Consider the following 72,089-nt stretch of genomic DNA (forward strand, 5'->3'; position numbering starts at 1 on the left):
CACGAATTTGGTAAGGTTGTTCTGTTTATCAATTAAGAGTGTTATTCATGAGTTTCAGCATTTTGTTATCTAGGAAACTTCTCCATATACACAATTTTTTGCGTTTTTTGCCTTGTTGTTCTTTTGAACTATAATAAACTCATTATACACTTTTCTAGCAATGTCCCTTTGTTTCCCAATATAGAGTGCTTTGTATCAATTTTAGCGTTTTTTTTTTGTAGGTAACAAGCTCAAAAACACTCAAAATATACCTTTTTGGTAATGTTTTTCCTATTTCTTGATATTGAATGGTTTGCATCCATTTTAGCGTTTTTCTACGTAAAACACTGGGAACACACGTTTTCAGTAATTTTGTTTTAGATTCCCATATAAAGTGTGTTCCTTACTATTTATCATTTTGGTGCTTAACATGCTGAAAAACACTCAAAAGACAGATTTCTGGTAAGATCGTTTAATTTCCTTATATAGGAGGCTTTGCATGCAGTTTAGGGTTTGGTACATAACAGTCCGAAAAAAAGCTAAAATCATCTTTTTTTATTATATTCTCTTATCATATAATTACCTTGAATTTTCCCAGAATGTTGGCATTTCGGTACCTATGAAGATGAATAACAAAAAAAAAATCCTATTTTTTTTTATTTTTTATTTATTTATTTTTCTAAATAAAGAGTGGATTTTAGGTTTTTGGTACTTAAACTTAAAAACACTCATAATATACGTTTCTCGTAATGTCCTTTTGTTTCCCAAACATAAGGTTCTTTGCATGTATTTAAGCGTTTTTATAGATAACATGATCAAAAATACTCAAAATACATGTTTTGGGTAATTTTATTCTGTTTCACCATAAAGTGTATTTTGCAAGTTCTTATTAAAAATTGGTTTTATTCAAATGTAATGTGATTGCCCTGATTTTTAGTGCTTTATTGCCTATCAGGCTCAAAAACACTCAAAAGACTTTTTTTCTGGTAATGTCATTTTTTTCTCACATAAAGCTGGTTTCGCATGCAATTTTGGGTTTTGGTAACTAAGAATGTGAAAAGCTCTCAAAATACACGCATTTAGTAAGGTTGTTCTGTTTCTCAATTAGGAATGTTATTCATGAGTTTCAGCATTTTGGTATCTAGGAAACTTTTCCATATCCACATGTTTTTGCGTTTTTTGCCTTGTGGTTCTTTTGAACTATAAAACACTCATTAAACTTTTTTCTTGCAATGTCCTTTTATTTCCTAATATAGAGTGCTTTGCATCAATTTTCGCGTTTTTTGTAGGTAACAAGCTCAAAAACACTCAAAATATACCTTTTTGGTAATGTTTTTCTATTTTTTTTAAATTTGTTGGTTTGCATCCGTTTTAGCGTTTTTCTACGTAAAACACTGAGAAGACACGTTTTCAGTAGTTTTGTTTGGATTCCCATATAGAGTGAGTTCCTTATTTATTTATCGTTTTGGTGCCTAACATTCTGAAAAACACTCAAAAGACAGATTTCTTTTAAGGTCGTTTAATTTCCTCATATAGGAGGCTTTGCATGCAGTTTAGGGTTTGGTATATAACAGTCCGAAAATAAAGCTAAAATTAACTTTTTTGATAATTTTCTTTTATCATATAATAGCCCGGAATTTTCCCAGAATTTTGGCATCTCGGTACCTATGAAGATGAATAACAAAAAATAAAAAATCCTATTTTTTTATTTTTATTTATTTATTTTTTCCTAAATAATGAGTGTTATTTGTGGGTTTTAGCTTTTTGGTACTTAAGGAAGTAAAAAACACTCATAATACATATTTCTCGTAATGTCCTTTCGTTTCCCAAACATAAGGTTCTTTGCATGTATTTAAGCGTTTTTATAGAGAACATGATCAAAAACACTCAAAATACATATTTTTGGTAATGTTATTCTGTTTCTCCATAAAAGGTGTTTTGCATGCGTTTTAGCGTTTTGGTATGTAATGAGCTCAAAAACACCTAAAGGCAAGTTCTTGGTAAAAGTTGGTTTTATTCCCATGTAATGTGATTGCCCTGCTTTTTAGTGGTTTATTGCCTAACACGCTCAAAAACACTCGAAAGACATTTTCTGGTAATATTATTTTTTTCCCACATAAAGCTAGTTTCGCATGGTATTTGGGGTTTTGGTAACGAAGAATGTGAAAAACACTCAAAATACAGGCATTTAGTAAGGTTGTTTTGTTTTTTAATTAAAAGTGTTATTCATAAGATTCAGCATTTTGGTATGTAAGAAACTTCTTTATGTACACGAGTTTTTGAGTTTTTTGCCTTGTGGTTCTTGTGAAACTATAAAACACTCATTATACACGTTTCTCGTAATGTCCTTTTCTTTCCTCCATTTTCATCCATTTTCGCATTTTTTTGTAGGTGACAAGCTCAAAAACACATCAAAATATATCTTTTTGGTAATGTTATTCTATTTCTTCATATTGGTTTGTTTGCATCCGTTTTAGCATTTTTCTACGTAAATCCCTGAAAAGACACGTTTTCAGTAATATTGTTGAAATTGCAGAAAAAAACACTCAAAAGACAGGTTTCTGGTAAAGTCGAGTAATTTCTCCATATAGGTGGCTTTGTATGCACTTCAGGGTTTGGTACATAACTCCGGAAAAAAGCTAAAATTATTTTTTATAATGATTTTTTTTTACAAAATTTCCCCGAATTTTTCCAGAATTTTGGTACCTATGAAGATGAATAACAATTTTTTTTCTCTCTCTATAAAGTGTTATTTGTGTGTTTTAGCTTTTTGGTACTTAAGTAACTTAAAAAAAAATCATAATACACGATTTTCTTAATGTCCTATTCTTATACAAACATAGGGTTCTTTACATGTATTTAAGCGTTTTTATAAGTAACATGATTAAAAACACTCAAAATACATATTTTTGGTAGTTATTCTGTTTCTTCATAAAGGGTGTTTTACATGCGTTTTAGCGTTTTGGTATGTAAGGAGTTAAAAAAACACTTAAAGGCAAGTTCTTCGTAAAAGTTAGTTTTATTCCCAAGTTATGTGATTTTTCTGCTTTTTAGTGCTTTGTTGCATATCACGCTCAAAAACACTTAAATGACATTTTTCTGTTATTTCATTTAAGTGTTTTTATTGGTAACATGATCAAAAACACTATAAATACATGTTTTTGGTAATGTTTTTCTGTTTCACCATAAAGTGTATTTTGCATGTGTTTTAGTGTTTTGGTATATAAGGAGCTCAAAAAGACTTAAAGGCAAGTTCTTATTAAAAATTGGTTTTATTCCAATGTAATGTGATTGCCCTCCTTTTTAGTGCTTTTTTGCCTAACACGCTCAAAAACACTCAAAAGACATTTTTCTGGTAATGTCTTTTTTTTCCCACATAAAGCTGGTTTCGCAGGCAATTTGGGGTTTTGGTAACTAAGAATGTGAAAAGCACTCAAAATACACACATTTAGTAAGATTGTTCTGTTTCTCAATTAAGAGTGTTGTTCATGAGTTTCAGCATTTTGGTATCTACGAAACTTCATATACACTAGTTTTTGCATTTTTTGCCTTGTGGTTCTTTTGAACTATAAAACACTCATTATACACTTTTCTTGCAATGTCCTTTTCTTTCCCATTATAGAGTGCTTTGCATCAATTTTCGTGTTTTTTATAGGTAACAAGCTCAAAAACACTCAAAACACTTTTTGGCAATGTTTTTCTTTTTCTTTATATTGGTTTGTTTGCATCCGTTTTAGTGTTTTTTTTCTACGTAAAACACTGAGAAGACACGTTTTCAGTAATTTTGTTTAGAATTCCCATATAGAGTGAGTTCTTTATTATTTATTGTTTTGGTGCCTAACATGCTGAACAACACTCAAAAGAGAGATTTCTGATAAGGTCGTTTAATTTCCTCATATAGTAGGCTTTGCATGCACTTTAGGGTTTGGTACATAACAGTCCGAAAAAAAAGCTAAAATTAATTTTTTTGGTAATATTCTTTTATCATATAATTGCCCTGAATTTTCCCAGAATTTTGGCATCTCGGTACCTATGAAGATAAATAAAGAAAAATAAAAAAATCCTATTTTTTTATTTTTTATTGATTTATTTATTTTTTCTCAATAAAGAGTGTTATTTGTGGGATTTACCTTTTTGGTACTTAAGGAACTTAAAAACACTCATAATACACGTTTCTCGTAATGTCCTTTCGTTTCCCAAACATAAGGTTCTTTGCATGTATTTAAGCGTTTTTATAGATAACATGATCAAAAATACTCAAAATACAAGGTTTTGGTAATGTTATTCTGTTTCTCCATAAAGTGTGTTTTGCATGCGTTTTAGCAGTTTTGTATATAAGGAGCTCAAAAACATTTAAAGGCAAGTTCTTGGTAAAAAATGGTTTTATTCCAATGTAATGTGATTGTCCTGCTTTTGAGTGCTTTATTACCTATCACGTTGAAAAACACTCAAAAGACACATTTCTGGTAAAGTAATTTTTTTTCCCCACAAAGCTATTTTCGCATGTAATTTGGGGTTTTTGGTAACTAAGAATGTGAAAAGCACTCAAAATACACGCATTTAGTAAGGTTGTTCTGTTTCTCAATTAAGAGTGTTATTCATGAGTTTCAGCATTTTGGTATCTAAGAAATCTCTTCATATACACGAGTTTTTGCGTTGTTTGCTTTGTGGTTCTTTTGAACTATAAAACACTCATTATACACTTTTCTTGCAATGTCCTTTTGTTTCCCAATATAGAGTGCTTTGCATCAATTTTCGCGTTTTTGTAGGTAAAAAGCTCAAAAACACTCAAAATATACCTTTTTGGTAACGTTTTTCTATTTCTTGATATTGGTTGATTAGCATCCGTTTTAACGTTTTTCTACGTAAAACACTGAGAAGACACGTTTTCAGTAACTTTGTTTTGGATTCCCATATAGAGTGAGTTCCTTATTATTTATCGTTTTGGTGCTTAACATGCTTAAAAACACATATAACACAGATTTCTGGTAAGGTCGTTTAATTTCCTCATATTGGAGGCTTTGCATGCACTTTAGGGTTTAGTACATAACAGTCCGAAAAAAAAAAAAGCTGAAATTAACTTTTTTGATAATATTCTTTTATCACATAATTGCCCTGAATTTTCCCAGAATTTTGGCATCTCGGTACCTATGAAGATGAATAACAAAAAAAAAAAATCCTATTTATTTTATTTTTTTATTTTTTATTTTCTAAATAAAGAGTGTTATTTGTGGGTTTTAGCTTTTTGGTACTTAAGGAACTTATAAAAACACTCATAATACACGTTTCTCGTAATGTCTTTTTGTTTTCCAAACATAATGTTCTTTGCATGTACTTAAGCGTTTTTATAGATCACATGATCAAAAACACTCAAAATACATGTTTTTAGTAATGTTATTCTGTTTCTCCATAAAGTTTGTTTTGCATGCGTTTTAGCGGTTTGGTATATAAGGGATTAAAAAATACTTAAAGGCAAATTCTTCGTAAAAGTGATGAAATTATTCCTTTGAAAGTATTGATGGCTGATCTCTTTCTATAGGTGAGGGTTAGTGTTCTCTACTGTACCAAATACTGAACTGTCTTTTGTACTATTTCTCCATCTGTATCCTACCCAGTAATGGTAATAGACTGAGGAACTCCCCACCTTTGTTAATTTTTACTAAGTATTGTCCTAGTGGTATTCAGATGCAGCATTGATTTGCTTAGGAGTTGGGTATCTGAGAATGAGTGGTTATTGGCACCAAGTGCAGCTCAGTTGTGGGTAACTCCAGTTGTTGGGAGCATTCCATGGTACACAGATGGTGGGATAGTCTTGCCTTGGACTCTTGCAAATGTGTACTATCTCCCAGTGAGTTTTGTTTTTATTTGACATGAATCCCAAGTTTATTTAGGCATTTCAGGGACTTATTGTGGGTGATGGAGATCTCCACAGCACTCTTCTCTTGGTGGGTGGGTAGCTGTAGAAAAATTCATATAAATAGAGATGTCAGATGTAGGTAAAATAGAGAAATGTTGATTTGATTGTGAACTAAATCCCACAACTTATATTATCTTTGATAAGAAAGGTTTCGTTTAGACCATGAAAATTAAATAAATGAAGTTGAGCATTATTTTACTGCAACAAGAAGGCACACAAAGTGAAGGAGATCGCATACTTGACTTTAGTTTGTTGTTCCTTTGATGGGGAACTTGTATCATTGTTAAAAGCTTAAATACTGTAAAATAGCATGGATCCATCTGAATATTTATTCAGTCAAAAGTTTATATGATGTGTAGACTATTCAAGCTTGCCAGCCTGGAGCCTGGAGCCTGCTTGTTGTAGAGTTGTCCTATGTTCTGTAGATTTGCTTGATATTATAAACAATTATGATAAAATTTTTGTAAACAATTTTGTTCTTTATTTCTGTCAGTATCAGATTCAGTATTTTCTCCATCTTATGGCAGCATATATTTTCAACACAGAGTGAGGGCAGTGTCATTCCTCCTCTCCACTACCCCAACTTCTACTCCCAACACTACCGCAGCAATGAGCGGTCTGGTGTGGTGGCTGAGGATTCTTTTGAAGAGGACAACACTTCTGCTTCATCTGAGCAGGTCAGAAGGTGGATGGCAGCAGCACTAGTAGCAGACTGGTGTTACCTTGATGCTACTGCTACATTGCATTATTTGCATAGTTTTTTTTTCAGTTGTCATGGACTTTGTGTAATATATATAAAAGTATATGAAGCTCAAGAAACTTGTTGATAAGGTTTATGTTCAGCATACAAATTGTAGGATGCAAAGACAAGGATTGAAATATCATTGCCACAATTCCTGACAAAGCATTTGGTGCCACAGAATATTCAGCAATGTAATGTTTGTTTGGCAAACAAACCAGTTTCCCTGAATGATAGCTTTATTTCTGCAGGTTAATACAATCTCTCTATGGGGGAGAGTTTGGAGACAAAGCCAAGCATATATATATATGTGGTTTGTGAGCCAAGCATACTGATCATTACACTATCATGTGTAGTTTTAATATGTAATTTAGATTAAGAACAGTGCAGTGATAGAGGAAGAATTATTCACTAGATTTTTTCAGAGAAGTTTTATGACATAAAGGATTAATTGAACGATCAGTATATATATTGGCTCACTAGCTGCATCTCTTTAACACAGAAAGCTTTCACTAATTATCTTGGCCCAATTCATTAAGTGCATCGCTGTTGTGGGAGGGAAGATATGCAGTGTTTCCCTGCCATCTGTGGGAGTTACATTCCAGAGCCTCCTGCAAATAGTTAAAATCTGTGAATATGGGAAACCATCCTTATAAGGATCAGAACTACCTATATTTATAGTTTAAACCTTAAACTATGCATCTCACATTTACTAAGCAATTCACTTTAAGACAATAAAAAACAGTTATTATATGTATAGTACATGATATTTTAATTAAAAAATACAGTGCACTATAAAATAAAAGGGGAATAAGTTGATATGTACAATAAACCCTTGATATAATGAACTTCTATTTGCCAAATTTCAGGTATAACAACCTATTTAAGGCTGCTGTCTGCTGTCTCTCTCTCTCTCTCTCTCTCTCTCTCTCTCTCTCTCTCTCTCTCTCTCTCTCTCTCTCTCTCTCTCTCTCTCTCTCTCTCTCTCTCTCTCTCTCTCTCTCTCTCTCTCTATACACATATATAGCAAATTTTCATCTCAAGTGACCCACTCTCCCCCCCTATGTGTTCGTTATATCTTGGGTTACTGTAATTTATAACTGAAAGAATAATTTGGGCTCTTTGGGCTGAAAGACTGAGCTGGTGGTGACACCTGGCAACTCTGAAAACTCCCCATTAGTTAGGTTAGGTTAGGGAAAACTCCGCAAATATGCAAAACCATGAATATGTGAGGGAACGCTGATATATGCTATCTCTTATTTGTTGTAGATGTATTCCATTCTATTGGCATAGAACAATAGAAAAATGGCATCAAGGAAGTAGGGATGCCACCAAACTTTATGAGACTAAACATAACCTTGCACATAGAATTGCTGAACATAAAGGTATTTCTCCTTGAACTAATAATCAACCAGCTGTTCCATCATTTTCAGCAATAAGTTCCCATTCACATGAACATGATTATCCCTTTTTATGACAAAGATTTCAGAATACTACACAAGACAGAGTCCAATATGGATACAAAATTATTAGAGGCAATATATATTAAACACGTAAATCCAGTACTGAATAATAACTTAACATCAAATCAATCACATATTGTAAGATAATGTTTCGGAGGCCCGTTCCAATACCATTATCATAGTGTTAGGAACCCAACTATTTCAGTCCCTCTCTCATTGCCATACAGGCAAGATGTGTGTGGATACTTATTGTTTTCTGTCAATCCAGTTTATAATGTTGGTGCTTGTAGTGTTTTGTTTTTTGTGTGTAGTGCCATATGATGTGAATTTTATACAATTTTTACATAGTATTTTATTGTTTTTTTTAGCTTGAAGGTGCCTGCAGAAATAGGCAAAACAGCAACTGACGAAAGAATAAAGTTGAAGGAAACTGGAGTTTCCCTGCAAAACAAGCTATCAAGAAGACCTATACAATGTGTGTGTATATATATATATATATATATATATATATATATATATATATATATATATATATATATATATATATATATATATATATATATATATATATATATATATATATATATATCCTTGTCATCATAATGCTCTTCATTGGCACTTGAAGCATGCATCACACTTTTGTATGATTGATCGTATAATTTTTCCTGAGTGGCCCAATCACCCACACTATTACATTCACTATCCAAGTCCTTCCTTCAGCCTTGACACACGCACTGTAATGATGGAACAGTATTTTTCTGTATGTCACAACTAGATAAGTATAATCAACTAGGTTAACACACACACACATACAAGTATTTTTGAGGGCTTCAAGGAAGAGGATCTCAATGTAGCTCATACAAATACATGAATGTGGATAACTAAAGAAGAAAATGTGAAAATACAAGAAGCTTAACAGCGATGATAAAGGCATGGAAGGAAGAAACAGAAGTGGGTGGTGACAATGTAAAAAAGATATCCAGTGATATAATAGAGATGGAAAGGGAAAAATAAAACAAAGAACTGAGAAGAGGTGACAAAAATAGTGGACTTAAATAAGAAATACTGTGAAGAGATTAAGAAACTCAAGAAAGAGAATGAAGAATTAAAGAAAACTTTGCAAGAGAGGTTAGGGTTGGAGGAGTGAGAGTTAGTTACAGAGGAAGTCAAAGGTTGGAAAGAGAGAGAACAGCAAAAGGTGGACATGGAGGACATAACAAGGCAACAGCAACAGAAACAACAAGGATATGGAAAAGCAAGTGATTAGAATAATAAAGGAAAAAAGTAATCTTGTGAGAGACACAGTACAGAGAAAGATGTGTATGGTGGTATTTGGGGTCAAGGAAAAGAACCTACCCATGAAAACAGCTAGAGAGAAAGAAGTGAAAAGAACTAAGGAAATTATAGCAGAAGTGGCAGATGAAGGAGAGGGGAGAGTCGAACAAATTGAAGAGGTTTACAGGATCGGAAAGTATGACAAAAATAGAACAAAGCCAATGTAAAACAAGAATCATGTCACAAACAGCAGCAGAACATGTCTTGCAAAGAACAGGAAAATTGGCAAAAGCAAAAGGATTGAAGGAAATATGGATAAAAAGAGACATGAACGAAGAATGGAGAAGTAAACTAAAAGTCAAAAAATGAATAGAGAACACAGAAAAGTTGTGGACATGAAAGTGAGGAAATGGTGGCACAAAGATGCCACACAAGACCACCAAACAGAAGTTTAAAGATTATGTATACTAATGTAGATGGTTTGGTGTCCAGCCTACTGGAACTTGAAGACTATTTAAAGAACAATAAACCAGATGTGGTATGTTTAACAGGAACCAAACTAGAAGAGGAAATAAAGTTGGGATTTGCAAAGGAAGGATACAGTACATGGAAGAGGGACAGAAAAGGAAAGGGAAGAGAAGTGATGATATTGGTAAAAAAAGGATATTGTTGTTGAGGAAGTGGAATATGGTGATGGAATGGTAGAAACAATGAGTGTTGTGATTAAGATCAAAAGATGTGAAAAAAGGAAAATCATTGTGAAATACATACCACCAAAAACTAATGCATGGTAGACTAATAAATTCAAAAGTATGCAACTAGAAACAAAAAAATAGTATGGAGGAAATGATAAGGAAAGGTAACAAAGTACTCTTAGTAGGTGACTTCAACACTAAAAGAATTAACTGGGAGGAGATGGAAGTAACAGAAAATGTTGGGTCATGGAGTGAAGAACTTATGCAAACCATGATGGTGAATACAACGAGACAGTGGGTGAATGAGCCTATAAGATGTAGAAGAGAAGAAGAACCATCACAGCTGGATTTAGTGTTTATGAAAACCCCAGAAAGTAGACCAAGTATACATTGTCTGAGTTCAATGGGAAGAAGTGATCATGTGACAATAGAGATAGTACTACAGGAGAAAACAGTGTTGCACAGGAAAGAACAATACAGAATTGGAGACAGAACTATGCTAAGGCAAACTTTGCAGAGCTTAGTAAGTTTTATTGAAAAATTAAATGGAAAGAGCAATTTGAAGGTAAAGTAGTGCAAGAAAAATATGAGATATTTTTGAGCAAGTATAGAGAGGGGATGCAACAGTTTGTACGGTTATAAAATGAAAATTGGGAAACATGAACGGTATAATGGCAGTTGTGTAGAAGCAAATAAGGAAAAGGACAGGACATGGAAGAAAATGGCTATGGCCTGTTTTAAGACTATACAAGTGGAAATACCCTTGTCTGAGGCAATTTTCTCTCTCTCTCTCTCTCTCTCTCTCTCTCTCTCTCTCTCTCTCTCTCTCTCTCTCTCTCTCTCTCTCTCTCTCTCTCTCTCTCTCTCTCTCTCTCTCTCTCTCTCTCTCTCTCTCTCTCTCTCTCTCTCTCTCTCTCTCTCTCTCAAACAAAAAATAAAAAGGTGGAGAAACAAGGGGAAAGGGAGATGAATGAACAGAAGGTAGCCAAAATCAAATTTGTACATTTGTGTGTGTTTGCATTTGTTTCTTATTTGTATTTTCACAGATTGACCCAAATCTAAATTACCATTTTTAATGAGAGAGAGAGAGAGAGAGAGAGAGAGAGAGAGAGAGAGAGAGAGAGAGAGAGAGAGAGAGAGAGAGAGAGAGAGAGAGAGAGAGAGACAGAGAGAGAGAGAAAAAAAAAATCACAAATACCTACTAACCTGGAAAGTGGAGTCCTTGATGATAAATTGGCTGGGATCAGCAGGGTGAACTGTGGCAGAAGTTTGGTGCATGGCAAATATGGCTTCAGGATGAGTAAATGGAGAGGCAGGAGGGAGTGATGGTTGTGGGAGAGATGATGAGTGAGCAGAAGGTGAGAAGGATGAGGAGAAAAAAGGTGATGGTGCAGAGAATGATGAGGAATGGACTAATGAGGAAGGGGAAATGTGAGATAATTTTGAGGACTCGAAGGCAGTAATAACAGGTGGTGTAGTGCTGAGGTGAGTATGGTCTGAGGCATGGCCAGGAGCTGCTGTATGACCAGATTTCTGAGTTTCCAGTGAAAGTGTCTGGCCAAGAGTTGGAGATCTGGCAGAGAAGCTGTGGTCAGAGGAAGGAGGCTTGGCTGCTGCACCAGACCCATACACCACATCTTTGAAGTGGCTATGGCCTTGAGGTGCAGCCAGGTAGCTGTAGCTCACCACCTGCCAGAGAAAAGCTTTTTTAACCTCACTGCCTGCCAGGGAAGAGCTTTTTTAATTTCCATTTTAATCTTACATGATTAAGGTCATATGATTAATAGTTATACCATCATCTGTATATCTAGCCTGGAGGTTGAGATGTGATGGAATGATTCCAAATGTGAATGTATACCATATTAAATCCTTGTCTCTACTTTCCTCCAAATGAGATCCATGGGCCTTGTAAAAAAAAGTTGGGAGTCCAATCTTTTAAAACTAGTAACTCTAATATTAGAGATTTGAGAGACAGAATGAAGCATAATTAAAGCTTTGATAAGCATTTATAAATCTGTACATTCTTTCAATTTTTTTTCACCATTTTTGAATGGCATATTGGAGTGATTTGAGTCAGAAATAACAATTTTGAACACTTTTGTTTCTATTTGTTGGTAATGTGTAATACCACTGATGAGAGACAAACTTTGTGCTTGGAAGGAAAGAACTGACACCCTTGCTCTATAAATTCTGCTTTACTGCATGCCACAAGTTTTATAATTTATATCAGAACTATTTCTAGACTAACCACTTCATAAGCATAATCATTTTGTCATCACAGTTTTCACTATGCTGCCTTATCACCATTGTGCTACAGTGATCTCAGATGCTTCTGATTTCATAATGAAAGTTAGGGTTCACTTTAAAACCAGTTGACAACTGATAGTCTAAATTCCAATCCAAGAAATGAATTTTGTATCATAAATGAATGAAAGTGCTTGATTGTTCTACAAGTTTGGTGAGGATTGAGGTTGCTGGTTAGTTCTGGGGAGCAGATTAGTAAAATTCTGAAGAAGTATTTTTTAACTGTCTTCACCCAGGAAAACATGCAGGAAATGCTGGATAGTGAGATTTTTAGAGCAGAAGAGAATGAGAAGCTGAAAGATATTACCATAATTAAGGAGATAGTGGAACAGGTGATAGATAGGCTAAGAAAGTTCAAGACACCAAGACCAGATGAAATATATCCCAGAGTAGTTGGGTTTAGGAAGGGGGATAAAAACCCAGGGAGGAGTTAGGATTCTTTTAATCTCTATCGTTTCGGCTGAATAGCCATCCTCAGAGAGACTGATTTACATGAGTGAAAACACACTATTTATAACAACATACAAAATTTTCTCATTTGACATTCGTACAGAGTATTGCCATCCTGGCGTGTACCTCACCTAATTTTATTTTCCTAGTCAGTGGCATTATCCGCCTACATGACGAGCCTTTACTGGGGATTTTCCTTGTACCTGACCTGAGGGTCAATCTGGCGGAATTACCCACCCACCTGATAAAACCTTCTCTGTGGTTAATGACTTCCCTAGTTGTTATGAGGGCTGCCTCTATAGCTTATCTCATTCTTTTCTTCAATCCAACTTTAATTTCTTTAGCCTCTTCCCATTTTGGTAGGTGTTTACATTTTTCTATGTGCAATACAAGGGAGTTTGATGTGTTGTGTTTTAAAACATCTTTCCTATGCTCTGCTATTCTTGTTTTAAGTCCCCTGCCTGTTTCTCCTATGTACTGCTTTGTACAACCTTTGCATGGTATGCTGTACACTACGCTGTTATTATTAACAAGTCCGGTCTCTTTAGTCCTCGTTAGCTCACCAATTTTCTCTCCCGCTAATGTTGCTATTTTTAATCCTGTTCTAGACAAATATTTATTAATTATGGAAGCCTTGTCCGAATTTGATACACATATATACCTCTCTCTTTCGCTGGTTGTACAGGGATCTTTATTCTCTTTGTTTTCAGTTGTTATTTTCTTTGCCTTATTCTTAAGCCTAACAAGAAGCCCTTCAGGATAACCCAGCTTTTTGAAAGTTGATATGATATATCGTATTTCTTGCTCTAGGAAGTTGTTGTTGCAAATTCTGAATGCTCTTAAGTAAAAAACAATAATCACACCAGATTTGACTCTCATGCTGTGGGCTGAAAGGTAGTGAATGAAATCGTCCTTATTGGACGTTCATTCACTACCTTTCAGCCCACAGCATGAGAGTCAAATCTGGTGTGATTATTTATTTTTACTTAAGGGCGTTCAGAATTTGCAGCAACAACTTTCTAGAGCAAGAAATACGATATATCATATCAACTTTCAAAAAGCTGGGTTATCCTGAAGGGCTTCTTGTTAGGCTTAAGAATAAGGCAAAGAAAATAACAACTGAAAACAAAGAGAATAAAGATCCCTGTACAACCAGCGAAAGAGAGAGGTATATATGTGTACCAAATTCGGACAAGGCTTCCATAATTAATAAATATTTGTCTAGAACAGGATTAAAAATAGCAACATTAGCGGGAGAGAAAATTGGTGAGCTAACGAGGACTAAAGAGACCGGACTTGTTAATAATAACAGCGTAGTGTACAGCATACCATGCAAAGGTTGTACAAAGCAGTACATAGGAGAAACAGGCAGGGGACTTAAAACAAGAATAGCAGAGCATAGGAAAGATGTTTTAAAACACAACACATCAAACTCCCTTGTATTGCACATAGAAAAATGTAAACACCTACCAAAATGGGAAGAGGCTAAAGAAATTAAAGTTGGATTGAAGAAAAGAATGAGAAAAGCTATAGAGGCAGCCCTCATAACAACTAGGGAAGTCATTAACCACAGAGAAGGTTTTATCAGGTGGGCAGGTAATTCCGCCAGATTGGCCCTCAGGTCAGGTACAAGGAAAATCCCCAGTAAAGGCTCGTCACGTAGGCGGATAATGCCACCTGACTAGGAAAATAAAATTAGGTGAGGTACACGCCAGGATGGCAATACTCTGTACGAATGTCAAATGAGAAAATTTTGTATGTTGTTATAAATAGTGTGTTTTCACTCATGTAAATCAGTCTCTCTGAGGATGGCTATTCAGCCGAAACGTTAGAGATTAAAAGAATCCTAACTCCTCCCTGGGTTTTTATCCCTCTTCCTAAACCCAACTACTTGTCAACATGAACAGTTCATATCCCAGAGTACTTAAGGAATGCAAAGAAGTTATTAGTGAACTGTTAGTTTCTGCCTTTAGGAAATCACTTGAGATACTGGTAATGTGGAGGCAAGTGAATATAGTACCCAGCTTTAAGAAAGCAGATTTAAGCTTAACTTCTGTTGTAGATAAAATAATGAAGTCAGTAATAGTAAAGAACATTAGGGAACATTTAGACAAACATAACTTGATAAATTGGTCACAGCATAGCTTCACAAAGGGGAAGTCTTACCTGACAAACTTGTCAAGATTTTACTGTAAAGTTTACAGGGCAGGAGATAATGGTGATAGTTATGACATCCTATATCTGGACTTCTGTGAAGTGTTTGACAAGGTACCCCATCAGAGGCTCCTGAGAAACGTTAGGGCACACGGAATAGATGGGAAGGTGTTAGGGTGGATAAGGTTGTGGCTAAGTGACAGGCGACAGAGTCGTAATAAACAGCTCTAAATCCGAGTGGGATTAAGTAATTAGTGGGGTGCCACAGGGATCAGTATAAGGGCCATTGATGTTTTTAATATACATCAGTGACTTGGATAGTGGAATTGGTTGTGACGTTAGTAAATTTGAGGATGACACGAAGATAGGTAGATTAATTAGATTAGAATTGGATGCCATCCCCTTGCAGGCAGATTTGGATAGGATGAACGAATGGACAGACAGATGGCAAATGCAGTTTAATATCAAAAAATGCAAAGTACTTAGCATAAGTAGAGGAAATCCACACAGAAGGTACACAATAAACAATGAACTTCTGGTAAGTTTAGGGTACAAAAAAGATTTAGAATTTATGGTTAGCTCTAAATTCCATATAAGAAAGCAATGCATGGAGGCCAGAAACAGGGCAAATAGGATATTACGATTTATTTTTAAGAGTGTTAAAAGTAGAAGTCCCGAAGTAATATTAAAGTTATATTTGGTGCTGGTCAGACCTCATCTATATTATGCTGTGCAGTTCTGGTCCCCCATATTACAGGAAGTATATAGGTCTTTTAGAATCAATACAAAGGAGAATGGCTAAAAGGATACAAGGAGTGAGGAGTATTCCTTACAAAGAGAGATTGAAGCTGTTAAATTTACATTAAGAGAGATGTAGGTTAAGAGGGGACCTGATAGAAGTCTTTAAATGCTATAAGGGTTACAACACAGGGGATGTAAGCAAAATTCTTAGGATTAGTAACCAGGATAGAACAACAAATAACAGTTTTAAGCTTGAAAAGTTTAGTTTAAAAAAGAGATAGGAAGGAATCAGTTCTCAAATAGAGTGGTAGATGAATGGAACGGACTCAGTAATCAGGTTGTTGGTGCTGGGTCATTAGGAAGCTTTAAGAGAAAATTAGAGATTTATGGATGGGGATTGATAGGGGGAAATAGGTAAGTATATTTCATACAGGAACTGCCACATGTATGCCTGATGGTTTCTTGCAGCTTCCATTTTTTATGTTCTTATATTCTTATGAGTGTGTATCTTGAACCTGAGATATTGTGCTTGTCTTATTATCACAGGGATATTGATCATAGAAAAGAAACACTCATCTTTTGTACTTACATTTTTTTTTTTTTTTTCGTGAATGTGAAAGAAAATGCCCTGACAGAATTAATTTTTCTTTTTAAGGAACATAATGAAAAAAGTTATATTTGCAATTGTCATGTTTGGAATGATTGGGTTAACTATAATTAGCCTTAGTTTGTGTTGGCTACACACACTGGATCATGTGTGTTGCTGCTGTCATTATTAATGAGTGTAATTTCCAGAAATGTGATTTCAGTACTCTCCTAGCAAGTCAGTTAAACACACATGATTTATTCAAAGCAAAAGACTATTCAGTGTATTTGAAGACTACTTGATATTGATAATAAAACCCATCTTAATGCTTACTTTTAGTTTTTTTTTTTCTGATTTTATTTTCAGACAAGGATATGTTCACATTGTTGTTGTTGTTGTTGAGGAGAAACTGTTGTTCTTAGTGAGCTATGAAAGCCCTGACCAATTCATAGCTATGAATGTTCCATGGTTCTTAGTTGCGAATGGTTTTGCTTTAAAAAATTACCAGCACTAAGATGTTCATAGCCCACTAAGATAAATCTTAGAAGCATCTGGGAATGTGGCTTCTGGCTCCTCAGGGGTATGTTGTTGTCCGTCATAATAATGAAAGGCTTATGTGTTGTGTAAAAGTAAAATTAAGATAGCAGCCTGTTATTTATGGATAGCAAGCAGGCTGGAGGGAGGGAGAGTGTGAAGAGTGTGGGTGTCGTGGTGGGGAAGTGTCTCAGTGTGACACGTGAATCACTGCACGAGCTGTCAATGGCTGACTCTTCTCGTGCTGCTGTGGCGAGGGAGTTATTCTCTCTGGCCCCAGCAACTGATAGCTATCACTCAAGCGTGACAAAAAGGTTCTGTGGATAATTTCACTTGGATGGATTTTGACCCTAATGTGGGGTCCATTCTGATGTCTGCACTCTCTCTCGTCACGTTAGGAAGGTTGGGGAAGACAATGCAATAAAATAGTAATTTTGACCACAAGGGCACTTAGATCACTCTGGCTCTGGGAACCTCATATAATATCTGATGCAATATGATCATAGGATAGTGCAATTAATATTTTTTTTTCCCCTTTTCCCCCCTTTTTTCTTTTTTTTTTTTTTTATGTAGGAGGGACACTGGACAAGGGCAACAAAAATCCAATAAAAAAAAGCCCACTGTGATGCTAGTTCCAGAAAAGGGTCCAAACCAGTAGTCAAAAATTAAAGGATAAGTGTCTTGAAACCTCCCTCTTGAAGGAATTCAAGTCATAAGAAGGTGGAAATACAGAAGCAGGTAGGGAGTTCCAGAATTTACCAGAGAAAGGGATGAATGATTGAGAATACCAGTTAACTCTTGCATTAGAGAGGTGGACAGAATAGGGGTGAGAGAATGAAGAAAGTCTTATGCAGCAAGGCTGCAGGAGGAGGAGAGGCATGCAGTTAGCAATATCAGAAGAGCAGCTAGCTTGAAAACTGCAGTAGAAGATAGCTAGAGATACAATATTGCAGCGATGAACAGAGGCTGAAGACAGTCAGCTGGAAGTGAGGAGTTGATGAGACGAAAAGCTTTTGATTCCACCCTGTCTAGAAGAGCAGTAATAGTAGAACCTCCCAGACGTGTGAAGCATACTCCATACATGCACGGATAAGGCCCTTGTACAGAGTTAGCAGTGGGGGGGGTGAGAAAAACTGGCAGAGATGTCTCAGAACACCTAACTTCATAGAAACTGTTTTTAGCTAGAGATGAGATGTAAAGTTTCCAGTTCAGATTATAAGTAAAGGACAGACCGAGGATGTTCAGTGTAGAAGAGGGACAGTTGAGTGTCACTGAAGAAGAGGGGATAGTTGTCTGGAAGGTTGTGTTGAGTTGATGGATGGAGGAATTGAGTTTTGAGACAATAAACAATACCAAGTTTGCTCTGCCCCAATCAGAAATTTTAGAAAGATCAGAACTCAGGTGTTCTGTGGCTTCCCTGCGTGAAATGTTTACTTCTTGAAGGGTTGGACGTCTATGAAAAGATGTGGAAAAGTGCTGGATGGTATCATCAGTGTAGGAGTGGATAGGACAAGAAATTTGGTTTAGAAGGTCATTGATGAATAATAAGAAGAGAGTGGGTGCCAGGACAGAATCCTGAGGAACACCACTGTTAATAGATTTAGGAAAAAAACAGTGACCATCTACCACAGCAGCAACAGAATGGTCAGAAAGGAAACTTGAGATGAAGTTACAGAGAGAAGGACACAAGCCATAGGAAGGTAGTTTGGAAATCAAAGCTTTGTGCCACACTCTATCAAAAGCTTTTGATATATCCAAGGCAACAGCAAAAGGTTCACCAAAATCTCTAAAAGAGATGACTGAGACTCAGTAAGGAAACCCAGAAGATCACCAGTAGAGCGGCCTTGACAGAACCCATATGGCGATCAGATAGAAGGTTGTGAAGTGACAGATGTTTAAGAATCTTCCTCTTGAGGATAGATTCAAAAACTTTAGATAGGCAGGAAATTAAAGCAATAGGACGGTAGTTTGAGGGATTAGAACGGTCTTCCTTTTTAGGAACAGGCTGAATGTAGGCAAACTTCCAGCAAGAAGGAAAGGTAGATGTTGACAGAGTTGAAAGAGTTTGACTAGGCAAGGTGCAAGCATGGAGGCACAGTTTTGGAGAACAATAGGAGGGATCCCATCAGGCAACCTGTCTTTATATACCTTTCAAATCAATAATTAATTAGAAAGTTATTATAATATCTGTACCACTATTTCTTACCATAGATAGTATACATTTAGTTCAGATAACACTCCATTCTTGGCATCACACTTATTGAAACATCACACAACATCTCTATAATGGTCAGAAACAAGTCCATGTAGCCATGCACAGTGTGCACTGTGTTGTGTATTTACCTAGGTGTAATTTACAGGGCCCGAGCTACACTCATGTGGTCCCATCTCCATACCTATACATGTCTAATTTTTCCTTTAGTTTGTGTACACTTGTTGCCAAAACTATACATATCTTCTTTTAGTCCATTCCAAACATCAGTGTGTCTTTGTGGAAAAATATTCTTTGTGTTGTTTAGACATCTTCTTTTCCCTACTTATGTGAGTGTCCCATTCTACTGTCATGACTGCTTGTCTCTTTTAGTAATGGTTTTGTCATTACCAACTTCTATTTTGTTTGCCAACTTGTAGATAGTTATCAAATCTCTTTCTCTCCTTTGTTCCAGTATTGGTAAGTCTATTTTTTCTAATCTTTCTTCATAACTTAATTCCTCAAATTCTGCCACCATTTTTGTTGCTATTGTTTGTATTCTTCCTAGCTTGTTTACATGCTTCTTACATAGAGACTACACAACTGCTGCATATTCCAATCTAGGTCTTATTATCATAGGGATTATTTTTCTCATCTTACTTTTGTTCATGAGGTGAGAAGCTGTACTATGTTTCATAGTAATCTGTAAATGTTCCCCATATTCTACCTATATGCTTCTCTGGTTGGAAGTTATCTGGCTTTACTACTCCTAGATCCTTTTCTTCCTGGATCCTTTTAATATATTTGTTTTCTACCTTGTATGTCCAATGTGGTCTTCTATTCACTTCTGCACATCTCCATCATATGACATTTGCTTACATCGAATTTAACTTCCCATTTTTTGGTCCATTCACAAATTTTATTGGTCATTTTGTAGATATTCACAGTTTTTGCAACTTTTTATTTCTTTCTGTAATTTAGCATTATCTGCAAATAGGCTGTTGCAGCTATCAATTTTTTTCAAGAATATCATTTATATAAACAATGAACAATACCATATAGGTGATAGCACTGACCCTTGTGGCACACCACTCTTTACTGTTTTCCAAACCAACTTTTCATCATTAGCTACTGTTCTCATTTCTCATCATTTTAAGTAATTTTCCATCCACTTTATACTTGTCCCATGTAGTCTCTTAATATTTTCAAGTTTCCACATAAGTCTTTCATGGGGGAACCTTGTCAAAAGCTTTTTATCAGATCTAGTTATATACAGTCCACAAATGCTTCTCTTTCCTACATGATGTCATCACTCTTGAGCTGAAGCTTAATAGATTTGTTACACATGATTTTCTTTTCCTGGAGCCATATTGTTTGTCTGTTATTATTCCTTCTTTTATAAGAATTCTGCTGCCTATTGTGTGTGTGTGTGTGTGTGTGTGTGTGGGGAGGGGGACAGAATTTGATAATGACACTGACATTACAGTTGATACTCTTCCTTCATAATGTGCAATTAGTGATTGGGTGCCAATTATACCAGAGACACTCTTCAGTGAATTCTTTCACTCATAATACCCCATAATCAATGATCTAGTGCCTCTAAATATTACAGTAATAAAATTATTTTGTAATCACCTTTCAACAAGCATTACCTACTCAGCTAGACTACCAGTATGCAGAAACTTCTGCTAGCCCCTAAGCAACGGGTGTTTTGTGCAGAAACCTCTTCTTGTAATGAGTTTTTAGAGAAAAGTAACTCTTATTCCTAGTTATATCTCATTTAGTACAGATTCTAGAATAATGAAACTTACAGCATAAGAAGCACCTATCCTTCTCCATTCTAGTGGTACTTTTGTCTGACTCATTATTTTAGTTCAACAGGAAGTAAAGGTGTGTTCATTATGCTGGATATAGTACTGGCTACAGCTCACTTGCCCCACCTGCCCTCACTGCTTTCTCCACATATCAAAAGGAATGTTCTTCCACTGTGACTCCTTGTCTAACAGCACTTAATGGGAGTGGATGAGGTTAGCTTGCATTTGCACTTAGCCATTCATTAGTTTGAGGGCAGATCACCTCCTTCCATGATACTTGCCTTGTATAGAATACCAGATGGCAAGTCACTAAAAGTGGTAGGGAGCAGCTTTGTAAATGTTGCTAAGTAATGTTCAAAATATCTCTCTCCCACTTTCATTTTGATTTAAGAATTGAAAATCATGAGGCACATACATTCATTACCCATCAGAGCCCTGAGATGCACACCACTGTGTTGCTTGTTGCTCAGGGGGTTAAAATTATTGATACCTGTGAGATGTTACTCTAAAAACTGGAAAAATAAATAACAGGCAGCTCTAAATAAATTATATACTGTCGACAAATAACAACAGTAGCTTATGTAAAAAGGAACATAAATGCTTGGTACACATTTTTAGACCTCAGCTAGGATGTGAAAACATGAGCTAAAGCTAAACTAGATGTGATGTACTTTATGATTATGTCAGCTAAAGGCTTGTCCTTTAAGCTTGTCAGATCTGCTTTCAATCCCTGCCCACATCCACTTCCCATCTTTATAATTTTTTTTTTCATAATTTTTAATTTTGTAATAGGAAATGTATTTCTTTGTTTAACTATGACATTGGAAACATTGTGGTGGGATGGTCTTAAAAGATTTCATATAGGGGAAAGAATAAAGCCTAGTACGAACTTATGATGGCATTGTTTTGTTGAGTCAAACAGGAAATGAGCGTCCCACCCAAAAAAGGGAGAAAACATGAATGGAGCAGGGGCTTCCTAGTGAATACTCTGGTAAACCTTGCAAGACCAGAACCACACTTTCCAGACACACACTTTGGATTGTTTGGATACTTATTGTACCACATTAAATTAATGAAACATCAGAAATTAACCTAGAAGGAAGAGCCATGTAATGCAGTGATAGGACACAAATATGAGCCAAAGCTAGATTAGCTGTGAGGTACCTCATGGTCCAGTTAGTTAAGGCTTGGTATTCTGGTATGTTCATTCCTGGTTCAGTCCCTGATCACATCTACCTCCCTTTTTTTTTTTTTTTTTTTCCCTTCATGTAGGAGTGGCACAGGCCAAGGGAAACAAAAATTCCAGCAAAAAAAAAAAAAAAAAACAGCCACTGAGGTGCCAGTCCCCAAACAGTCAAAAATGTTAGTCAAAAATACAAGTTAAGTGTCTTGAAACCTCACTCTTGAAAGAGTTCAAGTCATAGGAAGGTGGAAATACAGAGGCAGGCAGGGAGTTCCAAGGTTTACTAGAGAAAGGGATGAATGATTGAGAATACTGGTTAACTTGCATTAGAGAAGTGGACAGAATAGAGATGAGAGAAAAAAGAAAGTCTTATGCAGCAAAACCAAGGGAGGAGGGGAGGCATGCACTTCACAAGATAAGAAGAGCAGTTGGCATGAAAATAGCAGTAGAAGATAGCAAGAGATGCAACATTGCAGCAATGAGAATGAGGCTGAAGACGGTCAGTTAGAGGAAAGGAGTTGATGAGATGGAAAACTTTTGATTACACCCTATCTAAAAGATAGCATACTACATACATGGACGGATAAGGAGGGGTGGGGGTGAGAAAAACTGGTGAAGAAGACTGATGCCTAACTTCACAGAAACTGTTTTAGCTAGAGATGAGATGTGAAGTTTCCAGTTTAGATTATGATTAAAGGACAGAGGACAGACTGAGGATGTTCAATGTAGAGAAGGGGGACGGTTGAGTGTCACTGAAGAAGAGGGGATAGTTGTCTGGAAGGTTGCATCGAGTTGATAGACGGAGGAATTGAATTCTTGGGACACTGAACAATACTAAGTTCACTCTCCCCCAGTCAGAAATTTTGGAGAGATCAGAAGTCAGGAATTCTGTGGTTTCCTTGTGTGAACTGTTTACTTCCTGAAGGGTTGGACGTCTACAAAAAGACGCGGAAAAGTGCAGGGTGGTATCATCAGCATAGGAATGGATAGAACAAAAGTTTGGTTTAGAAGGTCATTGATAGATAATAGGAAGAGAGTGGGTGACAGGACAAAACCCTGAGGAACACCATTGTCAATAGATTTAGGAGAAGAACAGTGACCATCTACCACAGTACCAATAGAATGGTCAGAAAAGAAACTCGAGATCAAGTTACCAAGAGAAGGATAGAGGCTGTAGGAGGGTAATTTGGAAATCAAAGCTTTGTGCCACTCTATCAAAAGCTTTTGATATGTCTAAGGCATCAGCAAAAGATTCACCAAAATCTCTAAAAGAGGATAATCAAGACTCAGTAAGGAAAGCCGGATCACCAGCAGAGTGGCATTGACGGAACCCATACTGTTGATCAGATAGAAGGTTGTGAAGTGATAGATGTTTAAGAATCTTCCTGTTGATGCATTAAAAACTTCAGATAAGCAGGAAATTACAGCAACAGGATGGTTATTTGAGGGATTAGAACGGTCACCCTTTTTAGGAATAGGCTGAATGTAGGCAAGTTTCCAGCAAGAAGAAAAGATAGATGTTGATAGACAAAGATGAAAGAGTTTGACTAGGCAAGGTGCAAGCACAGAGGAGCAGTTTTGGAGAACAATAGGAGGGACCCCATCAGGTCCATAAGCCTTCCGAGGGTTTAGGCCAGCAAGGGCATGGAAAACATCATTGTGAAGAATTTTAATAGGTAGCATGGAGGATGGAGGAGAGGGAGGAACAAGCCCTGAATTGTCCAAGGTAGAGTTTTTAGCAAAGGTTTGAGCAAAGAGTTCAGCTTTAGAGATAGATATGATAACAGTGGTACCATCTGGTTGAAATAAAGGAGGGAAAGAAGAAGCAAAGTTATTGGAGATGTTTTTGGCTAGGTGCCAGAGATCACGAGGGGAGTTAGATCTTGAAAGATTTTGACACTCTATTAATGAAGGAGTTTTGGCTAGTCGGAGAACAGACTTGGCATGGTTCCGGGCAGAAATATAAAGTGCAAGAGATTCTAGTAATGGAAGGCTCAGGTACCTTTTGTGAGCTACCTCTCTATCATGAATAGCAGGAGAACAGGCTGTGTTAAACCAAGGTTTGGAAGGTTTAGGTCGAGAAAAAGAGTGAGGAATGTAGGGCCCGATGCCAGACACTATCACCTCCATTATGCGCTTGGCACACAGTCTCTGGCACAGAAGCAGTAGTCATTCCAAGGAAATTCAGCAAAATACCTCCTCAGTTCCCCCCAACTAGCAAAGGCAAAACACCAGAGGCACCTCTCCTTAGGAGATCCTGAGGATGGATTGGAGCAATAGGACAAGATACAGATATGAGATTGTGATTGGAGGAGCCCAATGGAGAAGATAGGGTAACAGCATAAGCAGAAGGATTAGAGGTTAGGAAAGGGTCAAGAATGTTGGGTGTATCTCCAAAACGGTCAAGGATATGAGCAGGGTGTTGCACCAATTGGAGGATAGCAAAGTTGAAGGCTAGTTCACCATGATGGTCAGTGAGGGGAGAGGAAACCCAAAGCTGGTGGTGAACATTGAAGTCTCCAAGAATGGAGGTCTCTGCAAAAGGGAAGTGAGTCAGAATGTGCTCCACTTTGGAGGTTAAGTAGTCAAAGAATTTCTTATAGTCTGAGGAGTTAGGTGAAAGGTATACAGCACAGATAAATTTAGTTTGAGAGTGACTCTGTAATAGTAGCCAGATGGTGAAAAACTCGGAATATTCAAGAGTGTGGGCACAACAGCAGGTTAAGTCATTGTGCACATAAACGCAACATTCAGCTTTGGATTGAAAATGAGAATAAAGAAAGTAGGAGGGAACAGAAAAGAGGCTATTGTAAGTTGCCTCAGACACCTATGTTTCAGTGAGGAAAAGAAGATGAGGTTTAGTAGAGGAGAGATTGTGTTCTAGAAATTGAAAACTAGATCTAAGACTGTGAATGTTGCAGAAATTAATGAAGAAAAAGTTGAGGGGGGGTCTCAAGAGACTTAGGGTTGATACCAGAAGACACTAGCCTTGATGAGCATCATCAACAGGACCCATCAAGTAAATTTTAAGTTGGTTTTTACCTAATTATTTTTTATTATTTTATTCATAATACTGTACATGCATATCATAAATAAAGATGAGGTTTACTAGAGGAGAGGTGATGTTGTACAGATAGAAAATTATATCTAAGACAGCAAATGTTACACAATTTAATGAAGAAAAGTTATAATATACCAGTAAAATGCCTTGGAAGGCAATTAACGAGCAAAGATGTCAGTAATGCATCAGTGGAAGGGGTATTTCAAGAAAAGAGAGAGAGAGAGAGAGAGAGAGAGAGAGAGAGAGAGAGAGAGAGAGAGAGAGAGAGAGAGAGAGAGAGAGAGAGAGAGAGAGAGAGAGAGAGAGAGAGAGAGAGAGAGAGAGAGAGAGAGAGAGAGAGAGAGAGAGAGAGAGAGAGGCAACTTCAGGCACCCCACACATCATGCACTTGCCTAATATTCAAATCACTCTAGCTCAAAACTCTGCAAGAGCCCAGTGGTTGTGCTATATACCACTTGATAGGAAATTTCATTTTTTGTTCAGTGGTATCTATCCGCTCTCATTGAGACAAAAGAAAATTGGTGAAAATTGCAGAAAACTGATGGTCACTTTACAAAAAGTTTTGTATTGTATTTTGCATATGCACAGTAGTGTTGCAAATTTCACATGATTTTTCATCATAACTTGTATTACTCTTATTACCAACAAAAATTTGAGCTTGATCAGTTAATTACTTAAAAAGTTGTAATTTTGACTGTGCATGTACAGTGCTACTTCAAAGTTGATGTAAGGAATTTTATTAAAATTATAACATGACACCTCTTAAGTTTCATTAAAACTGGTTGAGTAGTTTTTTGAGAAATCCCATTTCTGACACCCTTCTACTTTTAGTAAGTTAACTTCACCCAATAGAAGAGATGAAAGCTATATCATATAAAATTGATAGAGGTGTGCTATCATATGATGCTAATTTTGTTACGATCAGCCACATAGTTCTGGAGATATTAGCGATTGAATAGGGTTATGGTCAGACCGAGCCGGGCCCCTCAAAACGAAACATAGTAAACTTTGTTTCGCTCATAATTAATTTCTCACTCTTTCATAAAAGAGAACATAGTTATCCATTCAATCATGATGAGTTCCCCTTCAATACAGGGACTAATATATATAGGTACCTCCCATATTTATAATATATGAATTTCTCACTCTTTCATAAAAGAGAACATAGTTATCCATTCAATCATGATGAGTTCCCCTTCAATACAGGGACTGTAATATATATACCTCCCATATTTATAATATATGAATTTCTCACTCTTTCATAAAAGAGAACATAGTTATCCATTCAATCATGATGAGTTCCCCTTCAATACAGGGACTGTAATATACATACCTCCCATATTTATAATATGTGAATTTCTCACTCTTTCATAAAGGAGAACATAGAGTTCTTTGTTTAATCATGATTAGTTCCTTTTCATTACATGGACTGTACTAAATGCATATTTTTTCTTAAGCTACTTTTTTAGAATACTTTTGGCTTAAGTTGAGAACTTGACCACCCTGATTTGAGGAATGGTGAAGTGGAGCCACCAGGCACAATATCTACCAATTCACAAAACAGAGCAATGACTAAATTTTGACTTCTCTATTTCCTTAGTTTGGTGGCATCCCTGATTCCTTGATGCCATTTTCCTATCGTTCTATGCCAAAAGAATGGAATACATCTACAACAAATAAGAGATAGCATATATCAGCGTTCCCTCACATATTCATGGTTTTGCATATTTGCAGTTTTCCCTAACCTAACCTAACTAATGGGGAGTTTTCAGAGTTGCCAGGTGTCACCACCAGCTCAGTCTTTCAGCCCAAAGAGCCCAAATTATTCTTTCAGTTATAAATTACAGTAACCCAAGATATAACGAACACATATGGGGGGAGAGTGGGTCACTTGAGATGAAAATTTGCTATATATGTGTATAGAGAGAGAGAGAGAGAGAGAGAGAGAAAGAGAGAGAGAGAGAGAGAGAGAGAGAGAGAGAGAGAGAGAGAGAGAGAGAGAGAGAGAGAGGCAGCAGACAGCAGCCTTAAATAGGTTGTTATACCTGAAATTTGGTAAATAGAAGTTCATTATATCAAGGGTTTATTGTACATATCAACTTAATGTAATTAGTGGGGTGCCACAGGGATCAGTATTAGGGCCATTGTTATTTCTAATGTATATCAATGACTTGGATAGTGGAATTAGTAGTGATGTTAGTAAATTTGCGGATGACACAAAGATAGGTAGATTAATTAGGTCAGAATCGGATGCCATCGCCTTGCAGGCAGACTTAGATAGAATGAATGAATGGACGGATAGATGGCAAATGCAATTCAATATAAATAAATGCAAAGTGCTTAGTGTAGGTAGAGGAAACCCACACAATAGGTACACATTAGACAACCAAACTCTGGTAGGTACAGGGTACGAGAAGGATTTAGAAGTTATAGTTAGCTCTGAACTCCGTCTAGGGAAACAATGCATAAAAGCCAGAAACAAGGCAAATAGGGTACTAGAATTAATTTTTAGGAGTGTTAAAAGTAGAAGGCCGGGAGTAATATTAAAGTTATACTTGGCGCTGGTCAGACCTCATCTAGACTACGCGGTGCAGTTCTGGTCCCCACATTACAGGAAAGATATAGGTCTATTAGAATCAGTACAGAGGAGAATGACTAAAAGGATACAGGGGATGAGGAGTATCCCTTATGAGACGAGGTTGAAGCTGTTAAATTTACATTCTTTAGAGAGACATAGGTTAAGAGGGGACCTGATAGAAGTCTTTAAGTGGTATAAGGGTTATAACAAGGGAGATGTAAGCAAAATTCTTAGGATCAGCAACCAGGGTAGAACAAGAAATAACGGGTTCAAGCTTGAAAAATTTAGATTTAGGAAGGAGATAGGAAAAAATTGGTTCTCAAATAGAGTGGTAGATGAATGGAACGGACTCAGTAATCATGTAGTTAGTGCTAGGACACTAGAGAGCTTTAAGAGAAGATTAGACAAGTTTATGGATGGCGATAGCAGATGGAAATAGGTAGGTGTGTTTCATACAGGGACTGCCACGTGTAAGCCTGGTCGCTTCTTGCAGCTTCCCTTATTTCTTATGTTCTTATGTTCTTATTCCCCTTTTATTTTATAGTGCACTGTATTTTTTAATTAAAATATCATGTACTATACATATAATAACTGTTTTTTATTGTCTTAAAGTGAATTGCTTAGTAAATGTGAGATACATAGTTTAAGGTTTAAACTATAAATATAAGTAGTTCTGATCCTTATAAGGATGGTTTCCCATATTCACAGATTTTAACTATTTGCAGGAGGCTCTGGAATGTAACTCCCACAGATTGCAGGGAAACACTGCATATCTTCCCTCCCACAACAGCGATGCACTTAATGAATTGGGCCAAGATAATTAGTGAAAGCTTTCTGTGTTAAAGAGATGCAGCTAGTGAGCCAATATATATACTGATCGTTCAGTTAATCCTTTATGTCATAAAACTTCTCTGAAAAAATCTAGTGAATAATTTTTCCCTTAATCACTGCACTGTCCTTGATCTAAATTACATATTAAAACTACACATGATAGTGTAATGATCAGTATGCTTGGCTCACAAACCACATATATATATATGCTTGGCTTTGTCTCCAAACTCTCCCCCATAGAGAGATTGTATTAACCTGCAGAAATAAAGCTATCATTCATGGAAACTGGTTTGTTTGCCAAACAAACATTACATTGCTGAATATTCTGTAGCACCAAATGCTTTGTCAGGAATTGTGGCAATGATATTTCAATCCTTGTCTTTGCATCCTACAATTTGTATGCTGAACATAAACCTTATCAACAAGTTTCTTGAGCTTCATATACTTTTATATATATTACACAAAGTTCATGACAACTGAAAAAAAACTATGCAAATAATGCAATGTAGCAGTAGCATCAAGGTAACACCAGTCTGCTACTAGTACTGCTGCCATCCACCTTCTGACCTGCTCAGATGAAGCAGAAGTGTTGTCCTCTTCAAAAGAATCCTCAGCCACCACACCAGACCGCTCATTGCTGCGGTAGTGTTGGGAGTAGAAGTTGGGGTAGTGGAGAGGAGGAATGACACTGCCCTCACTCTGTGTTGAAAATATATGCTGCCATAAGATGGAGAAAATACTGAATCTGATACTGACAGAAATAAAGAACAAAATTGTTTACAAAAATTTTATCATAATTGTTTATAATATCAAGCAAATCTACAGAACATAGGACAACTCTACAACAAGCAGGCTCCAGGCTCCAGGCTGGCAAGCTTGAATAGTCTACACATCATATAAACTTTTGACTGAATAAAGATTCAAATGGATCCATGCTATTTTACAGGATTTAAGCTTCTAACAATGATACAAGTTCCCCATGAAAGGAACAACAAACTAAAGTCAAGTATGCGATCTCCTTCACTTTGTGTGCCTTCTTGTTGCAGTAAAATAATGCTCAACTTCATTTATCCAATTTTCATGGTCTAAACAAAACCTTTCTTATCAAAGATAATATAAGTTGTGGGATTTAGTTCACAATCAAATCAACATTTCTCTATTTTACCTACATCTGACATCTCTATTCATATGAATTTTTCTACAGCTACCCACCCACCAAGAGAAGAGTGCTGTGGAGATCTCCATCACCCACAATAAGTCCCTGAAATGCCTAAATAAACTTGGGATTCATGTCAAATAAAAACAAAACTCACTGGGACATAGTACACATTTGCAAGAGTCCAAGGCAAGACTATCCCACCATCTGTGTACCATGGAATGCTCCCAACAACTGGAGTTACCCACAACTGAGCTGCACTTGGTGCCAATAACCACTCATTCTCAGATACCCAACTCCTAAGCAAATCAATGCTGCATCTGATTACCACTAGGACAATACTTAGTAAAAATTAACAAAGGTGGGGAGTTCCTCAGTCTATTACCATTACTGGGTAGGATACAGATGGAGAAATAGTACAAAAGACAGTTCAGTATTTGGTACAGTAGAGAACACTAACCCTCACCTATAGAAAGAGATCAGCCATCAATACTTTCAAAGGAATAATTTCATCACTGTAATATGGTTCTTTTTCAGGTCCCTTCAATAAACCTTGCATGTCACTAGGTCATGGACCATGCTTCTATGAAAAGGCACAGATCAATGCCTCTTATGAAAGAGCACAGAGTTGATCAGGAATGAAAAAAGAAAAACTTAACTGACTTTGGAATCAAATATCTAAACTACATCTCTGTAAAAAAAGCTAGGGAGACTGAAAGAAATTTAATTGGAAAACATTCTATACAACATGGACAACCAAGGTCATGTGACCTTCTTAACATAATTCCTCCTATCAAATCACAATCTAAAAGCTTAAACACCTGATACGTTGAGCCTCCTACACACATTATGAACAGATGGTTCCCAGCCTTTTTTAGGAGATTAGTACAATGCCATGTTAACCTTCACATTATCATCCAAACATCAATTTAAAAAGCTAAATACTTATCAAGTGAATTTACACATGCTTCAACACTCAAATGCAGAATCCTGCACACAAACTTGACATGCCTTTGACAACTTTTAACTTTTTTATTGTCATATAAGAGAAATAATAAATCACCACCTCATTTCCTTCCCTCTCATGTTGCTTAGTGTTTTGAGGACATGCTGCCATACATACATAGCACAACACAAGTACAAAAATTAAGAGTGAAACATTGTGAAAACAAGGAATAAATATGTTTCATGTGACAGCATAGGAAGTGAAGCACAAGAAGTACAAGTGGCTAGGTGTACAGGCCACACACCTACCTGGCTTGGTCTCAGGTTCAACACCCGGGCTTGGCGGGGCACGGTGGCCATGCCTGCTGCTAATGGCCTGGCCTGTACCTGGTTGATTCGGGCTTCATCGTCAGCCATCAAAAGCTTGTTGTTGATAATTCTGTGCCATCACCAGGAAATGGAACAGAAGGGAAGGGGAGGTGAAGAGAAAAAAGACAGTGGGTAAGGATATAAGAACTTCTGAAAATATACAATAAAGGGAGAATGGAAAAAGGAAGATGAAAATGAAATTTAGGAGATTACAAAGAGGTTGGTGGGTTCCCCTTGTTACTAATACTGTACATACTGTATATGGATGAATAAAGCTACAAAATATCTTTTATCTTGCCTCCTTAAAAAAAAGTCAATACTGACCTTCATTAGTATCCTTAAAAATTTCATCAGATACAAAACAAAACTGCTGTTATAGTGACTTAAACACTCCATATCATGTCAGCCCCTGCAGGCTCCACACTGAATAAAAGGGTCACACCTGTCAGTACAGCAGTCATGTGAACCTTTATGACTTGTCTCACAGTACTTGCACACAACCAAAATATATAAATGACCACATATTTTACACTTCCCTCAGCTTGTTAAGTGTGGTTCAACAGCTCCCACAACAAATGATCTGTCTCATTGTAGCAACAGCATGTCTTTATCAACTGCACACACACACACACACACACACACACACACACACACTAGCTCTAATTTTGTATATCATTTTATGTAAATTATATGCTAAATGACCAAAGAAAATATATGTCTGTAAATGATGCTACAGTCTTTTTGAGCTCCTTATATACCAAAACACTAAAACACATGGAAAATACACTTTATGGTGAAACAGAATAACATTACCAAAAACATGTATTTTTAGTTTTTTTGATCATGTTACCAATAAAAACGCTTAAATGACATTACCAAAAAAATGTCTTTTAAGTGTTTTTGAGCGTGATATGCAACAAAGCACTAAAAAGCACAAAAATCACATAACTTGGGAATAAAACCAACTTTTACGAAGAACTTGCCTTTAAGTGTTTTTTTAAACTCCTTACATACCAAAACGCTAAAACGCATGTAAAACACCCTTTATGGAGAAACAGAATAACTACCAAAAATATGTATTTTGAGTGTTTTTGATCATGTTACTTATAAAAACGCTTAAATACATGTAAAGAACCCTATGTTTGTATAAGAAAAGGACATTAAGAAAATCGTGTATCATGAGTGTTTTTAAGTTCCTTAAGTACCAAAAAGCTAAAACACACAAATAACACTTTATAGAGAGAAAAAAAAATGTTATTCATCTCCATAGGTACCAAAATTCTGGAAAAATTCGGGGAAATTTTGTAAAAAAAAATCATTATAAAAAATATAATTTTAGCTTTTTTTCCGGAGTTATGTACCAAACCCTGAAATGCATGCAAAGCCACCTATATGGAGAAATTACTCGACTTTACCAGAAACCTGTCTTTTGAGTGTTTTTTTCAGCAATTTCAACAATATTACTGAAAACGTGTCTTTTCAGTGATTTACGTAGAAAAACGCTAAAACGGATGCAAACCAACCAATATGAAGAAATAGAATAACATTACCAAAAAGATGTATTTTGATGTGTTTTGAGCTTGTCACCTACAAAAAAATGCGAAAATGGATGAAACGTTGGGCTCCTCCGATCACAATCTCATATCTTTATCTTGCCCTATCACTCCAATCCCTCCTCAGGATCCCCCTAAGCGAAGGTGCCTCTGGCGTTTTGCCTCTGCTAGTTGGGGGGACCTGAGGAGGTATTTTGCTAATTTTCCTTGGAATGACTACTGCTTCCGTGTCAGAGACCCGTCTTTGTGTGCTGAGCGCATAACAGAGGTGATAGTGTCTGGCATGGAGGCGTACATTCCTCACTCTTTTTCTCGTCCTAAACCTTCTAAACCTTGGTTTAACACAGCTTGTTCTCGTGCTATACATGATAGAGAGGTGGCCCACAAAAGGTACTTAAGCCTTCCATCACCAGAATCTCGTGCACTTTATATTTCTGCCCGGAACCATGCCAAGTCTGTTCTCCAACTAGCCAAAAAGTCCTTCATTAACAGAAAATGTCAAAACCTTTCAAGATCTAACTCCCCTCGTGATTTCTGGCATCTAGCCAAAAATATCTCCAATAACTTTGCTTCTTCTTCTTTCCCTCCTCTACTTCAACCAGATGGCACCACTGCTATCACATCTATTTCTAAAGCTGAACTCTTTGCTCAAACCTTTGCTAAAAACCCTACCTTGGATGATTCTGGGCTTGTTCCTCCCTCTCCTCCACCCTCTGACTACTTCATGCCACGTATTAAAATTTTTCGCAATGATGTTTTCCATGCCCTCGCTGGCCTAAACCCTCGGAAGGCTTATGGACCTGATGGGGTCCCTCCTATTGTTCTCCGAAACTGTGCCTCCGTGCTTGCACCTTGCCTAGTCAAACTCTTTCAGCTCTGTCTGTCAACATCTACCTTTCCTTCTTGCTGGAAGTTTGCCTACATTCAACCTGTTCCTAAAAAGGGTGACCGCTCTAATCCCTCAAACTACCGTCCTATTGCTTTAATTTCCTGCTTATCTAAAGTTTTTGAATCTATCCTCAACAGGAAGATTCTTAAACATCTATCACTTCACAACCTTCTATCTGATCGCCAGTATGGGTTCCGTCAAGGCCGCTCTACTGGTGATCTTCTGGCTTTCCTTACTGAGTCTTGGTCATCCTCTTTTAGAGACTTTGGTGAAACTTTTGCTGTTGCCTTGGACATATCAAAAGCCTTTGATAGAGTCTGGCACAAAGCTTTGATTTCCAAACTACTCTCCTACGGTTTCTATCCTTCTCTCTGTAACTTCATCTCAAGTTTCCTTTCTGACCGTTCTATTGCTGCTGTGGTAGACGGTCACTGTTCTTCTCCTAAATCTATTAACAGTGGTGTTCCTCAGGGTTCTGTCCTGTCACCCAATCTCTTCTTATTATTCATTAATGATCTTCTAAACCAAACTTCTTGTCCTATCCACTCCTACGCTGATGATACCACCCTGCACTTTTCCACGTCTTTTCATAGACGTCCAACCCTTCAGGAGGTAAACATATCACGCAGGGAAGCCATAGAACGCCTAACTTCTGATCTTTCTTAAATTTCTGATTGGGGCAGAGCAAACTTGGTATTGTTCAATGCCTCAAAAACTCAATTCCTCCATCTATCAACTCGACACAACCTTCCAGACAACTATCCCCTCTTCTTCAATGACACTCAACTGTCCCCCTCTTCTACACTGAACATCCTTGGTCTGTCCTTTACTTATAATCTGAACTGGAAACTTCACATCTCATCTCTAGCTAAAACAGCTTCTATGAAGTTAGGTGTTCTGAGACGTCTTCGCCAGTTTTTCTCACCCCCCCCAGCTGCTAACCCTGTACAAGGGCCTTATCCGTCTATGTATGGAGTATGCTTCACATGTCTGGGGGGGTTCCACTCATACTGCTCTTCTAGACAGGGTGGAATCAAAAGCTTTTCGTCTCATCAACTCCTCTCCTCTAACTGACTGTCTTCAGCCCCTCTCTCACCGCCGCAATGTTGCATATCTAGCTGTCTTCTACCGCTATTTTCATGCCAACTGCTCTTCTGATCTTGCTAACTGCATGCCTCCCCTCCTTCCGCGGCCTCGCTGCACAAGACTTTCTTCTTTCTCTCACCCCTATTCTGTCCACCTCTCTAACGCAAGAGTTAACCAGTATTCTCAATCATTCATCCCTTTCTCTGGTAAACTCTGGAACTCCCTGCCTGCTTCTGTATTTCCACCTTCCTATGACTTGAATTCCTACAAGAGGGAGGTTTAAAGACACTTATCCACCAATTCTTGACCACTGCTTTGACCCTTTTATGGGACTGGCATTTCAGTGGGCATTTTTTTTTATTAGATTTTTGTTGCCCTTGGCCAGTATCCTTCCTACATAAAAAAAAAAAAAAATATTAGGAAAGAAAAGGACATTACGAGAAACGTGTATAATGAGTGTTTAATAGTTTCACAAGAACCACAAAGCAAAAAACTCAAAAACTCGTGTACATAAAGAAGTTTCTTACATACCAAAATGCTGAATCTCATGAATAACACTTTTAATTAAGAAACAGAACAATCTTACTAAATGCCTGTATTTTGAGTGTTTTTCACATTCTTAGTTACCAAAACCCCAAATTCCATGCGAAACTAGCTTTATGTGGGAAAAAAATAATATTACCAGAAAATGTCTTTCGAGTGTTTTTGAGCGTGTTAGGCAATAAACCACTAAAAAGCAGGGCAATCACATTATATGGGAATAAAACCAACTTTTACCAAGAACTTGCCTTTAGGTGTTTTTGAGCTCATTACATACCAAAACGCTAAAACGCATGCAAAACACTTTTTATGGAGAAAAAGAATAACATTACCAAAAATATGTATTTTGAGTGTTTTTGATCATGTTATCTATAAAAACGCTTAAATACATGCAAAGAACCTTATGTTTGGGAAACGAAAGGACATTACGAGAAATATGTATTATGAGTGTTTTTTTAGTTCCTTAAGTACCAAAAAGCTTAAACCCATAAATAACACTCATTATTTAGAAAAATAAATAAATAAAAAAAAAAATAGGATTTTTTTTTTTTTTGTTATTCATCTTCAAAGGAACCGAGATGCCAAAATTCTGGGAAAATTCCGGGCTATTATATGATAAAAGAAAATTATCAAAAAAGTTAATTTTAGCTTTATTTTCGGACTGTTATATACCAAACCCTAAAGTGCATGCAAAGCCTCCTATATGAGGAAATTAAACGACCTTAAAAGAAATCGGTCTTTTGAGTGTTTTTCAGAATGTTAGGCACCAAAACGATAAATAAATAAGGAACTCACTCTATATGGGAATCCAAACAAAACTACTGAAAACGTGTCTTCTCAGTGTTTTACGTAGAAAAACGCTAAAACGGATGCAAACCAACCAATAAAAAAAAAAAAAAAATAGAAAAACATTACCAAAAAGGTATATTTTGAGTGTTTTTGAGCTTGTTACCTACAAAAAACGCGAAAATTGATGCAAAGCACTCTATATTAGGAAATAAAAGGACATTGCAAGAAAAATGTATAATGAGTGTTTTATAGTTCAAAAGAACCAAAAGGCAAAAAAACGCAAAAACTTGTGGATATCGAGAAGTTTCCTAGATACCAAAATGCTGAAACTCTTGAATAACATTCCTAATTGAGAAACAGAACAACCTTACTAAATGCGTGTATTTTGAGAGCTTTTCACATTCTTAGTTACCAAAACCTGAAATTGCATGCAAAACCAGCTTTATGTGAGAAAAAAATGACATTACCAGAAAAAAGTCTTTTGAGTGTTTTTGAGCCTGATAGGCAATAAAGCACTAAAAAGAAGGGCAATCACATTACATTTGAATTAAACCAATTTTTAATAAGAACTTGCCTTTAAGTCTTTTTGAGCTCCTTATATACCAAAACACTAAAACGCATGCAAAATACACTTTATGGTGAAACAGAATAAAATTACCAAAAACATGTATTTTGAGTATTTTTGATCATGTTATCTATAAAAACGCTTAAATACATGCAAAGAACCTTATGTTTGGGAAACAAAAGGACATTACGAGAAACGTATATTATAAGTGTTTTTAAGTTTAAGTACCAAAAACCTAAAACCCACTCTTTATTTAGAAAAATAAATAAATAAATAAAAAAAAAAAAAATAGGATTTTTTTATTTTTTGTTATTCATCTTCATAGGTACCGAAATGCGAAAATTCTGGGAAAATTCAAGGCAATTATATGATAAGAGAATATTATCAAAAAAGTTGATTTTAGCTGTTTTTTTTTTCGGACTGTTATGTACCAAACCCTAAACTGCATGCAAAAGCCTCCTATATAAGGAAATTTAACGACCTTACCAGAAATCTGTCTTTTGAGTGTTTTTCAGCATGTAAAGCACCAAAATGATAAATAATAAGGAACTCACTTTATATGGGAATCCAAAACAAAATTACTGAAAACGTGTGTTCCCAGTGTTTTATGTAGAAAAACGCTAAAATGGATGCAAACCAACCAATATCAAGAAATAGAAAAAAACATTACCAAAAAGGTTCATTTTGAGTGTCAAAAAAAAAAAACGTTTATTTACCAAACTTTACCAAAAAGGTTTATTTTCAGTGTCAAAAAAAAAAAAACGCTAAAATTGATACAAAGCACTCTATACTGGGAAACAAAGGGACATTGCTAGAAAAGTGTATAATGAGTGTGTTATAGTTCAAAAGAACAACAAGGCAAAAAACGCAAAAACTCGTGTATATGGAGAAGTTTCCTAGATACCAAAATGCTGAAACTCATGAATAACACTCTTAATTGAGAAGCAGAACAACCTTACCAAATTCGTGTATTTTGAGTGTTTTTCATATTTTTAGTTACCAAAAACCCAAATTTCATGCAAAACCAGATTTATGTGGGAAAACATGACATTTCCAGAAAAATGTCTTTTGAGCGTTTTTGAGCGTGATAGGCAATAAAGAACTAAAAAGTAGGGCAATCACTTTTCATTGGAATAAAACCAATTTTTACCAAGAACTTGCCTTTTAAATGTTTTTGAGCTCCTTATATACCCAACCGCTAAAACGCATGCAAAACAAACTTTATGGAGAAACAGAATAACATTACCAAAAACAAGTAATTTGGGTGATTTTTATCATGTTATCTATAAAAACGCTTAATACATGCAAAGAACACTATGTTTGGGAAACAAAAGGACATTACAAGAAACGTGTATTATGAGTGTTTTTTTTAAGTTCCTTAAGTATCAAAAAGCTAAAACCCACAAATAACACTCTTTATTTAGAAAATAAAAACAAAAAATAGGAATTTTTTTTTCATCTTCATAGGTACCGAGATGCCAAAATTCTGGGAAAATTCAGGAAAATTATATGAACAAAAGAATATTATCAAAAAAGTTAATTTTAGCTTTTTTTTCGGACTGTTATGTACCAAACCCTAAAGTGCATGCAAAGCCTCCTATATGAAGAAATTAAACGACCTTACCAGAAATCTGTCTTTTGAGTGTTTTTCAGCATGTTAGGCACCAAAACGATAAATAATAAGGAACTCACTTTATATGGGAATCGAAAACAAAATTACTGAAAATGTATCTTCTCAGTGTTTTACGTAGAAAAACGCAAAAACTCGGGTATATAAAGAAGTTTTTTTAGATACCAAAATGCAGAAACTCATGAATAACAATCTTAATTGAGAAACAGAACAACCTTAGGAAATGCCTGTATTTTGAGTGTTTTTCGTATTCCTAGTTAGCAATACCCAAAATAGCATAAGAAACTAGCTTTATGAGGGAAAAAAATTGACATTATCAAAAGTGTCTTTTAATTGTTTTTGAGCGTGTTAGGCAATGAAGTACTAAAAAGCAGGGCAATCACATTATATGGGAATAAAACCAACTTTTACCAAGAATTTGCCAATATGTGTTTTTGAGCTCCATACATACCAAACCAATAAAACGCATGGAAAACAAACTTTATGGAGTAACAGAAAAAACATGTTACCAAAAACATGTATTTTGAGTGTTTTTGATAATGTTATCTATAAAAACGCTTAAATACATGCAAAGAACCTTATGTTTGGGAAACGTAAGGACATTACGAGAAATGTGTATTATGAGTGTTTTTAAGTTCCTTAACTACCAAAAAGCTAAAACCCACAAATAACACTCGTTATTTAGAAAAAAATAAAAAAATAAAAAAAATAAATAAAATGATTTTCTTTTTTTTTTTTTTTTGTTATTCACCTGCATAAGTACCGAGATGCCAAAATTCTGGGAAAAATTAGGGCAATTATATGATAAGAAATTTATATCAAAAAGTTGATATTAGCTTTTTTTCGGACTGTTATGTACCAAACACTAAAGTGCATGCAAAGCCTCTCATATGAGGAAATTATACGACCTTACCAGAAATCTGTGTTTTGAGTGTTTTTCAGCATGTTAGGCACCAAAACGATAAATAATAAAGAACTCACTCTATATGGCAAACCAAAACAAAATTACTGAAAACGTGTCTTCTCAGTGTTTTACGTAGAAAAACGCTAAAACGGATGGAAACCAACCAATATCAAGAAGTAGAAAAACATTACCAAAAATGTATATTTTGAGTGTTTTTGAGCTTGTTACCTATAAAAAAACGCGAAAATTGATACAAAGCACTCTATATTGGGAAATAAAGGGACATTGCGAGGAAAGTGTATAATGAATGTTTTATAGTTCAAAAGAACCACAAGCCAAAAAACGCAAAAACTCGTGTATATGGAGAAGTTTCCTAGATACCAAAATGCTGAAACTCATGAATAACACTCTTAATTGAGAAACAGAACAACTTTACTAAATGCGTGTATTTTGAGTGCTTTTCACATTCTTAGTTACCAAAATCCCAAATTGCATGTGAAACCAGCTTTATGTGGGAAAAAAAATTACATTACCAGAAAAGTGTCTTTTGAGTGTTTTTGAGCGTGATAGGCAATAAAGCACTAAAAAGCAGGGGAATCACTTTACATGGAAATAAAATCAATTTTTACCAAAAACTTGCCTTTAAGTGTTTTGAGGTCCTTATATACCAAAACGCTAAAACGCATGCAAAACACACTTTATGGAGAAAGAAAATAACATTACCAAAAACATATATTTTGAGTGTTTTTGATCATGTTACCAATAAAAACGCTTAAATACATGCAAAGAACCCTATTTTTGGGAAACTAAAGACATTACGAGAAACGTGTATTATCAGTGTTATTAAGATCTTTACCAAAAAGCTAAAAGCCACAAATAACACTCTTTATTGAGAAAAAAAAACAATAAATAAATAAAAAATACGATATTTTTTTTCTTTCTTTTTCATCTTCACAGGTACCGAGATGCCAAAATTTGGGCAAAATTCAGGAAATTATGAGTCAATTATCAAAAAAGTTAATTTTAGCTTTTTTTTTTTCGTACTCTTATGTACCAAACCCTAAAGTGCATGCAAAGCCACCTATATGGGAAAATTAAACGTCTTTGCCAGAAAACTGTCTTATGATTGTTTTTCAGCTTGTTAGGCACCCTAACGGTAAATAACATGCAAGTCTCTCTATATGGGAATCTAAAACAAAATTACTGAAAAAGTGTCTTTTCGGTGTTTTACGTAGAAAAACGCTAAAACGGATGCAAACCAACCAATAAGAAGAAATAGAATAACATTATCAAAAAGTTACATTTTGAGTGTTTTTGAGCTTGTTACCTACAAAAAACACGAAAATGGATGCAAAGCACTCCCTATTGGGAAACAAAAAGACATTACGAGAAACGTGTATACTGAGTGTCTTATTATTTTTGAGCAAAAGAACTTGTGGTTCACAAGAACCACAAGGCAAAAAATGCAAAAATTCGTGTATATAAAGAAGTTTCTTAGATACCAAAATGATGAAACTCATGAATACAATATTAATTGAGAAACAGAACAACCTTACCAAATGCGTATATTTTGAGTGTTTTTCACATTCTTAGCAAAACCCCAAATAGCACGCGAAACAAAATGACATTACTAGAAGTGTCTTTTGAGTGTTTTTGAGCGTGTTAGGCAATAAATCACACACACAAAAAAAAAACAGGGCAATGACATTACATGGGAATAAAATCAACTTTTACCAAGAACTTGCCTTGAAGTGTTTTTGACCTCCTTACAAACCAAAACACTAAAACGCATGCAAAAAACTCCTTTATGGAGAAGCAGAATAACATTACTAAAAACATGATTGTGTTTTAAGTGTTTTTAAGTGTTTTTAAGTGTTCCTTAAGTACCAAAACGTTAAAACCCAAAAATAACACTTTTTATAGAAAAAAAAAAAAAAAAAAATAGCTTTTTTTTATATTGACTTTCATAGGTACCAAGATGCCAAAATTCTGCCAATATTCAGGGAATTTATGTGGAAAAAAGAACATTATCAAAAAAGTTAATTATAGCTCTTTTTTTCGGATTTTTATGTACCAAACTCTAAAGTGCATGCCACCTATATAAGGAAGTTAAACAACTTTACCAGAAACCTGTCTTTCCAGTGTTTTTCATCATGTTAGGCACCAAAACAATAAAAAATATGGAAGTCAGTCAATATGTGAATCCAAAACAAAATTACTGAAAACGTGTCTTTTCAGTGTTTTACGTAGAAAAACCCTAAAACGGATGCAAACCAACAAATATGAAGAAATAGAATAACATTACCAAAAAGTGTTTTTGAGCTTTTTACCTACAAAAAATGCGCAAATGGATGGAAAGCACTCTATATTGGGAAGCAAATGGACATTACGAGAAACGAGTATAATGAGTGTTTTATAGTTTCACAAGAACCACAAGGCAAAAAACGCAAAAACTCGGGTATATAGAGAAGTTTCTTACATACCAAAACGCTAAAACTCATGAATAACACTTTTAATTGAAAAACAGAACTACCTTACCAAATGTGTGTATTTTGAGTGTTTTTCACATTCTTAGTTACAAAAATCCCAAATTACATGCGAAAGTAGCTTTATGTGGGAAAAAAAATGACATTACCAGAAAAGTGTCTTTTGAGTGTTTTTGAGCGTTATATACAAGAAAACACTAAAAACCAGAACAATCACATTACACTGGAATAAACCCAAATTTTACGAAGAACTTGCCTTTAAGTGTTTTTTAACTCCTTACATACAAAAACGCTAAACGCATGCAAAACTACCTTTATGGAGAAACAGAATAACATTACCAAAAACATGTATTTTGAGTGTTTTTGATCATGTTACCTATAAAATCGCTTAAATACATGCAAAGAACCCTATGTTTGTGATACGAAAGGACATTACGAAAATCTTGTATTATGAGTATTTTTAAGTACCAAAAATCTAAAACCCACAAATAACACTCTTTATAGAGAAAAAAAATAATAAAAAAAATGTTTTTTTTTTGTTATTCATCTTTATAGGTACCAAGATGCCAAAATTCTGAGAAAATTCAGGGAAATTATGTGAAAAAAAAATAATAATAATTTTAGCTTTTTCCGGAGTTATGTACGAAACCCGGAAGTGCATGCAAAGCCACCTATATGGGGAAATTACACGACTTTACAAGAAACGTGTCTTTGGGTGTTTTCAGCAATTTCAACAATATTACTGAAAACGTGTCTTTTCAGTTTTAGCGTAGAACGCTAAAACGGATGCAAACCAACCAATATGAAGAAATAGAATAACATTACAAAAAAGTTGAGTGTTTTTGAGCTTGTTACCTACAAAAAACGCAAAAATGAATGCAAAGCAGTCTATATCGGGAAACAAAAGCATATTACAAAAAAATTGTATAATGAATGTTTTAATAGTTTTCAAGAACCATAAGGCAAAACACGCAAAAACTCGTGTATATGGAGATTTTTTTTAGATACCAAAATGCTGAAATTCATGAATAACATGAATTCTCTTAATTGAGAAACAGAACAACCTTACTAAATGCGTGTATTTTGAGTGTTTTTCACATTCTTAGTTACCAAAACCCGATATTACATGCGAAACTAGCTTTATGTTGGAAATAAATGACATTACCAGAAGAAAAAAGTGTCTTTTGAGTGTTTTTGAGCGTGTTAGGCAATAAAGCACAAAAAAGCAGGGCAATGACATTACATGGGAATAAAACCAACATTTACCAAGAACTTGTCTCTAAGTGTTTTTCAGCTCCTTACATACTAAAACGCTTAAATGCATGCAAAACACCCTTTATTGAGAAACAAAATAACATTACGAAAAACATGAATTTTCAGTGTTTTTGATCTCGTACGTATAAAAACGTTTAAATACATGCAAAGAACCCTATGTTTGGGAAACGAAAGGACATTACGAGAAACGTGTATTATGAGTGTTTTTAAGTTCCATGAGTACGAAAAGAGTGAAAACCCACAAATAACACTCTTTATAGAGAAAATAAATAAATTAATTAAAACGGATTTTTTTTTTGTTATTTATCTTCATAGGTACCGAGATGCCAAAATTCTGGCAAATTTCAGGGAAATTATGTGAAAAAATAATATTATGAAAAAAGTAAATTTTAGCTTTCTTTTTTTTCGGACTGTTATGTACCAACCCCTAAAGTGTATGCAAAGCCACCTACATGAGGAAATTAAACGACTTTACCAGATACCTGTCTTTTGAGTTTTTTTCAGCAAGTTAGGCACCAAAACGATAAATAATATGGAAGTCACTCTTTATGGGAATCCAAAACAAAATTACTGAAAACGTGTTTTTTTAGTGTTCTACTTAGAAAAAAACATTAAAACGGATGCAAACCAACTAATATGAAGAAATATAATAATATTACTAAAAAGTTATATTTTGAGTGTTTTTGAGCTTGTTACCTACAGAAAACGCGAAAATAGTTGCAAAGCACTCTATATTGGGAAAGAAAAGGACATTACGAGAAACGTGTATAATGAGTGTTTTATAGTTTCACAAGAACCACAAGGCAAAACACGCAAAAACTCGTGTATATGGAGATGTTTCTTAGATACCAAAATGCTGAAATTCATGAAGAACACTCTTAATTGAGAAACAGAACAACCTTACCAAATGGGTGTATTTTGAGTCTTTTTAACATTCTTACTTACCAAAACCCCAAATTGCATGCGAAACTAGCTTTGTGTGAAAAAAAAAAAATTACGAAAAAAGTGTCGAGTTTTTTTGAGCGTGTTAGGCAATAAAGCACTAAAAAGCAGGGCAATCACATTACATTGGAATAAAACCAACTTTTACCAATAACTTGCCTTTAAGTGTTTTTAAGCTCCTTACATAGGAAAACGCTAAAACGCATACAAAACAAGTATTTTGAGTCTTTTGTAAGATTGTTAAGTAAAAAAACGCCTAAATGAATCGGAAATATCCTATATGGGAAAAATTAAAAGACATTACGAGAAACGTGTATTATGAGTGTTTTTTTTTATTTTCTTGGTATCAAAAGGGTAAAACGCATGAAAAACACTTTATATGGAGAAACAGAACAATACTGCCAAAAAAAAAAAAACGTGCATTTTGAGTGTTATGACATTGTTAGTTACCAAAAAGCCAAAATTCATGCAAAGACCCATATATAGATATATGAAACGACTTTAAAAACGTATGAAAATACTATATATAGAGAAACAGAATACACTAACCAAAAACGTGTATTTTGTGTTTTTTATTTTTTTTGAGCTTATGTACAAAATCGCCTGTCATCAAACAAATCACCCTGCATATGGAAATAAAAAGGACATTACGAGAAATGTTTGTTGTGTTTTTCTTTTTTTATTACTTTCTTAAGTACCAAATCAGTACTTCAATAGTGCTCTGAAGAAAAAGAACAAACTTACCAAAAACGGGGATTTTTTTACATTGATAATTACCAAAACGCCAACATGCATGTAAAGCAACCTATATGAAGAAACGAAACGAAATCACTAGAAACTTGTCTTTTGTTATTTTTTGGGCGTGTTGGGCACCAAATCAGTAAGAAGCAACGAAATCACCCCATAGGGGAATACAAAACAAATTTACTAAAACGTGTCTTTAGAGTGTTTTTTTTCAGGTTCTTACGAACTAAAATGTCAAAATACATGCAAACACCCTGTTAGGTACCAAAGCACCAAAAACAGCCTATATGAGGAAACGAAAGGACATGACAAAAAACGTGTATTGAGTTTTTTTTTTTTTTTTTTTTTAGCTTCTCAGGTACCAAAACGCAAAAATCGAGAAAGAAAAAAACATTACCAAAATCGTGTAATTTGAATGTTTTTTCACATTGTCAGGTAGCAAAACACCATAATGCTTGCTCGCTATACGAGAAAATTAAACAACAATGTAAGAAATGTGTTTTTATGTTTTTCAGCGTGTTAGGCACGAAAACGCTAAATAGCATGGAAAGCACCTTATATAGAAATGCAAAATAATAAGCATGTCTTTTAAGTGTTTTAAACTTTTTGCGTTCCAAAACGCTAAAACACGTGCAACAAACACGAATAATCTTACCAAACAGAAAAAAACCTTACCAAAAACGTGTCTTTTGAGTCTTTTTGAGTCTGTTACGTACATCATCTTAAAAATGCATGTAAAGCACCCTGTATGAGGAAACGATAGGACATTACCAGAAACGTGCATTATCAGAGTTTTGAGTCTCTTAGGTACCAAACACTAAACCGCCTGAATGAAAATTAAATATATTCTATATCTCTTAATAGAGAAACAGAACATCACCAAAAACGTGTTTTTGAGTGTTTTTTTTTTTTTCCTTTTTATGTACCAAAACGTCAAAATACATACGAAGCATCCTATATGGGGAAATGGAAAGACGTTTGGAGAAACAAGTTTTATTTGTGTTTCTGAGCTTCCTAAGTAAGCTTCCTAAGTACCAAAACGCTAAAAAGAATGAATAGCACCCTATATAGAGAAAAAGAACAACATTACCTAAAATCTTTATTTTGAGCGTTTTTCACATTATGTAGCAAAACATCATAATGCATGCAGATCCCTATATGAAGAAGCAAAACGATATTACAGGAAACGTATCTTTTGAGTGTTTACTTGAGTGTTAGGAATCAAAATGCTAAAAAGCATTGAAAGCACCCTATTTGGCAATATAAAATAACATTACCAAGAAAGTATCTTTAGAGTGTTTTTCACCTTCTTACATCCGAAATCGCTGAAAAGCATGCAAAACAACCTTTACGGAGAAACAAATTAACATTACCAAAAACTTGTATTTTGATTGTTTTTGTGATTGTTAAGTATAAAAGTGCCAAATTACACGCAAAGCATCCTACATGGAGAAAAGAAAGGACATTACGAGAAAAGTGTATTATGAGAGATTTTGAGCTTTTTAGGTACCCAGACTCAAAAACACATGATTAGAACTTTATATGGAAAAATAACTCAACCGAAAAGTTTAGCTTAAACTTTTTTTTTCATATTGTTAAGTACCAAAAGAGAAAATGCATTGGAAGCCCCATTTATCAGGAAACGAAACGACATTATCATCAACGTGTGTTTTGAGTGTTTTTCAACGTGTTAGACACCAAAACGCTGAAAAGCATGGAAAGTGCTCCATAAAGGAATACAAAATAAAATTAATAAAAACGTGTTTTAAAGGTTCTTATGTACAGAAACGCTAAAACTCAAGCAAAACACCCTTTATAGAGAAGCGAAATAAATATTTCGTTAATAAATTACATTCAGGACAGTTAGGGAATATCCCTTACAGAAGAATAAGATCGCAGAAGAATGATCCTAAATGGATGACAGAGGTTAAAACATTACAGAGGGCGAAAGAGAAGTATATATGAGATTAAAGACAGGGGGAGTGGTTTTAAGGCCATAATATAATGAATTAGAAAAGTCAGGAGTTTAACAAGGAAAGCTAAAAATAGTTATGAATTAAAGGTAGCCAGCCAAGCGAAGATGGACCCCAAGGGATTTTATCAGGCATATAAGACGAAGAATAGAGAAACAATAGTTCCTTAAAGACAGCAGAATGAGACCTGCTTAGTTGTTGGGAGGAGATTAGTAAAATTGTGAACGAGTATTTTTTAACTGTCTTTGCACAGGAAAACATGCAGGATTTGCCGAATAGTGACAAGATATTTAGAGTAGAAGAAAATGAGAAGCTGACAGATATTACCATAACTAAAGAGATAGTGGAACAGGAGATAGATAAGCTGAAAAGTTCAAGTCACCAGGACCAGATGAAAAATATTCCACAGTATTTAAGAATTGGAAAAAGGTTATAAGTAATCTGGATAAGGTCATGGCCAAGCGGCAGGCGACAGAGTGTTATAATAAACGGCTCTAAATCCGAGTGGGGTCAAGTAATTAGTGGGTTGACAAAGGGATTATTAGTATTAGGGCCGATGTTGTTTGTAATATATGTCAATGACTTGGATAGTGGAATTAGTAGTGTTGTTAGTAAATTTGCGGATGACACGAGAGTATGTAGATTAATTAGGTCAGAATCGCATACCATCGCCTTGCAGGCAGATTTGGATAGGATGAACGAATGGACAGACAGATGGCAAATGCAGTTTAATATCAACAAATGCAAAGCACTTAGCGTAAGTAGAAGAAACCCACACAGTAGTTACACAATGAACAACCAAGTTCTGGTAGGTTCAGGGTTAGAAAAAGATTTGAGATTTAAAGTTAGCTCTGAACTCCGTCTAAGAAAGCAATGCAAAGAGGCCAGAAACAAAGCAAAATAGTGTATTATGATTAATTTTCAGGAGTGCTTAAAGTAAAACTCCCGAATTAATATTAAAGTTACATTTAGCGCTGGTCAGACTTCATCTAGACTACGCTGTCCTATTCTGGTCACCACATCACAGGAAGAATAAAGGTCTATTAGAATCACTTCAAAGGAGAATGACTAAAAGGATACAGGGGATGAGGAGTATTCCTTACGAAGCAAGATTCAAGCTGTTAAATTTACATTCTTTAGAGAGACGTAGGTTAAGAGTGGACCTGATAGAAGTCTTTAAGTGGTATATGGGTTATAACAAGGGGAACATAATGAAAATTCTTAGAATCTGTAACCATGATAGAACAAAATAAAAAAAATAGAATATCAAGTTCTCAGGCTTGAGCCTGAAAACTTGATGTTCAAAAAGGAAACAGGAAGGAATTGGTTTTCAAATACAGTAGTAGATGATTGGAACAGACTTAGTAATCAAGCTGTTAGTGCTGAGGCATTTGGCAACTGTAAGAGAAAATTACACATTTATAGATGGGGATGATAGGTGGAAATACGTAGGCATATTTCATACAAGTACTGCCACGGGTAGGCCTGATGGCTTCTTGCATATTTACTTATTTCTTATGTTCTTATGTTCTTATTACCAAAAGCGTGTATTTTCAGTGTTTTTCAGCTATTCCGTGAAAAAATAAAATGCCAAAATACATGCAAAGCACCCTAAATGAGGAAAAAAAGGGACATTACGAGAAACGTGCATTATAAGTGTTTTTGAGATTCTTAGATACCAAAACCCTGAAACTCATGAATAACACTCTTAATTGAGAAACAGAACAACCTTACCAAATGCGTGTATTTTGAGTGTTTTTCACATTTTTGGTTATCAAAACCCCAAATTGCATACGAAACTAGCTTTATGTTGAAAGAAAAAAAAAACATTTCCAGAAAAGTGTCTTTTGAGTGTTTTTGAGCGTGTTAGGCAATAAAGCACTAAAAAGCAGGGCAATCACATTACATGGGAATAAAACCAACTTTTACCAAGAACTTGCCTTTAAGTGTTTTTGACCTCCTAACATACCAAAACACTAAAACGCATGCAAAATACCCTTTATGAAGAAACAGAATAACATTACCAAAAACATGTATTTTGAGTGTTTTTGATCATGTTACCATGATCAAAACATAAACATAAACATCATAAAAACGCTTAAATAAATGCAAAGAACCCTATGTTTGGGAAACGAAAGGACATTACGAGCAACGTGTATTATGAATGTTATCAAATTCCTTAAGCACCAAAAAGCTAAAATCCACAAATAACACTCTTTATAGAGAAAAAAAAAAGTAATTTTCTTTTTTTTTCTTTTGTTATTCTTCTTCATAGGAAACGAGATGCCAAAATTCTGCCAAAATTCAGGAAAATTATGTGGAAAAAAGAACATTATCAAAAAAGTTAATTTTAGCTTCTTTTCGGACAGTTATGTACCATAATCTAAATTACCTGCAAAGCCACCTCTATAGGGAAATTAAACGGTTTTACCAGAAACCTGTATTTTGAGTGTTTTTCAGCATGTTAGGCACCAAAACAATAAATAATATGGAAGTCACTCTACATGGGAATCCAAAACAAAATCACTTAACACTTGTCTTTTCAGTGTTTTACGTAGAAACACGCTAAAACGGATGCAAACAAACCAATATAAAGAAATAGAATAACATTGCCAAAAAGGTTTGTTTTGAGTGTTTTTGATTCTGTTACCTACAAAAAACGCGAAAATGGATGCAAAGCACTCTATACTGGGAAACAAAAGGACATTACGAGAAACCTGTATAATGAGGTTTTTTTTTTTTGTCTCACAACAAGAACAAGGCAAAAGTTTCTTAGATACCAAAATGCTGAAACTCATGAATAACACTCTTGATTGAGATACAGAACAACCTTACCAAATACGTGTATTTTGAGTGTTTTTCACATTCTTTGTTACCAAAACACGAAATTGCATGCGAAACTAGGTTTATGTGGGGAAAAAATTATATTGCCAGAAAATGTTTTTTGAGTGTTTATAAGCGTGTTAGGCAATAAAGTACTTAAAAGAAGGGCAATCACAGTACATGTGAATAAAAAAAAATTTTACTAAGAACTTGCCGTTAAATATTTTTGAGCTCCTTACATACCAAAACGCTAAAACGAATGCAAAAAATCCTTTATGGAGAAAAACAATAATATTACAAAAAACATGTATTTTGAGTTTGTTTGATCATGTTACCTATAAAAACGCTTAAATACATGCAAAGAATCCTATGTTTGGGAAAAGAAAGGACATTACGAGAAACGTGCATTATAAGTGTTTTTAAGTTACTTAAATACCAAAAAGCTAAAACCCACAAATAACACTCTTTATGAAGAAACAAAAAAAAAAAATAAATAAATAAATAAAAATAAATAAATGAAATAAAAAAATATTTTTTTTTTTGTTATTCATCTTCAGAGGTACCGAGATGCCAAAATTCTGTTAAAATTCAGGGAAATTATGTGGATAAAATAACATTATCGAAAAATTTAATTTTAGCTTTTTTTTCGGACTGTTATGTACCTAACCCTAAAGTGCATGCAAAGCCATCTATATGGGGAAATTAAACGACTTTACAAACTGTCTTTTGAGTGTTTCTCAGCATGTTAGGCACCAAAATGATAAATAATATGGAAGGCAGTCTATATGGGAATGCAAAACAAAATTACTGAAAACGTGTCTCTTCAGTGTTTTACGTAAAAAAACGCTAAAACGGATGCAAAGAGACCAATATGAAGAAATAGAATAACATTACCGAAAAGGTATATTTTAAGTAGTTTTGAGCTTGTGACCAACAAAAAAAAAAACGTGAAAATGGATGCAAAACACTCTATATTGGGAAATAAAAAAAACATTACGAGAAACGTGTATAATGAGTATTTTATAGTTTCACAAAAACCACGAAGCAAAAAACGCAAAAACTAGTGTACTCGTATATATAAAAGTTTCTTAGATACCAAAATGCTGAAACTCCTGAATAACACTCTTAATTAAGAAACAGAATAACATTACTAAATGCGTGTACTCGTATTTTGAGTGTTTTTCACATTCTTAGTTACTAGAACCTCAAATTGCATGCGAAACTAGCTTTATGTGGGAAAAAAAATGACATTACCAGAAAAGTGTCTTTTAAGTGTGTTTTTTTTTAGCATGATAGGCAATAAAGCACTAAAAAGCAGGGCAATCACATTACATGGGAATAAAACTAACTATTACTAACAACTTGCCTTTAAGTGTTTTTGAGCTCCTTATATACAAAAACGCTAAAACGAATCCAAGCACCCTTTATGGAGAAACAGAATAACATTACCAAAAACATATATTTTGAGTGTTTTTGATCATGTTACCTATAAAAACTCTTAAATACATGCAAAGAACCTTATGTTTGGGAAATTAAAGGGCATTTCGAGAAACATGTATTACGAGTGTTTTTAAATTCTTTAAGTACCATTTAGCTAAAACCCATAAATAACACTGTTTATAGAAAGAAAAAAAAAGAAAAATAAAAGATAGGAATTTATTTATTTTTTTTTTGTTATTCATCTTCATAGATACCAAGATGCCAAAATTCTGGCAAAATTCAAGAAAATTATGTGAAAAAAGAAAATTAAGAAAAAAAATTAATTTTAGCTTTTTTTTCGGACTGTTATGTACCAAACCCTAAAGTGCATGCAAAGCCACCTATATGAGGAAATTAAACAACTTTACCAGAAACCTGTCTTTTGAGTGTTTTTCAGCATGTTAGGCACCAAAACGATATATAATATAGAAATCACTTAATATGGGAATCCATCACAAAATTACTGAAAAAGTGTCTTTTCAGTGTTTTACGTATAAAAACGCTAAAACGGATGCAAACCAACGAATATGAAGAAATAGAATAACATTACCAAAAAAGGTGTTTTTGAGCTTTTTATCAACAAAAAAAACGCGAAAATGGATAGAAAGCACTCTATATTGAGATACAAAAGGACATTACGAGAAATTTGTATAATGAGTGTTTTATAGTTTCACAAGAACCACAAGGCAAAAAACGCAAAAACTCGTGTATATGGATAAGTTTCTTAGATACCAAAATGCTGAAACTGAGGAATAACACTCTTAATTGAGAATACAGAACAACCTTACGATATGCGTGTATTTTGAGTGCTTTTCACATTCTTAGTTACCAAAACCCCAAATTGCATGCAAAACGCTTTATGTGGTAAAAAAATGACATTACCATAAAAATGTCTGAGTGTTTTTGAGCGTGTTAGGCAATAAAGCACTAAAAAGGAGGGCAATCACATAACATGGGAATAAAACCATCTTTTAGCAAGAACTTCCTTTTAAGTGTTTTTGAGCTCCTTATATACCAAAACGCTAAAACGCATGCAAAACACCCTTTATGGAGAAACAGATTGATATTACCAAAAACATGTATTTTGAAAGTTTTTGATCATGTTACCTCTAATAACGCTTTAATACATGGAAAAAAATCCTATGTCTGGGAAACGAAAGGACATTACGAGAAACGTGTATTATGAGTGTTTTTAAGTTCCATAAGTACCAAAAAGCTAAAACCTCTTTATAGAAAAAAAAGTAAATAAATGAAAAGGATCTTTTTTTGTTATTCTTCTTCATAGGTATCGAGATCACAAAATTCTGGCAAAATTCAGGGAAATTATATGAAAAAAGAACATTATCAAAAAAGTTAATTTTAGCTTTTTTTTCGGACTGTTATGCACAAAACCCTAAAGTGCATGCAAAGCCAACTATATGGGGAAATTAAACGACTTTACGAAAAACCTGTGTTTCTAGTGTTTTTCAGCATGTTAGTCACCAAAACAATTAAAAATAAGGAATTAATTCTATTTGGGAATCCAAAACAAATTACTGAAAACGTGTCTTTTCCGTGTTTTAAGTAGAAAAATGATAAAACGGATGCAAACCAGCCAACATGAAAAAATAGAATAAGATTACCAAAAAGATATATTTTGAGTATTTTTTAGTTAAAAAAAAAAAAAAAAAAAAACGCGAAAATGGATGGAAAGCTCTCTATATTGGTTAACAAAAGGACATTACGAGAAACGTGTATAATGAGTGTTTTATAGATTCTCAAGAAGCACGAGGCAAATACCGCAAAAACTCATATATATGGAGAAGTTTCTTAGATACCAAAATGGTGAAACTCCTGAATAACACTCTAAATTGAGAAACAGAACAACCTTACCAAATGCGTGTATTTTGAGTGTTTTTCACATTCTTATTTACCAAAACCCCAAATTGCATGTAAAAGTAGCTTTATGTGGGAAAAAAATGACTACCAGGAAAGTGTCTTTTAAGTGATTTTTTTTTTTTTTTTTAGCATGATAGGCAATAAAGCACTAAAAAGCAGGGCAATCACATTACATGGGAATAAAATCAATTTTTACCAAGTGTTTTTTCTAAGTGTTTTTGAGCTGCTTATATACCAAAACGCTAAAACGCATGCAAAACACCCTTTATTTAGAAACAGAATAACATTACCAAAAACATGTATTTTGAGTGTTTTTGATCATGTAACCTATAAAAACGCTTAAATACATTGAAAGAATCTTATGTTTGGGAAACGAAAGGACATTTCGAGAAACGTGTATTATGAGTGTTTTTAAGTTCTTTAAGTACCAAAAAGCTAAAACCCACAAATAACACTCTTTATAGAGAAAAAATAAATAAATAAATAAAAAATAAAAAAATAGGATTTTTTTTTATTTATAAATAAATAAATAAAATAAATTTTTTTTTTTATTTATCTTCATAGGTACCAAGATGCTAAAATTCTGCCAAAATTCAGGGAAATTATGTGAAAAAAAGAACATTATGAAAAGGAGTTAATTTTAGCCTTTTTTTCGGACTGTTATGTACCAAATCCTAAAGTGCATGCAAAGCCACCTATATAGGGAAATTAAACGACCTTACCAGAAACCTGTCTTTTGTGTTTTTTTTTTTTTTCAGCATCTTAGGCACCAAAACGAAAAATGTTATGGAAGTCACTAAATGTGGGAATCCATCACAAAATTACTGAAAAAGTGTCTTTTCAGTGTTTTACGTAGAAAAACGCTAAATCGGATGCAAACCAACGAATATGGAGAAATAGAATAACATTACCAAAAAGGTATATTTTGAGTGTTTTTGATCTTCTTACCTTCAAAAAACGCGAAAATGGATGGAAAGCACTCTATATTGGGATACTAAAGGACATTACGAGAAACGTGTATAATGAGTGTTTTTTAGTTTCACAACAGCCACAAGGCAAAAATCGCAAAAACTCGGTGTATATGGAGAAGTTTCTTGCATACCAATATGCTGAAATAACACTCTTAATCAAGAATAAAGAACAACCTTACCAAATGCATGTATTTTGAGTGCTTTTCACATTCTTAGTTACCAAAACCAAAAATTGCATGCGAAACTAGCTTTATGTGGGAAAAAAATGACATTACCAAAAAAGTGCCTTTTGAGTGTTTTTGAGCGTGATAGGCACTAAAATACTAAAAAGGAGGGCAATGACATTATATGGGAATAAAACCAACTTTTACCAAGAACCTGCCTTTACGTGTTTTTGAGCTTCTTACATACCAAAACGCTAAAACGCATGTGAAACACCCTTTATGGAGAAAAAGAATAACATTACCAGAAACATGTATTTTGAGTGATTTTGATCATGTTACCTATAAAAATGCCTAAATACATGCAAAGAACCCTATGTTTGTAAAATGAAAGGACATTACGAAAATCGTGTATTATGAGTGTTTTTAAGTTCCTTAATTACCAAAAAGCTAAAACACACAAATAACTCTTTTTAGAGAGAAAAAAAAATTTGTGTTATTCATCTTTATAGGTACCGAGTTGGCAAAATTCTGGCAAAATTCATGGAAATTTTGTAAAAAAAATCATTTAAAAAAAAGTAATTTTAGCTTTTTTCTGGAGTTATGTACAAACTCTCAAGTGCATGCAAATCCACCTATATGGGGAAATTACACGACTTTACCAGAAACCTGTCTTTTGAGTGTTTTTCAGCAATCTCAACAATATTATTTAAAACGTGTCTTTTCAGTGATTTACGTAGGAAAACGCTAAAACGGATGCAATCCAACCAATATGAAGAAATAGAATATTACCAAAAAGATATATTTTGATGTGTTTTTGAGCTTGTTACCTACAAAAAATGCAAAAATGGATGGAAAGCACTTTATATTGGCAAAGAAGAGGACATTACGAGAAACGTGTATGAGTGTTTTATATTTTGACAAGAACCACAAGGTAAAATACTCAAAAACTCGTGTACATAAAGAAGTTTCTTACATACCAAAATGCTGAAACTCATGAATAACACTTTTAATTAATAAATAGAACAACCTTACTAAATGCCTGTGTTTTGAGTTTTTTTTTACACATTCTTAGTTACCAAAACCCCAAATTCCATGCAAAACAAGCTTTATGTGGGAAAAAATGATATTACCAGAAAAGTATCTTTTGAGTGTTTTTGAGCGTGTTAGGCAATAAAGCACTAAAAAGCAGGGGAATCACATTACATGGGAATAAAACAAATTTTACCAAGAAATTGCCTTTAAGTGTTTTTGAGCTAATTACATACCAAAACGCTAAAACGCATGCAAAACACATTTTATGGAGAAAGAGAATAAAATTATCAAAAAACATATATTTTTGATCATGTTATCTATAAAAACGTTTACATACATGCAAAAAACGAAAGGACATTACGAGAAATGTGTATTATAAGTGTTTTTAAGTTCCTTAAGTACCAAAAAGCTAAAACCCACAAATAACACTTTATTTAGAAATAAAATTAAGAAAATAAAAAAATAGGATTTTTTTTTTTTTGTTATTCATCTTCATAGGTACCGAGATGCCAAAATTCTGGGAAAATTCAGGGCTCTTATATGTTAAAACAAAAATGATCAAAAGAGTAAATTTAAGCTTTTCTTTCGGACTGTTATGTACCAAACCCTAAAGTGCATGCAGAGACTCCTATATGAGGAAATTAAACGACCTTACCAGAAATCTCTTTTTTGAGTGTTTTTCAGCATGTTAGGCACCAAAACGAATAATAATAAGGAACTCACTCTATATGAGAATCCAAAAAAAATTGCTGAAAACGTGTTTTTTCTTTGTTTTACGTAGAAAAACGCTAAAACGGATGCAAACATACCAATATAAAAAAAATAGAAAACCATTACCAAAAAGGTATATTTTGAGTGTTTTTGAGCTTGTTACCTACAGAAAACGCGAAAATTGATGCAAAGCACTCTATATTAGAAAACAAAAGGACTTTGCAAGAAAAGTGTATAATGCGTTTTTTATAGTTCAAAAGAACCAAAAGGCAAAAAACACAAAAACTTGTGTATATGGAGAAGGTTCCTAGATACCAAAATGCTGAAACTTATGAATAACACTCTTAATTGAGAAACAGAACAACCTTACTAACTGCGTGTAATTTGAGTGCTTTTCACATTCTTAGTTACCAAAACCCCAAATTGCATGCAAAACCACCTTTATGTGAGAAAAAAATGACATTACCAGAAAAGTGTCTTTTAAGTGTTTTTGAGCGTGATAGGCAATAAAGCACTAAAAAGCAGGGCAATGATATTACATTGGAATAATACCAATTTATACCAAAAACTTGCCTTTAAGTGTTTTTGAGCTCCTTATATACCAAACCGCTAAAACGCATACAAAACAAACTTTATGGAGAAACAGAATAACATTACCAAAAACATGTATTTTGAGTGTTTTTGATCATGTTATCTATAAAAACGCTTAATTACATGCAAAGAACATTATGTTTGGGAAACAAAAGGACATTACGAGAAACGTGTATTATGAGTGTTTTTTTAAGTTCCTTAAGTACCAAAAAGCTAAAATCCACAAAGAACACTCTTTATTTAGAAAATAAAAAAATAAAAACAAAAAAATAGGAATTTTTTAATTTTTTTTATTTATATTCATAGGAACCGAGATGCCAAAATTCTGGGAAAATTCAGGGCAATCATATGATAAAAGAATATTATGAAAAAAGTTAATTTCAGCTTTTTTTTTTCGGACTGTTATGTACAAAACCTTAAAGTGCATGGAAAGACTCCTATATGAGGAAATTAAACGACATTACCAAAAATATGTGTTTTGAGTGTTTTTTAGCATGTTAGGCACCAAAACTATAAATAATAAGGAACTCACTCTATATGGGAATCCAAAAAAAAGTTACTGAAAACGTGTCTTCTCAGTGTTTTACGTAGAAAAACGCTAAAACGGATGCAAAGCAACCAATATCAAGAAATAGAAAAACGTTACTAAAAAGGTATATTTTGATTGTTTTTGAGCATGTTACCTACAAAAAACGCGAAAATTGATGCAAAGCACTCTATATTGGGATACAAAAGGACATTCCAAGAAAAGTGTATAATGAGTGTTTTATAGTTCAAAAGAACCACACGGCAAAAAACGCAAAATCTCGTGTATATGGAGAGGTTTCCTAGATACAAAAATGCTAAAACTCATATATAACATTCCTAATTGAGAAACAGAACAGCCTTACTAAATTCGTGTATTTTGAGTGCTTTTCACGTTCTTAGTTTGCAAAACCCGAAATTGCATGCGAAAATAGATTTGTGTGAAAAAAAGACTACCAGAAAAGTGTCTTTTGAGTGTTTTTGAGCATGATAGAAAATAAAACACTAAAAAAGGAGGGCAATCACATTACTTTGGAGGAAAACGAATTTTTACCAAGAACTTGCCCGTATGTGTTTTTTGAGCTCCTTATATACCAAAACACTAAAACGCATGCAAAACACTCTTTTATGGTGAAACAGAATAACATTACCAAAAACATGTATTTTTAGTGTTTTTGATCATGTTACCAATAAAAACGCTTAAATAAATGCAAAGAACACTATTTTTGGGAAACGAAAGGATATTACGAGAAACGTGTATTATGAGTGTTTTTAAGTTCATTAATTACCAAAAAGCTAAAAGCCACAAATAACACTCCTATTGAGAAACAATAAATAAATAAAAAAGAAAATACAATATTTTTTTTCTTTCTTATTCATCTTCAGAGGTACCGAAATGCCAAAATTCGGGCAAATTTCAGGAAATTATGTGAAATAAGAACGTTATCAAAACAGTTAAATTTAATTTTTTTTTTCGAAATCTTATGTAAAAAACCCCTAAAGTGCATGCAAAGCCACCTATATGGGGAAATTAAACGTCTTTGCCAGAAAACGGTCATATGAGTGTTTTTCAGCATGTTAGGAACCAACACGATAAATAACATGGAAGTCAATCTATATGGGAATCCAAAAGAAAATTACTAAAAACGTGTCTTTTCGGTGTTTTACGTAGAAAAACGCTAAAACGGATGTAAACCAATTAATATGAAGAAATAAAATAACATTACCAAAAAGGTATATTTTAAGTGTTTTTGAAATTGTTACCTACAAAAAATGCGAAAATGGATGGAAAGCACTCTATATTGGGAGGCAAAAGGACATTACGAGAAATGTGTATAATGAGTGTTTTATAGTTTCACAAGAACTACAAGTCAAAAAACGCAAAAACTCGTGTATATAGAGAAGTTTCTTACATTCCAAAATGCTGAAACTCTGGAACAATACTCTTAATTGAGAAACAAAACAATCTTACTAAATGCGTGTATTTTGAGTACTTTTTACATCCTTAGTTACCAGAACCCCAAATTGCATGCGACACCAGCTTTTTGTGGGAAAAAAATGACATTACCATAAAAATGTCTTTTGAGTGTTTTTGAGCGTGTTAGGCAATAAAGCACTAAAAAGCAGGGCAATCACATTACATTGGAATAAAATCAATTTTTAACAAAAACTTGCCTTTAAGTGTATTTGAGCTCCTTATATACCAAAACACTAAAATACACTTTATGGTGAAACAGAATAACATTACCTAAAACATGTATTTTGAGTGTTTTTGATCATGTTACTAATAAAAACGCTTAAATACATGCAAAGAACCGTATTTTTGGGAAATGAAAGGACATTACGAGAAACGTGTATTATGAGTGTTTTTAAGTTCATTAAGTACGAAAAAGCTAAAAGCCACAAATTACACTCTTTATTGAGAAAACAAAAAAAAAAAAAAATAAATAAATAAAAAAATACGATTTTTTTTTTCATTCTTATTCATATTCACAGGTAACGAGGTGCCAAAAATTCAGGCAAAGTTCAGGAAATTATATGAAATAAGAACATTATCAAAAAAGTTAAATTTAGCTTTTTTTTCGGACTGATATGTACCAAACCCCAAAAGTGCATGCAAGGCCATCTATATGGGAAAATTAAACGTCTTTGCCAGAAAACTGTCTCATGAGTGTTTTTCAGCATGTTAGGAACCAACACGATAAAACCTAAGGAAGTCAATCTATATGGGATTCCAAAATAAAATTACTGAAAGCATGTCTTTTCGGTGTTTTACGTAGAAAACGCTAAAACGGATGCAAACTAACCAAAATGAAGAAATAGAATAATATTACCAAAAAGGTATAATTTGAGTGTTTTTGAAATTGTTACCTACAAAAAACGCGAAAATGGATGGAAAGCACTCTATATTGGGAAGCAAAAGGCACCAAAAAGCATGTTAGGCACCAAAACGATAAATAATATGAGTCACTCTATATGGAAATCCAAAAAAAAATTACTGGAAACGTGTCTTTTAAAAGATTTACGTAGAAAAACGCTAAAACGGAGGCAAACCAATTAATATGAAGGAATAGAATAACATTTCCAAAAAAAAGTATATTTTGTGTGTTTTTGAGCTTGTTACATAAAAAGAAACTCGAAAATGGATGCAAAGCACTCTATATAAGGAAAAAAAAAGGACATAATGAGAAACGTGTATAATGTGTGTTTTATAGTTCACCAGAATCACAAGGCAAAAAACGCAAAAACTGGACTGTATAGAGAAGTTTCTAAGATACCAAAATGCTGAAACTCATGAATAAAACTCTTAATCAAGAAACAGAACAACCTTACTAAAAGCGTGTATTTTGAGTGTTTTTTTTACATTCTTAGTTACCAAAACCCCAAATTCCATGCTAAACTAGCTTTATGTGGGAAAAGAATGTCATTACCAGAAAAGTGTCTGAGTGGTTTTGAGCGTGTTAGGCAATAAGGCACTAAAAAGCAGGTCAATCACATTACATGGGAATAAAACCAACTTTTACGAAGAACTTACCTTTTAGTGTTTTTGACACGCATTTAGTAAGGTTGCTCTGTTTCTCAATTAAGAGTGTTATTCATGAGTTTCAGCATTTACACGAGTTTTTGCGTTTTTTGCCTTGTGGATTTTTTGAACTATAAAACATTCATTATACATTCTTCTCGCAATGTTTTCTACGTAAAACACTAAGAAGACACGTTTTCAGTAATTTTCTTTTGGATTCCCACATAGAGTGAGTGCCTTATTATTTATCTTTTTGGTGCCTAACATGCTGAAAAACACTTAAAAGACAGATTTCTGGTAACGTATTTAATTTCCTCAAATGGGAGGTTTTGCATGTTTTTTCAGTGTTTTTGAGCGTGTTAAGCAATAAAGCATTAATAGCCAGGGCAATCACATTACATGGGAATAAAACCAAATTTTACCAAGAACTGGCCTTTAAGTGTTTTTGAGCTCCTTATATACCAAAACGCTAAAACGCATGCAAAATACATTTTATGGAGAAACAGAATAACATTACCAAATAGATGTATTTTGAGTGTTTTTGATCATGTTATCTAAAAAAAACGCTTAAATACATGCAAAGAACCTTATGTTTGGGAAACGAAAGAACATTACGAGAAACGTGTATTATGAGTGATTTTTAAGTTCTTTCAGTACCAAAAAAGCTAAAACCCATAAATAACACTCTTTAGAAAAAATAAATCAATTAAATACATTTTTTTTTTGTTTTTCATCTTCATAAGTACCGAATTGCCAAAATTCTGCAAAAATTCAGGGAATTTATGTGAAAAAAAAGAACATTATCATGAAAGTTGATTATAGCTTTTCTTTCTGATTGTTATGTACAAAAACCTAAAGTGCAATTAAAGCCACCTATATAGGAAAGTTAAACGACTTTACCAAAAACCTGTCTTTTCAATGTTTTTCAGCATGTTAGGCACCAATACGATAAATAATATGAAAATCAGTTAATATGTGAATCCAAAACAAAATTAGTGAAAACGTGTCTTTTCAGTGTTTTACGTAGAAAAACGCTAAAGCGGATATAAACCAACCTATATGAAGAAATAGAATAACATTACCAAAAAAATATATTTTGAGAGTTTTTGAGCCTGTTAAATACAAAAATGCAAAAATGGATGTAAAGCACTCTATATTAGGAAACAAAAGGACATTACGAGAAACGTGTATAATGAGTGTTTTATAGTTTTAAAACAACCACAAGGCAATAAACGCAAAAACTAGTGTATATAGAGAAATTTTTACATACCAAAATGATGAAATGCAAGAATAACACTTTTAATCGATAAACAGAACTACCTTATCAAATTGTGTATTTTAAGTATTTTTCACATTCTTAGTTACAAAAATGCCAAATTACATGCGAAACTAGCTTTATTTGGAAAAAAAATGACATTACCAGAGAAGTGTCTTTTGAGTGTTTTTGAGCGTGATATGCAACAAAGCAATAAAAAGCAGAATAATCACATTACATGAGAATAAAACCAACTTGTACGAAGAATTTGCCTTTAAGAGTTTTTTGACCCCTTATATACCAAACCTCTAAAACGCATGAAAAACAAATTTTATGGAGAAACAGAATAACATTACCAACAACATGTATTTTGAGTGTTTCTGATCATGTTATCTATAAAAACGCTTAAGTACATGCAAAGAACATTATGTTTTGGAAACAAAAGGACATTACGAGAAACGTGTATTATGAGTGTTTTTATAAGTTCCTTAAGTAACAAAAAGCTAAAACTCACAAATAACACTCTTTATTTAGAAAATAAAAAAATAAAAAAATAAATAGGATTTTTTTTTTTTTGTTATTCATCTTCATAGGTACCGAGATGCCAAAATTCTCGGAAAATTAAGGGCAATTATTTGATAAAAGAATATTATCAAAAAAGTAAATTTCAGCTTTTTTTTTCGGACTGTTATGTACCAAATCCTAAAGTTGGAGGCAAAGCCTCCAATATGAGGAAATTAAACGACCTTACCGGAAATCTGTGATTTGTGTGTTTTTGAGCATGTTAGGCACCAAAACGATAAATAATAAGGAACTCACTCTATATGGGAATCCAAAACAAAATTACTGAAAACGTGTCTTCTCAGTATTTTACGTAGAAAAACGTTAAAACCAACCAATATCAAGAAATAGAAAAACGTTACCAAAAAGGTATATTGTGAGTGTTTTTGAGCTTTTTACCTACAAAAGCGCGAAAATTGATGGAAAGCACTCTATATTGGGAAACAAAAGGACATTGCAAGAATAGTGTATAATGAGTGTTTTATAGTTCAAAAGAACCACAAAGCAAACAACGCAAAAACTTGTGTGTATGGAGAGTTAATTTCAGCTTTTTTTTTCGGACTTTTATGTACCAAACCCTAAAATGCATGGAAAGCCTCCAATATGAGGAAATTAAACGACCTTGCCAGAAATCTGTATTTTGTGTGTTTTTTTTTAGCATGTTAGGCATTAAAACGATAAATAATAAGGATCTCACTCTATATTGGAATCCAAAACAAAGTTACTGAAAACGTGTCTTCTCAGTGTTTTACGTAAAAAAACGTTAAAACGGATGCAAACTAACCAATATCAAGAAATAGAAAAAGGTTATCAAAAATGTATATTTTGAGTGTTTTTGAGCTTTTTATCTATAAAAACGCGAAAATCGATGCAAAGCACTGTATATTGGGAAACAAAAGGACATTGCAAGAAAAGTGTATAATGAGTATTTTATAGTTCAAAAGAACCACAAAGCAAACAACGCAAAAACTCGTATATATGGAGAGATTTCTTAGATACCAAAATGCTGAAACTCATGAATAACACTCTTAATTGAGAAACAGAACAACCTTACTAAATGCGTGTATTTTGAGTGTTTTTCACATTTTTAGTTACCAAAAACCCGAAATTACATGCGAAAATAGCTTTGTGGGGAAAAGAATGACTTTACCAGAAAAGTATCTTTTGAATGTTTTTTCAACGTGATAGGTAATAAAGCTCTCAAATGCAGGATAATCACATTACATTGGAATAAAACCATTTTTTACCAAGAACTTGCCTTTAAGTGTTTTTGAGCTCCTTTTATACAAAACTGCTAAAACGCATGCAAAACACACTTTATGGAGAAAACCAAAACCTTGTATTTTGAGTGTTTTTGATCACGTTATCTATAAAAACGCTTAAATACATGCAAAGAACCTTATGTTTGGGAAACGAAAAGACATTACGAGAAACGTGTATTATGAGTATTTTGAATAACCTTAAGTACCAAAAAGTTCAATCCCACAAATAACACTCTTTATTGAAAAAAAAAAAATAAATAAATAAAAAATAAAAAAAATAGGATTTTTTTTTATTTATCTTCATAGGTACCGAGATGCCAAAATTCTGGGAAAATTCAGGGCAATTATATAATAAAAGAATATTATCAAAAAAGTTAATTTTAGCTTTTTTTTCGGACTGTTATATACCAAACCCTAAAGTGCATGTAAAGCCTCCTATATGAGGAAATTAAACGACCTTATCACAAATCTCTCTTTTGAGAGTTGTTCAGCATGTTAGGCACCAAAACAATAAATAATAAGGAACTCACTCTATATGGGAATTCAAAACAAAATTACTGAAAACGTGTCTTCTCAGTGTTTTACGTAGAAAAACGCTAACAGGGATGCAAACAAACCAATATAAAGAAATAGAAAAAACATTACCAAAAAGGTATATTTTGAGTGTTTTTGAGCTTGTTACCTATAAAAAACACAAAAATTGGTGCAAAACACTCTATAATGGGAAAGAAAAGGACATTGCATGAAAAGTGTATAATGAGTGTTTTATAGTTCAAAAGAACCACAAGGCAAAAAATGGAAAAAACTATTGTATATGAAGAAGTTTCGTAGATACCAAAATGCTGAAACTCATGAACAACACTCTTAATTGAGAAACAGAACAATCTTACTAAATGTGTGTATTTTGAGTGTTTTTAACATTCTTAGTTACCAAAACCCCAAATTGCATGCGAAACCAGCTTTATGTAGGAAAAAAATGACATTTCCAGAAAAATGTCTTTTGAGTGTTTTTGTGTTAGGCAAAGAAGCACTAAAAAGCAGGGCAATCACATTACACTGGAATAAAACCAATTTTTAATAAGAATTTGCCTTGAAGTGTTTTTGAGTTCCTTATATACCAAAACACTAAAATGCATACAAAATACACTTTATGGTGAAACAGAAGAACATTACCAAAAACATGTATTTTGAGTGTTTTTTATCATATTTCCAATAAAAACGCGTAAATGACATTACCAGAAAAATGTCTTTTAAGTGTTTTTGAGCGTGATATGCAAGAAAGCACTAAAAAGCAGAAAAATCACATAACTTGGGAATAAAACTAACTTTTACGAAGAACTTGCCTTTAAGTGTTTTTTTAACAACTTACATACCAAAACGCTAAAACGCATGTAAAATACCCTTTATGGAGAAACAGAATAACATTACCAAAAATATGTATTTTGGGTGTTTTTGAACATGTTACTTATAAAAATGCTTAAATACATGTAAAGAACCCTATGTTTGTATAAGAAAAAAACATTAAGAAAATCATGTATTATGAGTGTTTTTAAGTTCCTTAAGTACCAAAAAGCTAAAACACACAAAAAACACTTTATAGAGAAAAAAAAAATTTTGTTATTCATCTTCATAGGTACCGAGATACCAAAATTCTTGAAAAATTCAGGGAAATAAAAAAAAAACATTATAAAAAAATAATTTTAGCTTTTTTCCGGAGTTATGTTCCAAACCCTGAAGTGCATGCAAAGCCATCTATATGGAAAAATTACTCGACTTTACCAGAAACCCTTCTTTTGAGTGTTTTTTCAGCAATTTTAACAATATTACTGAAAACGTGTCTTTTCTGTGATTTACGTACAAAAACGCTAAAACGGATGCAAACCAACCAATATGAAGAAATAGTATAACATTACCAAAAAAGATATATTTTGATGTGTTTTTGAGCTTGTCACCTACAAAAAGATGCGAAAATGGATGAAACGCACTCTATATTAGGAAAAAAAAAGGACATTACGAGAAACGTGTATAATGAGTGTTTTATAGTTTCACAAGAACCACAAGGCAAAAAACTCAAAAGCTCGTGTGCATAAAGAAGTTTCTTACATACCAAAATGCTGAATCTCATGAATAACACTTTTAATTTAGAAACAGAACTACCTTACCAAATGTGTGTATTAGAGAAGTTTCTTACATACCAAAATGCTGAAACTCATGAATAACACATTTAATTAAGAAACAGAACCTTACTAAATGCCTTTATTTTGAGTGTTTTTCAAATTCTTAGTTACCAAAACCCCAAATTCCATGCGAAACTAGCTTTATGTGGGAAAAAAATAATATTACCAGAAAATGTCTTTCGAGTGTTTTTGAGCGTGTTAGGCAATAAACCACTAAAAAGCAGGGCAATCACATTACATGGGAATAAAACCAACTTTTAACAAGAACTTGCCTTTAGGTGTTTTTGAGGTCATTACATACCAAAACGCTAAAACGCATGCAAAACACCTTTTATGGAGAAACAGAATAACATTACCAAAAATATGTATTTTGAGTGTTTTTGATCATGTTATCTATAAAAACGCTTAAATACTTGCAAAGAATCTTGTGTTTGGGAAACGAAAGGACATTACGAGAAATATGTATTATGATTGTTTTTTAGTTCCTTAAGTACCAAAAAGCTAAAACCCACAAATAACACTCATTATTTAGAAAAAAAAAATCAATAAAAAAATAAAAAATAGGATTTTATTTATTTTTTGTTATTCATCTTCATAGGTACCGAGATGCCAAAATTCTGGGAAAATTCCGGGCTATTATATGATAAAAGAAAATTATCAAAAAAGTTAATTTTAGCTTTATTTTCGGACTGTTATATACCAAACCCTAAAATGCATGCAAACCCTCCTCCTATATGAAAAAATTAAACGACCTTAAAAGAAATCTGTCTTTTGAGTGTTTTTCAGAATGTTAGGCACCAAAACGATAAATAAATAAGGAACTCACTCTATACGGGAATCCAAACAAAACTACTGAAAACGTGTCTTCTCAGTGTTTTAGGTAGAAAAACGCTAAAACGGATGCAAACCAACCAATATAGAAAAATAGAAAAATATTACCATAAAGGTATATTTTGAGTGTTTTTGAGCTTGTTACCTACAAAAAACGCGAAAATTGAAGCAAAGCTCTCTATATTAGGAAATAAAAGGACATTGGAAGAAAAGTGTATAATGAGTGTTTTAGAGTTCAAAAGAACCAAAAGTAAAAAAATGCAAAAGCTTGTGGATATGGAGAAGTTTCCTAGATACCAAAATGCTGAAACTCATGAATAACATTCCTAATTGAGAAACAGAAAAACTTTACTAAATTCGTGTATTTTGAGTGTTTTTCATATTCTTAGTTACTAAAAACCCAAATTTCATGCGAAACCAGATTTATGTTGGAAAACATGACATTTCCAGAAAAATGTCTTTTGAGAGTTTTTGAGCGTGATCGGCAATAAAGCACTAAAAAGCAGGGCAATAACTTTTCATTGGAATAAAACCAATTTTTACCAAGAACTTGCCTTTAAATGTTTTTGAGCTCCTTATATACCAAACCGCTAAAACGCAATGAAAACAAACTTTATGGAAAAACAGAATATTACCAAAAACATGTAATTTGGGTGTTTTTTTATCATGTTATTTATAAAAACGCTTAAATACATGCAAAGAACATTATGTTTGGGAAACAAAAGGACATTACGAGAAACGTGTATTATGAGTGTTTTTTAAGTTCCTTAAGTACCAAAAAGCTAAAACCCACAAATAACACTTTATATTTAAAAAAAAATAATAATTTTTTTTTTTTCATCTTCATAGGCACCGATATGCCAAAATTCTGGGATAATTCAGGAAAATTATATGAACAAAAGAATATTATCAAAAAAGTTAATTTTAACTTTTTTTTTCGGACTGTTATGTACCAAACCCTAAAGTGCATGGAAAGCCTCCTATATGAGAAAATTAAAGGAAATCTGTCTTTTGAGTGTTTTTCAGTATGTTAGGCACCAAAACGATAAATAATAAGGAACTCATTCTATATGGGAATCCAAAACAAAATTACTGAAAATGTATCTTCTCAATGTTTTATGTAGAAAAACGAAAAAAAAACTCGTGTATATAAAGAAGTTTCTTAGATACCAAAATGCTGAAACTCATGAATAACAATCTTAATTGAGAAACAGAACAACCTTAGCAAATGCCTGTATTTTGAGTGTTTTTCATATTCCTAGTTAGCAATACCCAAAATAGCATAAGAAAAAAATGACATTACCAGAAGTGTCTTTTAATTGTTTTTGAGCGTGTTAGGCAATGAAGTACTAAAAAGCAGGGCAATCACTTACATGGGAATAAAACCAACTTTTACCAAGAACTTACCAATATATGTTAGGCAATGAAGTACTAAAAAGCAGGGCAATCACTTACATGGGAATAAAACCAACTTTTACCAAGAACTTACATATATATGTTTTTGAGCTCTTTACATACCAAACCGCTAAAACGCATGGAAAAGAAACTTTATGGAGAAACAGAATAATATTACCAAAAACATGTATTTTGAATGTTTTTGATAATGTTATCTTTAAAAACACTTAAATACATGCAAAGAACCTTATGTTTGGGAAACGTAAGGACATTAGAAGAAACGTGTATTATGAGTGTTTTTAAGTTCTTTAACTACCAAAAAGCTGAAACCCACAAATAACACAAATAACAAGCTTAAACGACCTAACATGAAATCTGTGTTTTGAGTGTTTTTTAGCATGTTAGGCACCAAAACGATAAATAATAAGGAACTCACTCTATATGGGAATCCAAAACAAAGTTACTGAAAACATGTTTTCTAATTGTTTTACATAGAAAAACGCTAAAACGGATGCAAAACAACCAATATCAAGAAATAAAAGAAACGTTACTAAAAAGGTATATTTTGGGTGTTTTTGAGCTTGTTACCTAAACGCGAAAATTGATGCAAAGCACTCTATATTGGGAAACAAAAGGACATTGCAAGAAAAGTGTATAATGAGTGTTTTATAGTTTAAAAGAACCACAAGGCAAAAAACGCAAAATCTCGAGTATATGGAGAGGTTTCCTAGATACCAAAATGCTGAAACTCATGTATAACACTTGTAATTGAGAAACAGAACAATCTTACTAAATGCGTGTATTTTGAGTGCTTTTAACATTCTTAGTTACCAAAACCCCAAATTGCATGCGAAAATAGATTTGTGGAAAAAAAAAAGACTTTACCAGAAAAGTGTCTTTTGAGTGTTTTTGAGCGTGATAGGCAATAAAGTACTAAAAAGGAGGGCAATCACATTACATTGGAGTAAAACGAATTTTTACCAAGAACCCGCCTTTAAGCGTTTTTGAGCTACTTATATACCAAAACACTAAAACGCATGCAAAACACACTTTATGGTGAAACAGAATAACATTACCAAAAACATATTTTGAGTGTTTTTGATCACGTTACCAATAAAAACGCTTAAATACATGCAAAGAACACTATTTTTGGGAAACGAAAGGAGATTACCAGAAACTTGTATTATGAGTGATTTTAAGTTCATTAATTACCAAAAAGCTAAAAACCACAAATAACACTCTTTATTGAGAAAACAATAAATAGATAAAAAAAAATACGATATTTTTTTTTTCTTTCTTATTCATCTTCACAGGTACCGATATGCCAAAATTCGGGCAAAATTCAGGAAATTATGTGAAAGAAGAACATTATCAAAAAAGTTAAACTTAGATTTTTTTTTTTCGGACTGTAATGTACTAAACCCGTAAAGTGCATGCAAAGCCACCTATAACGGTAAATTAAACGTCTTTGCCAGAAAATGGTCTTAAGAGTGTTTTTCAACATCTTAGGAACCATCACTATAAATAACATGCAAGTCAATCTATATGGGAATCCAGAACAAAATTACTAAAAACGTGTCTTTTCCGTGTTTTACGTAGAAAAACGCTAAAACGGATGCAAACTAACCAATATGAAGAAATAGAATAAGATTACGAAAAAGGTATAATTTGAGTGTTTTTTTAGCTTTTTACTTACAAAAAACGCGAAAATGGATGGAAAGTTCTCTGTACTCGTTAACAAAAGGACATTACGAGAAACGTGTATAATGAGTGTCTTATAGATTCTCAAGAATCACGAGGCAAAAAACGCAAAAACTCATATATATGGAGAAGTTTCTTAGATACCAAAATGCAGAAACTCCTGAATAACACTCTAAATTGAGAAACAGAACAACCTTACCAAATGCGTGTATTTTGAGTGTTTTTCACATTCTTAGTTACCAAAACCCGAAATTTTATGTGAAAGTAGCTTCATGTGGGAAAAAAATGACATTACCAGAAAAGTTTCTTTTAAGTGTTTTTTTTTTTTTTTTAGCATTTTTGAGCTTCTTATATACCAAAACGCTAAAACGAATTGAAAACACCCTTTATGGAGAAACAGAATAACATTACCAAAAACATGTATTTTCAGTGTTTTTGATCATATTACCTATAAAAACGCTTAAATACATGCAAAGAACCTTATGTTTGGGAAATTAAAGGACATTTCGAGAAACATGTATTACGAGTTTTTTTAAGTTCTTTAAGTACCATTTAGCTAAAACCCATAAATAACACTGTTTATAGAAAATAAATAAATAAAAAGATTGTAATTTATGTATTTTTTTGTTTTTCATCTTCACAGGTATCAAGATGCAAAAATTCTGGCAAAATTCAGGGAAATTATGTGAAAAAAAGAACATTATGAAAAAAAGTTAATTTTAAGTTTTTTTTCGGACTGTTATGTACCAAACCCTAAAAAGCATGCAAAGCCACCTATATGGAGAAATTAAACGTCCTTACCAGAAACCTGTCTTGTGTGCTTTTTTTTCAGCATGTTAGGCACCAAAACGATAAATAATATGGAAGTCACTCAATGAGGGAATCCATCACAAAATTACTGAAAAGTGTCTTTTCAGTGTTTTACGTAGAAAAAGGCTAAATCGAATGCAAACCAACGAATATGGAGAAATAGAATAACATTTCCAAAAAGGTATATTTTGAGTGTATTTGAGCTTACCTTAAAAAAAAACGCGAAAATGGATGGAAAGCACTCTATATTGGGATACAAAAGGACATTTCGAGAAACGTGTATAATGAGTGTTTTATAGTTTCACAACAGCCACAAGGCAAAAATCGCAAAAACTCGGTGTACGAGTATATGGAGTAGTTTCTTAGATACCAAAATGCTGAAACTCAGATATAACACTCTTAATTAAGAATATAGAACAACCATACCAAATGCATGTATTTTGAGTGCTTTTCACATTCTTAGTTATCAAAACCAAAAATTGCATGCAAACTGGCTTTATGTGGGAAAAAAATGACATTACCAGAAAAGTGTCTTTTGAGTGTTTTTGAACGTGATAGGCACTAAAGCACTAAAAAGGAGGGCAATCACATTATATGGGAATAAAACCAACTTTTACCAAGAACCTGCCTTTACGTGTTTTTGAGCTTCTTACATACCAAAACGCTAAAACGCATGCGAAACACCCTTTATGGAGAAACAGAATAAGATTACCAGAAACATATATTTTGAATGTTTCTGATCATGTTACCTATAAAAACGCCTAAATACATGCAAAGAACCCTGTTTGGAAAATGAAAGGACATTACGAAAATCGTGTATTATGAGAGTTTTTAAGTTCCTTAAGTACCAAAAAGCTAAAACCCACAAATAATTCTTTATAGAGATAATTTTTTTTTTGTTATTCATCTTCATAGGTAACGAGATGCCGAAATTCTGGCAAAATTCATGGAAATTTTGTAAAAAAAAATCATTATAAAAAAAATAATTTTAGTTTTTTTTTTTGGAGTTATGTACAAACTCTGAAGTGCATGCAGATCCACCTATATGGGGAAATTACACGACTTTACCAGAAACCTGTCTTTTGAGTGTTTTTCAGCAATTTCAACAATATTACTTAAAACGTGTCTTTTCAGTGATTTACGTAGAAAAATGCTAAAACGGATGCAAACCAACCAATATGAAGAAACAGAATAACATTACCAAAAAGATATATTTTGATGTGTATTTGAGCTTGTTACCTACAAAAAATGCAAAAATGGATAGAAAGCAAGTTATATTGGCAAAGAAGAGGATATTACGAGAAACGTTTATAAGTGTTTTATAGTTTGACAAGAACCACAAGGTAAAACACTCAAAAACTCGTGTACATAAAGAAGTTTCTTACATACCAAAAAGCTGAAACTCATGAATAACACTTTTAATTTTGAAACTGAAATACCTTACCAAATGTGTGTATTAGAAAATTTTCTTACATACCAAAATGCTGAAACTCATGAATAACACTTTTTAATGAAGAAATAGAACAACCTTACTAAATGCTTGTGTTTTGAGTTTTTTTTACATTCTTAGTTACCAAAACTTCAAATTCCATGCAAAACTAGTTTTATGTTGGAAAAAAATGATATTACCAGAAAAGTGTCTTTTGAGTGTTTTTGAGCGTGTTAGGCAATAAAGCACTAAAAAAGCAGGGGAATCACATTACATGGGAATAAAAACAACTTTTACCAAGAACTTGCCTTTAAGTGTTTTTGAACTCATTACATACCAAAACGCTAAAACGCATGCAAAACACCTTTTAAGGAGAAACAGAATAAAATTACCAAAAACATATATTTGAAGTGTTTTTGATTATGTTATCAATAAAAACGCTTAAATACATGCAAAAAACCTTATGTTTGCGAAACAAAAGGACATTACGAGAAACGTGTATTATAAGTGTTTTTAAGTTTCTTAAGTACCAAAAAACTAAAACCCCACAAATAAGAAAAAAAATATTTATTTAGAAAAAAAGTAAGAGAATAAGAAATAGGATTTTTTTTTTTTTTGTTATTAATCTTTATAGGTACCGAGATGCCAAAGTTCTGGGAAAATTCAGGGCTATTATATGATAAAACAAAAATTATCAAAAAAGTAAATTTTAGCTTTTTTTTCGGACTTTTATGTACCAAACCCTAAACTGCATCCAAAGACTCCTATATGAGGAAATTAAACGACCTTACCAGAAATCTGTTTTTTGAGTGTTTTTTAGCATATTAGGCACCAAAATGATTAATAATAAGGAACTCACTCTATATGAGAATCCAAAACAAAATTGCTGAAAACGTGTTTTTTCTTTGTTTTACGTAGAAAAACGCTAAAACGGATGCAAATCTACCAATATCAAGAAATAGAAAAACAACCAAAAAAGGTATATTTTGAGTGTTTTTGAAATTGTTACGTACAAAAAACGCGAAAATTGATGCAAAGCACTCTATATTAGAAAACAAAAAGGACTTTGCAAGAAAAGTGTGTAATGAGTTTTTTATAGTTCAAAAGAACCAAAAGTCAAAAAACACAAAA

The 72,089-nt window shown here is 33.7% G+C and overlaps 1 protein-coding gene across 1 annotated transcript; it reads right to left on the minus strand.

The window, feature by feature from the left end:
* Positions 1-6,714: 6,714 nt before the first annotated feature.
* Positions 6,715-31,028, minus strand: LOC135092870 (uncharacterized). The gene is made up of 4 exons (XM_063991618.1): positions 30,906-31,028; positions 29,063-29,194; positions 11,275-11,757; positions 6,715-7,246 (listed from the first exon to the last, which is right to left on the minus strand). Exons 1-4 carry the CDS (start codon positions 31,011-31,013, stop codon positions 7,148-7,150), a joined length of 822 nt encoding a protein of 273 aa, XP_063847688.1. The 5' UTR covers positions 31,014-31,028; the 3' UTR covers positions 6,715-7,147.
* Positions 31,029-72,089: the final 41,061 nt, after the last annotated feature.

The sequence above is a fragment of the Scylla paramamosain genome, chromosome 41, assembly GCF_035594125.1.
Source record: "Scylla paramamosain isolate STU-SP2022 chromosome 41, ASM3559412v1, whole genome shotgun sequence".
NCBI lineage: Eukaryota > Metazoa > Arthropoda > Malacostraca > Decapoda > Portunidae > Scylla > Scylla paramamosain.

Excerpts from the sequence above, each read along its gene's own strand:
- LOC135092870 (XM_063991618.1), bottom strand. The coding sequence starts at position 31,013 with ATGGCTGACGATGAAGCCCGAATCAACCAGGTACAGGCCAGGCCATTA. Across the intron at positions 29,195-30,905 it reads TGAACCTGAGACCAAGCCAG|AGTGAGGGCAGTGTCATTCC; the intron begins GTAGGTGTGTGG and ends TTTTCAACACAG. Across the intron at positions 7,247-11,274 it reads TCAAGGACTCCACTTTCCAG|GAGGCTCTGGAATGTAACTC; the intron begins GTTAGTAGGTAT and ends AACTATTTGCAG.